Genomic DNA, 70,279 nt, shown 5'->3' on the forward strand with positions numbered 1-70,279 from the left:
AGAGGTGCATCCTTTCTCTTCTCCCACTGAATGTGGTCACATCTGCAAGGAAACATACAAACCACCAGCAAATATCAAGCAAAACCAAACCATCATGCTAAGAACAACAGAGTATAGATATGGAAAGAACCTGGGTCTTTGAAGACATCTCTGAGGGTTGATTTCCCCAACCCTGGGGCTTTTTATTATGTAAGGTAATAAAGCCCACTTTGTTTGGGTTTTTTATTCCTCACAACAGAAAGCATCCTAACCCAGATGTAGCCTATCCACCCCTTTTGCCAGGCTTGGCAGAGGGAAAAAGTCTGATAACATCCCAAACTCTTCCCGTACCTGTGGACTAAATCAGGCCCTCTGCCTGTTTTGTGTAAATAAAGTTTTGTTGAAATACAGCCACACCATTCATTTCAGATTGCCTATGGCTGCTTTTGCTTGAGTAGAGGACAGAGAAGCAATGTGGTCTACAAGTATGAAAATATTTACTATCCAGACCTTTCTGGAAGTGTTTGCCAGCTCCTACTTTAGATCCATTAGGCCAGTGGAGAAGCAAAAGTCCCTGAAAAACTGCCGCAGATCATGTAGGTACTTAAAACACCAAATCACGGGGGAAAAGGCACACCACCCCCGAGTCCTGGAAGGCCTAATGTTAGCCATACCTTGCCACAGAGTGTGCCCTGAGGACATGGTGGAGAACAAGTCACTGGTCAAGCTCACTGGCTGCCATGGTTCATTTTATTTATCTACTTGGCTAAGCCTTGGTGCCCAGTTATTTGGTCAAACACCAGTCTAGATGCCAAAAAGTGTTTTTTTTTTCACTTTGTGTAGTGTCTCAGCTCCTCCATGATGTGGTAGGCTGTGACCCGGCAGTTGGGGGCCTTCAGAGAAAAGACTGAGGCTTCTTATAGAGGAGGCAGTTGCCTCAAGATTGAGACCCAGAAACCCTGCCTGAGCTTCCAGCTTGCTGGCCCAAAGATTTTAGATTCAAGGTTGCAACATCAATTCTTATCTGAATCTCCAGCATATTGGCCTGCCCAGAAGATTTTGAACCCATCAGTCCCCATAATCCCATAATCCCATGAGCCAGGTCCTTAATATAAATAAATAAATCTCCCTTTCTCTCCCTCATCTCTACCTATCTATCTCAACAGGATATTATATATATATATATATATATATATATATATATATATATATAATTTCCTGTAGATTCTGTTTATCTGGAGAACCCGGACTAATACTCTGACTGTTCTAATCCTGTCCCAGCTGTAAGGTCAACATCTTACTTGTTATACCGAGAGAGAGTTTTCAAAGTGAAAACCAGAGATGATTCCCAAATAGACACAAACTTTAAGACATTTATAATTATATGGCACCCTCCTTTCTTACACATGTCCTCACTTGAGTTACAAAGGATGGAAAGGAAACCTGGGGATGGGCAGGCCCTGTCACACGAGGGGCTAAATAGAGGTGGCTTTGAGGGCAGGTTCTCAGATGAGGTCAACTCAGCTAAGACATGTTTTTAAACACAAGGTTAACAGGTCAAGTCTAGCCAGCTTGCCAGAGCCCCATTGGGAATGTTTCACATTCCTCGGGAACTGCAGGCTTGGAAGAAGAGATAGAGGGGGCTGCTCTTCCTCTGGACACAGCAGCAGCCACATATTCTGGCTGGCAAATCTCCCCCGATCGCCCTGAGGCTGCCCTCGCATTCACAGCCCAGGAGTTGGACAAACGACCCTTGTCCGTGCAAATGCTCTGTGCCGACTCCAGATTCCTCTCTTCCATCTGAAAGGCTTCCACTTCCTTTGGCTGTTTAATATCCTGGCTCCAGGGGAGGTCCTACTGGCTTATTAGTTCACAGTCTTGAATCTCATTGTCTTGCTCTTCTGGCTCCCAACAAGAACAGGCTCTTTGTAGAGGGAAATCTTTAATGAAGACATTCCACTTGGAGAAGCATGGTCCTTCTGGAAATCCTCCTGCCCTTGTGCTGTTTCATGCCAAGTCCAGCAAACAGTCTTGCTAAGTGAATCAAAATATTGAACAACAAAGTCATTTTCTATTATTAAAATTATAGTTACACTGATAATGCAGTTTGTTCAGGTATCTTGCATTGATATAGTATTTTTATTGTATTTTTAAGACATTATCAACTGATGGCCATTACCGTGTCCATTCGTAATAACTGACTTTCTAGCAGTTCCAGGTAGCAGCCTCCTCCAGGAACAGAGCCTGAGTAGGAGGGGAGGGTGTAAGAGGTGTGGGTGGGTGAGAAGGTGACAGAGTTCTGAGGGGGGCTCGGGAAGGCAGCAGAAGCCTAAGGAAGTGGGGAGCTGTCCCTTTGCAGCCTCTGATTTGTATGCTGTATGAACCAAAACAAACATAAAAATAATATAAATAAATATAAATATAAAATGCATATTAAAGTAGAGATCTCCAGTGTCAGGCAAATAGGGAGCAGAAGGTGAAGAAAGACCTTAGACTCATCCAGAAACCAGGTCAGTTTCATTCTCTGCCGGTAGATGTTCATGCCGTCCTGGTCCAAAGCATCTTGGGTGCAGACCTGGGGACTGGCACACCCTTTTCTCAAGACTGGGTGGAGATAGGGCTTGAGCTAAGCAGCTATTTTTCTTCAAAAGGAAGTTTTAGCAACAACTTTCAGGTCTCTCACCTTTTAAATCAAGCTCTGCCCCTCCTGGGAAACCCTGCACCTAAGCACGTGTTCACTCCACAGTGTGGGTACAGAAGCCTTGCCAAGGCATAACCATAAGGACAAATAACACACAAAGAGTGTGTGTGTACCGAGAAGGCATTTAGGCAGCATTCATTGTCAAAATTCATGTTCTTCTGGAGAATAAATTTTCATTTCCAGTCTTGCCTCTGGTATGGGTTAAGGAGCTCCATTTATTAAACTGAAGTTATTATTTATAGGCTAACAAGTGAAGTTAATGAAAACAATTTCACCTACAGAAGAAAGGTAGATGTATGCAGGTGACTTCATCTGAGAAAGCATCTGGAAACAGATGGCAAATTTTGTATGTTAGGACCATGCAATGGGATGACCTCGCCACCCAGGGATTCCACCCAAGTACCTGGTGCCAGAAGCATGCTGGAAGTGGCCTCTTCCTGCTGGGGGCTTTGATAACATGGAGCCCATTGAGGGCAAAGGAAAACTTGCCTGGTTTAAGCTGGATCTTACTGACCATCAGGTGCAAGCATCCAATTGTTTTCTAAAGAATATCTAATTGGAATCACACAGACATTTTGAGAAATTGCTCCAAAAACTCACTTGCTCTGAATCTTACACTGGCAACTGTGAAAGGAAAAAAATCATACAAAATCATCCATGAAAGGCCTTAGGCAATTAACCAGTAATTTCAAACTCCCCATTACCATTTTAAGGGAATGACCTTGCAAATTAGCATTATTAATATTTTTTATGTTAAAATACATAAACCTGTTCTTCAAAACTCAGAGAACTTTCATTGCATCTTCACAATATGTGATTATACCAAGGCGTTTTCCCCACTGGCCTCTCAAAGCACCAGTGGGAAGAAGGCAATTTCTTCTTGAGACAGTGCCCGGGAGTCAAGAAGGCTCAAGCAAAAGTTGAGCCGAACACCCACCCCAATAGAAGCTTTATTTGACTGCATGAGGTCACATATGCTTCATCAGACTCTAGGCTCCTTCGTGTTTCCCAGCTTGCACATCAAATATGAATTCATTGTTTTGGCTCTTTGACTAAAAATGTTGAATCGTGGGTGTTTCCACTTGGTTTTCTTATGGATCTTAGAAGTCAGACTGGACTGTTCATAAAACAATGACTTGTCTAAAGACTTCCTGATGTAAGGATACTATAAAAAGTGAGACTGCCCAAGATGAACAGGATAATACCCTGTTCCCTAAATGGGCTCCCAAAGGCCTCCTTTACTGCAGTGATACCCCAGGGCAAAACATCTTGTAGGAATTTCTGTGTGGCCTCAACTTCCCTGAGGTTTGATCTTCCAACAGAAGTAGATGGTGTTCAATCTTCACACTCTGGAGGCACACATGACCTCCCAGTGCCACCGAGATGCAAACCCAGATTCTACCACTTTACTTGCAGTGTCCCCTTGGATGGGGTATTGAGCCTCCCTGAGTCTGTTTTCTTACCTGATTCTGGCAGAAAGGAAAAAAATCAATTATATACCAGATATTGATTAAACACTGTGACATTCCGAACAGTTGATATCTCTGAAACAGACACAGTCTTCCTCCCTCAAGGAGCTCATGATAAAGAAGTGAGATATATAGCGTGCCAGAGTAAAACACGTGCACCATTTTAGTTGGTAGCAAAAGGAAGACCTCAAGATGAAGCAATTTTTGAGTGAAGACCTGAAGGAGCTGAAGGTGATATCCTGCAGATACCTGGGAGAAGAGTCTTCCAGGCTGAGGGAACAGAATTGCAAAGGACCTGAGGAGGAGTGGCCTGGTATGAGGAAAGGAAAGTATGACCAAAGCAGAAAGAAGGAGGGGTAGTAGGAGATGAGGTCAGAGGGGTGATAAAGGAGACAAGATCATCTAGAGCAAACTATAGCCCATGGATCACATGTGGTTTGCCACCTGTTTTTATAAACAGTTTTACTGAAATCACAGCCATGCCCTTTGTGTTACATGTTGTCTATGGATGCTTTTAAGCTACAACATCAGAGCTAAGTAGTTGGAACCCAGACAGTTTAGCCTGCAAAGCCTAAAATATTCATTATCTGGTCCTTTATAGAAGACTTACCAACTCTGGCTTGAACAACATTTCTCCATGGCAAGAAGTGTAGAGTATGCAGGGCAGGCAAGGTGCAGCAGCTCCATGATGCTAATAAAGATCCAGACTCCTTTTATCTTTATTCTCCATCAGCTGTTTATCACAATCTCAAAATTGCTGCCAAAGCTCCAAACATCACACATTATATTCACAATTAAGGCAGAAAAGCAGGGGGGAGGAATATCTGTTCCTTCTGCCAAGAAAGCAAAAATCTTCTTCATCCTCCCTCAAATCCCTTCTCTCCCAGCTCAATTTTCCCTGTCTCCTTGCCCAGAAGTGAGTCAAAAGAACCTGGGAGAGCCATGAAAAGAATTATCAAGATTGACTAAAACAGTAGCTTTTAAACTTTTTACCATGTTCCACAGAGAAATATATTTTATATCACAGCCTAATACATATAACTGAAACATAAATAATGCAAACAGAAGTTTCATAAAACACAACTTACATTGACAATGTGTGTTATACACTGATATTTTCTCTTCTATTTTTGAAATACTAACCACATCATCTGCTAACTTCATTTCATAAACTACTATTGGGTTTTCAGTGCTGTATGAAAAATACAGTGGTCCTGAGCCATTACCAGGGGCTAGTACACAGCTGCTCCTAACAAGTTGCTTGTTCCCAGGAGTGCAGAGGGGCTTGTGTGTGATCTCTGTTGTTGTAAAGCACCTAGCACAATCCTGACATACAGGGGGTGTGCAGGACATATCAGGTTGCTTCCTGAAACCCTAAAAAAATTATCAGTCTCTTCACTCCAGGCTAGTCCTGGCCCTGGAGACAGCATCAACTAGGTCAGAGAGATGACTCACTCCAGGGCTGGGGAAACGGTATGTTATCCTGGTGCTGTTAACCTGTCCTATTGGACATGAATGAATGGTCAGAGGGTCAGAGCTATGCTGAATTTTACCCATTATTTTTAGAAGCCCCCACATTATTGGCATCAGCGTTGATGGCCAGACCTTTGGGCTGTGCAGGTGTAGAGGTTCCCCAGGCACAGGGACTCCTCTGAGCTGACTCACAGAGGAAGAACCTTCTCCACGAATTCATGCAAAAGCAGAGCTGAAGGATCCTGGCCTGGTCAACTTATTGTTAGGTAGAATGATAGACATGAGCAGCCGGGGAAAGGGAAGATAAGGTTCAAGGAAAGAACCACCCAAACTCTGCACAGATGGGTGCCGCCTGAAGATAACAAAGGTTTTGCAGAGTGATAACTTTCTTGCCGAGTGGGACCAGGCCAAACCAGTTCCCAGCACGAGCCCTAGCAAACAAAACTAAGAACTGCCAAACCACACTGCTTCCTGAGAAAGAACATGCGCACTAAAAGGGATGGCTATAGATGGACCTGCCAATCAAGTGACCCGCCCCGCACCTTGTCAATCACAGCGGTGCCGCCTACCCAGAAAGTAATATAAAGGCCTCCAGCCTAAGGGATGGAGGTCATTCCACCCTGACTCTGGCACATCCCTTGGAGTGTATTCAAATAAAATTTTTGCTCTGCTTCACTATTGTGTCTCTGCCTTTCAGTTCTCCAGGGGAACAAGAACGGAGGAGAACAAACTCCACCTGCAACATCACCCTCATTTTCCCAGGTGGGGAAACTAAGGTCCAGAGCGACTGCAACAAGCAAGGTCACACACGAAGAAGGTGGAAGAGCCCAGTCTGTACCCCAAATCCGGCGGCCCTAACAAAGGATTGGCACCTTCCCTCTCAAGCGAGTCGCAGATCCTGGGGTTTCTAATAACGTGCGTTTTCCCAGAAGGGCAATAGCTGAGGCAAAGCGGCCAAATGCCTGGAAAGATTAAGAACCCCGAAGGGACGAAACTAAAGCGGTCCGAGTAGGTGATGGGGGAGCAGGTGCCCAGGCCAGGTGCGCGGGTGGTCTCTTCAGCCTCAGCGCCCGGAGTCTTCCTCCGACAGACAGGCGGCGCCCGGGGCGGCCCAGCTCTTCTCGACCCCAGCCACGCAGACTTCCTACATGGCGCCCACGGCTGGTCGCAGCGAGCACCCGGCCGCACCCACCAACTTCTCCCTGGGGACGCAGCGCCCCAGGGCCGAAGGGCGGGGCTAGGCGGGACAAATGGGGACTGCTAAATGGCCAGGCCGAGGCGATGGGCGTGGCTTGGATGGGAGGAGAGGGACAGACAGCTGTTCATTGGCTCGAGGTTCGGGGCGTGGCTGTGAGCGGTGGGAGGCGGGGTTATGGGCAAGTTTAGGGGCGGGGCGACCCTAGGAGAGCCGGGCTAGCGTGCGCCGGGAGGGCACAGCGCCGGTGGCAGCGTCTGGACTGCGCGGTGAGTGATGCCAGGGCCAGAGGGTCCATGGGCGGCACCCGCACTCCCGTTTCCGCATCGGGGCTGCCCCAGCCGTGCCTCGTGGGCCCCGGGAGGATGGCGGGTCGGCCTCGCGCGGGCGCTGCGCAGTCCTTGATCAAGGGCGCAGGTACTCCGCGCCTGGACCTGGCCTTTGGGGGGGTGGGGCGGGCACCCGGGAAGGAGAGGCCGGGAAAGCAGGGCTCTTGGAGCCAGGGAGGCTCAAGGCTCCTCTGGACGTCCGGTCTCGCAGCCAGAAAAGCAACCCAAGAGCCGCAGAGGTGTGCCCAGACCCGCGCCCAAGGGCTCTAGCTCGCCGCACCCCCTTCCGCAGCACTGGTGCTTGGATTGCCCCGTTTCAGGGGAGGGGGTTGGGTGTTGGGCTTTCCCCATCGGCGGGAGTGGTGTCAGCATCTGGGCTTTGTGGGGCCCCCAGCCTTCTTGCTGCGCTCCATAGAGGCCGGTGTCACCAAGGAGGCGGGGAAATGAGGGCTGGGTTCTGGAATTTGAACCCATGCAGCCTAGACTCCAAAGCCATGTGCTTGCTTCACTGCAGTCTGACTGTTCATGGCACAAAGCCGTAACTTACAAAAAAATAGAAAGTCTGTGAGTGAATTGGTGAAACTACCGGGTAAATGAGTTCTGTCTGATGCCCAGTGTATCTCCTGAGCTGCTGCCTGGGGGACGGAGGTGCTGGGGAGGAGGAGGGAGGTGCTGGGGAGAGGGAGGAGGAGCAGGGGTTGCAGGCAGGCCAAGGAAGCTAAGTAGAGGAGAGAGGATCAAAGGCGTTGAATTTAGGTCAAAAACTTGCCGGCTGGCTGGAAATTGTAATGAGTGTTTCAGTACTTTGTCAGTGTTTAAGTGTATTTTCAGTAGCTCTTGTCATAATTCTCTCTGTGTGCTGGGCTGGTGCCTCAAGGCTGGACAGTGAGGGAAGCTGCCACAGATTAGTGTCAGTGTGAAAGCGGGCGGTGGGGCGGGGTTTCCACCGTGAGGCCCCAGTGGGTGGTCTGCAGGCGGAGAGCAGAGTGAAGGCCCAGGGTCCCTTAGGCTCAGCTGGACCATGACAGATAACAAAGAACAAGAACATAACTCAGACATGTTGCATGTCAATCCTGAAGAACAGCCTGAAAGGGAGACCCCAATGAAGAGGTCTTTCAGAAAGCACTCTGGGCTGGGCCCCTGGGGACCTGGGCCCTGGTTTGGGAGTAAACCCAACTTATGCCCTCACTCACAGCTGGCAGGACTCCTGCTGGCAGGGCGCCATCCTCTCTGAGTCCCACATTACCATCTCTGGAATCCCACTCTCTCCCCGAGCCCCAGGGGACTCCCACTGTGACCTATGAACAGGGGCTTCTGTTTATCATGGGTGAGGCTCATCCTACATATTCCCTCATTCACCTTCACAGCAGTGATTCCACTAGTATGGAACCTGAGGTTCAGAGAGGGAAAAGGACTTGCCTAAGGTCACACAGCTAAAGAGTCCCAGAGCAGAGCTTTAAGTCCAGATCCTTATAAAAACTCAGTGGTTATCCTGTCACAGAGATATTGAAGAAAGTATTTTGAAATTGTCTTAAAGTAAATTAAAATCAAATAGAAAGTAGTTGCACTTCTTAAAGCTTCTGCAGTTTTTTCACAAAGGGGAACTTGCCCTTTGCTCAGTCTCTTCTGGCTGGCTGATTGCCTTCCCCAGGATGCACTGCTAAGAGAGTTTTGGAACCTCCTCCCCTTACCCAGCCTGACCCTGGGGACAGTACAGTACAGCTGGGAAGAGCCCTGAGGACACTGAACCAGCTCCCAGAACAATCCTATTATAGACACCAAGGCCCGAGAGATGGCACAACATGCCGAGTCACATGCCACCTTGATGCAAAACTCTCACCCAGACTCCAAGCTGCAGTGCCCCTTGCCTCCTCCCTCATGCTGTGACATGCCTCAGCAAGAGTTCCTAACCTGGAATCTGGGGACCCAGGGACACAGGAAGAGGTGCTTCCTGATCCCCCTGCAGGGTATGTAGATTGAGTGCGAGGGTACTGCCACACACACTCGTGCATTTTTCTGGGGAGAGTGTTAAGTTTTCAAGAGACACCACTGGGCCCCATGGTCCAGAATATCCTGAGGCACACGGTGTCTCATAGGAGGCCATCACATGGCACACAGGTGAGGTGAGTGGGGATGGCCGCAAGGAGCGCTCAGTTGCGGCTGGCACCAAGCACTGGGAGGGCCTGCCCCCTGGGCTGCACTTCTGGTGCTAGGCACTCAAGATATTGGCCAGTGGCCATTCTGAGCACCTGTTTGTCCAAAAAGCATGACTGATAGGGTTCCTGTGTCCATAGATCCCTTCTTCCATAGGAAAGAGGTGAGCCTGGTGGAGGGGGTAGAGCCCCCACAGGGCCAGGGAGGATTTATGTAATGGAAAGGGCTTTCTTGCCCCAAGTTGATGTGCCTTGAAAGCAAGGGCAGAAACCAGAAAACCTGCTGCAGGGGGTCTGAGCTTGTCAGGAAGTCGTGAGGAGGCCAGCTTGCATGGGTGCAGAGGGCCAGGCTCTTCAGAGGAAGGCAGCCGTGTCTGGGAGGCCCGGGAGCTGGAATGGGCCTGCAGAGACCTGGTGGTGTGGGCCCAGGACTGCTGGGGTGGGAGGAATACAGTAAAGGTGAGCCGGGGTCCATGAGTCAGCCCAGGAGAAAGCGGTGAGTGTAGCCCGCTGTAGCCACCCACCTCCTCTGCTCCCCTCTTGCCACCATCATCTCTGCCTGGACAGTGCCCTGTCCTCTCAGGGCTTCCCAGCCTCAGTGCTGGGTAGGCAGGGGTGTGGCCAAGCCAGAGGGGATGATGGTGGCAGAGGGAGCTGGACAGGAGGGTGAGGACAGCAGTGTGGAAGGGGGCTGCAGCTGCCAAGTCCCTGCCTGCCACTCACAACCCAGCAGCTGGTTTTCTCAGCAGAAACATGCTGAGGGACAGGCTCCGTCCAGCCAGACCCCCTCTCAGAGGCAGCCAGCAGGCACTGCTGCTTCTTCTGGCCTCCCTCCTGCCACTTGCTGGCTGACAGGCTGTGGAGGTCCATTTAAAGGTTCATTGTTTTCAGCGCCTCCCTGCTCGCCTAGGCTGGCATTTGGAGGTTGGAGGGATGGGCTTTGGCTCCAGAGCAGGGGCCTTGGGCCCCTCAGGAGTGCCTTGCAGTGTCACCAGCACCTGCACTGGGAACTTCTGCCTCCTAGTCAGAGCAGACTAGGCCAGGAGGCTCTCAGCTGTGCCCCAGATGCTGTGCCTTCCGCCTTTTATTTCCCACAACACATTCTTTACACATTTGTGAATCATGCTTAAGGAAGAAAATCGGAATCATTATTTTATGAAGAGTTAGAACAGACATTAGCAAGCCCTCAGATTTCACAGACATCCTCAGAACACTTTAATCTGGATACTGGTGCATTTTCCATTTTGCCAAGAGAGGACAACAATGACCAACTCTTTTTGCCATCATTTCATGAAAGAGAGGGCATTGTATGGACTGAAAAGTAGGCAGCAAATAGTATGGAAATAAGGGCTTTCAAATGCACTCATTTTGGTCTCTTGAAAATGCCACTTCATTAGCCTTTTTTCTTCGGCCAGTAGGAATGGAGCTATGCTGGTGACCTTGAAGAGTCACAGAGCTGCCTTCTTCTGTGATAACTGGCTCCATGACCACAAAAGAGGAAAGAAGGACCAAGCCTGGCAGTTACAAAGGCTTCAGTGTCCTTTGTCCCAAGCCAAAGACCAGGGACAGAGGGAGGGCAAGCAGTGGTGCCGGCAGTCCTCAGCAGCCACTGAAGTGAAAAGCAAAAACAATCCACTGCCTGTTCACTGAGGACAGGTAACCGTGGCTGGCAAACCATCCTGGGGGACAGGGAGCCCTGGCTGCAGCCTGAGTCTTCCAGGTGTGGACAGACCCCTCCAGCATGAGCTGAGTGCTGTGGGGCTAGGGGTTGGGGAGCAGGCCAGGACAAAGAAACTGGGCTCCCCAGAGTGGTGGGGCTTGGCCTTCCCTGGTGCATCTGTCACCTGGATTTCAGACCGCCTAAGTAGTGGACCGGTCCCAGCCCACTCTCTCCCCAACTTTGTTTCCACTAAAGTTTCTTAGCTTTCATCCATTTGTGTATTGGGCTTTTGCCTAAGATTTTATCTAAAAAATAAGATTGTGCTTTTCATTAAGTGTTAAGAAGCACTCCCTGAGAGACTCTAAGGCCCTGCCCACTGCAAAGGGATAGCAAGGGGCAGCTCACTGTTATCTCTAGCCTGCCTCTTAGGTGTGCATGCAGCTGACATTAGAACTCTTCAAGACACTGGGATTTGCCAAGTGAATGAAAATCATGTCAGCCACTAGTCTGGTAAAGGAGACACAAATGCACAGTGTTCAAATTCATAGTGAAATTCTGCAGGTGGCCCCAGAGCTCAGGTCTGCAACTCAGGGAGGTAGAGAATGTTACCTACTTGGGTGGAGGGATGGAATGTGAGAACCAGCGAGACCATGTGACTTGCTTAGGGACACACAGATGGTGAATGTCAGAGGACACCAAAATGCATGGTTTTCTCATAGGAGAGATTGTTTTTCTATTGGATCAAGCTTCCTACCCCATAAGGCTTGGACCCAGCCTGGCAAGTTGTAGGAGGCCCCTTTGGTGAAGCGGGTGCTTCATTCCCATGCCCCAGCCTCACTCACCTCTTGTCCTCATTGGGGATGATACAACCCATTCTCCATCCCTGCCCAAGCTAAGCTGTTTATCCTAAAAGCCACCTTCCGCTTTCTCACTTTGTCATGTGCAATCCAGGACCGTTCTTCACTTCCTCCTGATTCCCTCCTCTGAGCAGCCTCCCTCAACTGATGTCACCCAACTCCTGCTGGAGACACTCAGTATGTTGGCCATGTCCTTTAAATAAGCAGACTCCCAAGGGTAAAGCTCTCTGGTGTGAGGAAATTCTCATATGTCACTCAGCACAGTGCTTATCTGGAGCCCTAAGCAAAGCCCTGGATGGGGCTCTGCCTTGCCAATGGGTTTCAGCCCCAGGCAAACTCACTATGGATTCAGTGAGACTGAGGAATGATAGTGGAACGTTCTTGGGGTGAAAGGGTTTATACTCAGATTTATTCCTACGGTTGCAGTTCCATCACTAGAATCCCATCCACTCAGAGTGAGTCTGCATGCAGCAAGCCCGTCTCTGCCTCTGGGCCTCTTTGCCCTCCCAGCCACCTCAGTCTCTGTCCTCAGCGCTGCCACCACTCTGGTCTCTGCTCTCCTGTAGTCAAGCAGCCTTGCAGCCATGCAATTCTGTCGTCCAGAGCACTGGGCAGAGCTCTTTATATAGAGTCAATAACAACATAATCCCCACACATGCATAGTGAGCCAGCCGACCAGGGCCAGGTGAGAATCCTGGCCATAGGAATCTTCACTTTATCCACAGGCTCCCTGCCTCCCACCATACAGCCCCCTTTAGTCTGATTTGCATAATATTCCATTTGAACAAAGTTCTACATGTCAGAAAATTTGTAACCCATTGGAGATCAATACTCCCATTGTACAGGTGGGAAAACTAAGGCTCAAGAGGAAAAGTATGCAACTGAAGCCACGCAGCTCTTTAGCAGCCCCCAACCCAGAGTGCCTCAGGAAGCATCTTCTGTGATTAACCACTCACTGATGAATAGAGAATTCCATTTATAAGCATTCCTACTAAATGGAGCAAAATGGACATATTCCCCACATGCTTTGGGGGAATGAAAGTATTGTAAGCTGAGTCATGTTACAAACGAGCTACAGTAAGACCATCTGTCTTTTATGCTTTGTCTGGCTACATTTTACTTTTATTTTATTAAGGTATTATTGATATACACTCTTAAGAAAGTTTCACATGAAAAAACAATGTGGTTACTACATTCACTCATATTATCATGTCCCCCCCAATACCCCATTGCAGTCACTGTCCATCAGTGTAGTAAGATGCTACAGAGTCACTATTTGCTTTCTCTGTGCTACATGTCTTCCCCATGATCCCCCCACACCATGGCTGCATTTTACTTTTACCTATGTGTTCATTTTATGAAGTTATTTACTGTATTAGTTGGGATAGTCACGGCTATGCTGCAGTAACAAATCCCTAAAACACCAGTGCCATCACAGCAGATGTTTATTTTTCTTTCCCAGTTTCTATCCATTGTGAGTTGGCAGAGGGCTGTGCTCCACAGAGGCACCCTGGGACCCAGGCTGACCATCAGGAAGCTGCACCAATTGGGACACATGGCTTTCTGGGTCAGCACAGCAGAGAACAACGGGCTGCAGGGTCACATACTGGCTCAGATGTGCTGGCCTGGGAGTGACACATGACACTTGTGTATAACATGTGACTCATTAGTCATATGGCTCTGCAGCTGCAAGGGCCCGAGGAATGTGAGCATGGTGTGGATAAAATGAAAGTTCCTGTGGTGAGCATTCTCACCTGGCCCTAGTTGGCTAGTTCACTGCACACGTGTGGGCAATACATTGCTATTGACTCTATATAAAGAGCTCCACCCAGTGCTCTGGGTGACACAGTGGCACGGCTGCAAGGCTGCAGGAGAGCAGAGCAGAGGTTGGAGTGGTGGCAGTGCTGAGGACAGAGGCCCAGAAGCAGAGACTGGCTTGCCACATGCAGACTTGCTCTGAGTGGAAGGGCTGCTAGTGATTGACCTGCCACCATGAGAATAAAGTTGAGTATAACCCTTTCACCCCAAGAACGTTCTACTGTCATTTCTTTGGTCCCACTGAATCCATAGTGAACTTCCCAGGGGCTGAAACCCATTGGTAAGACACATGGTCATTTCAGGGCCCAGGGGCAGTACACGCTCCACCAGTCACCTGACTTTACACACAAAAATACAAAAATCTAATTTCTGGCTGCCCGTGAAATACCAGAAGCTCTGCCCCTCTAGTCACCAATGTGTCCCCAGTGCCCCGCGGACTTCACTGACCAGTGGACTCCTCGGCCACATCGCCTCCCTGGCCACTGGCACTTCATGCTTTGCTCCAACTGTGTACACACGACTCTGGGAAAGGTGGTTTTGGGGGCTTGGGGAGCTTCTCATACACATCCAAGAATCTAACAGCCATTATGGACCCCTGCACAAGCCAGGCTTGTGCCTGATGCTGGAAACAAATGGTGAGGCAGAAAAGCAGGGTCTGTGCTGCTCCACACTCCTTTTCTCTTGGAAAAAGAAAAAAGGCAAAACAACGCAGGCCCTGCAGGGCCCAGCTTGGTGGGCAGTGGTAGCAGCTGCTGGGCCCCTGAGGAGCTGCCAGATCCCTGGCCCGGAGGAGGGGGATGCTCTGGCAAGGTGTCCTGGAGGCCCTAACATCAGACAATGGGACAGGAAAGGCTGTGCTCTGCACAGGGAACAGAATGGTGAAACCCAAAGGAGGCACAAAGTATAGAGTCCATTAGGGGAGCTGTGAGCAGCCCTGGAAGGCTGCATGCAGCTCAGAGCAGCAGGTGGGGAGGAAGGGGAGAGAAGCTGGCCACAGAGCAAGGCAAGGGGAAAACCACCTCCTGCTATGCTGGTAAACCCAGCGCTTTCTTCTGTGAGCTTGCTTAAAGCAACACAGGTGTTGCTGGTTCCCTGCAGGAACAGTGTTGAGCTCCCAGGAACCATGGCTAAAGCCATCTCTGCAATGGATGTGTTTGCATTGCTATCCAGAGAGGGCGCCTGGCAGGTCACTTTTTGCACAGGAGACTGGGGTACTGAGGAACTGAACCCCTATTTTGAAATCCTGTTTCCAGTTTGGAGAGGAATGCAGCTGGAGGTCCCCACTCCAGGCCCCCATGGTGCCCTTACCCTGCAGGGGCCTGACATCTCTATGCTTCACCCCAGGCCAGGGCAGAGGGCAGTCATTTATAGGATGATTCTGAGGTCACGGAGGAGCCACTTCCCTCAGATCATTCCTCTTCTGCAAGTGTCCCCTGCTTCCAGAACCAAATGCTCTTGGGGCCAATGCCAGTACAGAAGGCAAGCCCAGCCTGTTTTGCAGCTGGTGTCAAGCCAGAAGAGTGTGTGCTGGGCAGTCAGTCAGTGCCCAGGGGCCAGAGTGCTCTGTCCTCCCTGAGGACATTAGGATGGCAGTTAGTGTGCTTGAGCCGCCTGGTAACAGCTGCTGACATGCAATAGGGAGCCACGACTGAGCAGATGTTGGGTTTGGGGAGGAGCCAGCCTCTGGCACAGGCAGCTGTGTGCCCTGGCTGCCTCCTCTCTGCCTAACCCCATGTTTCCACTGCAACTGGAGAGGAGAGGCAGAGGCCAGCTCAGACAGGGGCAGTGTGTGAAGCTGTGGCTCACTGCCCAACACAGGGGCTTTGATAAAGGTCCTGGGCTAGAACCAAGTGGACAGAGAGGTAGAAATCTGTGCCAAAGATGCACACAGATAGAGAAAGCTCTCCATGAAAGACAGAGAGGGTTTGAGAAGCTCCACAGACGTGAATGGGAAGAGATTTAGGTAGTGTCCTGTGTGCATCCACTAACAATCCTGTAGGATAGAGATTACCCCACAGTGAGATGAGAAAAGGAAGGGTGGGGGTGGGGGGTTTAAGTCACTGTCCCACATCAGTGTAGGGGAGGAATTAAGAGACCAGAATCTAGGGTCTGAATGCTTGTGTTCAAACAGTGACTCAGCCACTTGCCTGGTATCTGAGGCAAAGTACCTAATTTCTGTTCCCGTTTCCTCTTCCATAAAATGGGAATAGGATGGTACTATAAGGAGAGAGATAAATCAAAAAATGCTCAACACAGCCTCCAGCATGTAGTGGGCACAGTACCAATTAACCCATCAATAGGAGAGTGGGCCCTGGTATGCTGACTCCAAAGCAGGGTTGGGCCAGCAGCCCGGGCTCAGTGGGCATGGAGGAGAAAGGCCCAGGGTGCTTTGTGGGGCCTCAGGAGCAATCAAGGCAGAAACCATCATTCATCATCAACCAAAGGAAGAGAGTACATGGTCTGAAACATTTAGAAAGTTGATTCAGATTCCTGTGGTTTATGGAGGTTTTTGGAGAGGTGCTGATAGGGCTGGTTCTGGGTCCCAGCCTCTCAGCAGTTCTGACTTTGTCCCACTGAGGGAAAGCTGGCTGATATGTGTGGGTGTGGGGCCGCTTTAAGTCCTCTGGGCCTGGCCCTTCAGCCTTAGCCACCCAGTGCACCAGGGAGTGGGGGTTGGGAGGGGAGAGGCTGAGGTCCCTGGGCACCAAGGCTCTGGCGATGCTCTGACCCACATGCCTCCAGGCCACCTGTCTTGTTTTGTCTTCCTCACAGGTAACTTCCAGGTCTGCAGATAACAGGAGAAGATGAAGGAAGATTGTCCGCCCAGTGCGCAAGTCCCCATCAGTGACAGCAAGTCCATTCTGAAGTAGGCCTTTGTGTGCAGAGCGGGACTTCACACCCCCAGCCCCTCAGCCACTCACTACTGGGGACAGCTTTAGGGCACTTTGCACAGATCAGACAGTGTACCTGCCTCAGGTCACTGTGGGGCACTTCTGTCGTTGTTGTTGATGATGATATATTTTTTATTGAAGTACAGCTGATACACAATATTACACTGGTATCAAGTTATAACACCGTTGTTCTACCTTGTAAAATCCTCACCCCAAATAGTGCAGTTACTATCTGTCAACATAGAAAGATGTTACAGAACCATTGACTATATTCTCTATGTTGTACTTTCATGCCCTGCCTAATTTTATATTATGATTAAGAAATTGTGCCCCTTTAACCCCCACACCTATTTCACCTACCCGACCCCAACACCTCCCCATGATAACCACAAGACACTTCTCAGTGTCTATGAGTCAGTGGCAGTTTTGTTCATTTTATTTTGTTTTTTGTTTAGATCCCACAAATAAGTGAAATCATATGGTATTTGTCTTTCTCTGCCTGGCTTATTTCACTGAGCATAATACCCTGTAGGTCCATCCATTTTATCACAAATGGCAGGATTTCTTTTTTTTTATGACTGAATAAGATTCCACTGTGTTTATGTACCACATCTTTATCCATTCTTTTATTGGTGGACACTTTGGTTGCTTCCATATCTTGGCTATTGTAAATAATATTGCAATAAACATAGGGGCATGTATATTTTAGAATCAGGGATTTCATTTTCTTTGGATAAATTCCTGTAAGTGGAATTACTGGAACATATGGTATTTCTGTTTTTAGTTATGTTTGTTTTGTTTTGTTTTCTTAATTAATTAATTTTGTTGTCATTAATTTGCAATTACATGAAGAATATTATGTTTACTAGGGTCCCCCCTTCACCACATCCCCCTCACATACCCCATTACATTACTGTCCATCAGCGTAGTAAGATGCTATAGAATCACTACTTGTCTTCTCTGTGTTGCACAGCCCTCTGCATGCCCCCCACCACATTATACATGCTAAATCGTAATGCCCCCTTTCTTTTTCCCCACCCTTATCCCTCCCTTCCCTCCCTTTCTCCCCAGTCCCTTACCCTTTGGTAACTGTTAGTCCATTCTTAGGTTCTATGATTCTGCTGCTGTTTTGTTCCTTCAGTCTTCCTTTGTTCCTATAGTCTTTGGGTTTGAAGTGAGTCTCTTGTAAGCAGCATAGAGATGGGTCTTGCTTTTTTATCCATTCTATTATTCTGTGTCTTTTGATTGGTGCATTCAGTCCATCTACATTTAGGGTGATTATTGAAAGAGATGTACTTATTGCCATTGCAGACTTTAGAGTCGTGGTTGCCAAAGGTTCAAGGTTAGCTTCTTTAGTATCTTACTGTCTAACTTAACACACTTATTGAGCTATTTTAAACACTGTCTGGTCATTCGTTATTTTTCTCCCTTCTTATTCCTCCTCCTCCGTTCTTTATATGTTGGTTGTTTTATTCTGTGCTCTTTTGTGCTTCCTTTAACTGCTTTTGTGGGTAGTTGATTTTATTTTTTGCCTTTACTTAGTATTTGGTTGGTCTGCTTTCTTTGCTGTGATTTTATTTTCTCTGGTGACATCTATTTAGTCTTACGAGTGCTCCCATCTAGAGCAGTCCCTCTAAAATACCCTGTAGAGGTGGTTTGTGGGAGGCAAATTCCCTCAACTTATGCTTGTCTGGGAATTGTTTAGTCCCTCCTTCATACTTAAATGATAGTCGTGCTGGATACAGTATTCTTGGTTCAAGGCCCTTCTGTTTCATTGCATTAAATATATCATGCCATTCTCTTCTGGCCTGTAATGTTTCTGTTGAGAAGTCTGATGATAGCCTGATGGGTTTTCCTTTGTAGGTGACCTTTTTCCTCTCTCTAGCGGCCTTTAAAACTCTGTCCTTGTCCTTGACCTTTGCCATTTTAGTTATTATGTATCTTGGTGTTGTCCTTCTTGGGTCCTTTCTGTTGGGAGTTCTGTACACTTTCATGGTCTGATTGACTATTTCCTCCTCCAGTTTGGGGAAGATTTCAGCAATTATTTCTTCAAATACACTTTCTATCCCTTTTTCTCTCTCTTCTTCTTCTGGTACCCCTATAATGCGGATATTGTTACTTTTGGATTGTTCACACATTCTCTTAATATTGATTCATTCCTGGAGATCCTTTTATCTCTCTTTGTGTCAGCTTCTATGTGTTCCTGTTCTCTGGTTTCTGTTCCATCAATGGCCTCTTGCATCTTATCCATTCTGCTTATAAATCCCTCCAGAGTTTGTTTCGCTTCTGTAATCTCCCTCTGGACATCTGTAATCTCCCTCCAGACTTCATCCCTTAGCTCTTGCATATTTCTCTGCAGCTCCATCAGCATGATTATGAGCTTTATTTTTAATTCTTTTTCAGGAAGACTGGTTAGTTCTATCTCCTTCTCAGGGTTTGCCTCTGTGATCTTTGTCTGTATCAATTTCTTCTGCCTTTTCATGGCGATAGATATATTTGTGGGGAGCTGGCTCGTTTGTTGGGTAAGAGAAAGTCCCTTCTTGCCAGCTTGTGGCCTTCCTCTCCTGGGAGAACAGTGGCCTCTAGCAGCTTGTGCTGGACAGTTGCCTGCAGACAGGGCTTCTGATCTTGCCCGGCCGCTATGGAGTTTATTTAGCTCTGCAGTTGCTGTGGGCCTGGCCTGCCTCAGGCTGCTGCTCCAATATGGCGAGGCCGCGTCAGAGGGGGAACAGGTAGGAGGCTGTTTATCGCAGTGAGGGGCCTCCGAGCTGTGCTGCGGGGGTTCGGGTGCCCAGAGTTCCCCAGGATTCCCTGCTGCTGGGCTAGGTGTCCCAGGGCACTTCTGTCCAGCTGTGGGGTCCTGTCCCTTTAAGACTTTCAAAAAGCACTCGCTTTTCTTTGTCCCTGGTGCACTGGCTGCGGGGACCTTCTCACAGGTCTTACTGTCCTGTTTCCCTAGTTTCCAGCACCCCACGCATGCACTGTGTCTCTTCGCTCTGGTGCGGATGGCTGGGGCTGAGTGATTAGCAGTCCTGGGCTCCCTCTCCCTCCCTGCTCCGACTCCTCTCCTCCCGCCGGGAGCTGGGGTTAGGGGCGCTCAGGTCCCGCTGGGCCGCGGCTTGTATCTTACCCCCTTTGTGAGGCGCTGGGTTTCACAGGTGTGGGTGTAGTCTGGCTGTTGTTCTGTGTCTTCTGGTCTCTCTTTTAGGGAGAGTTGTATTTGTTGTATTTTCAAAAATGTGTGTGGTTTTGGGAGGAGATTTCCGCTGCTCTACTCACGCTGCCATCTTGGTTCTCTCTTGTTTTTAGTTTTTTGAAGAACCTCCATACTGCTTTCCGCAGTGGCTGCACCAACTGACATTACCACCAACAGTGTAGGAGGGTTCTCATTTCTCCACATCCTTGCCAAAACTTGTTTCTGTCTTTCAGATAGTGGCCATTCTGACTGGTGTGAGGTGATATGTCATTGTGGTTTTGATTTTTGCATTTCCCTGATGATTATTGATGTGGAGCATCTTTTCATATGCCTGTGGGCCATGTGTCTGTCTTCTTTGCAACAAGTCTTCTACCTACTTTTTAATTGAGTTACTTGATTTTTTTGGTGTTGAGTTGTATGGATTCCTTATATATTTTGGATGTTCACATCCCATTAAATGAATCATTTATGAATATATTCTCCAGTATGTTAGATTGCCTTTTTGTTTTGTTAATGGTTTGCTTTGCTGTACAGAAGATTTTAGTTTGATATACCCCACTTGTTTATTTTTGCTTTTGTTTCCCTTGCCTTGGAAGACATATCCAGAAAAAATTAGTTATGCTTATGTGCAAAGATTTTTGCCTGTTTTCTTCTAAGAGTTTTATAGTTTCATGTCTTACATTCAGCTCTTTGATCCATTTTGAGTTTACTTTTGTGTATGGAGTTAGACAGTAATCCAGTTTCTTTTTTTGCATGTAGCTGTCCAGTTTTCCCAACACCATTTATTGAAGGGGCTGTCTTTTCCCCAGTGTATATTCATGCCTCCTTTATCATATATTAATTGACCATATATAGATGGGTTTATTTCTGGGCTCTATATTCTGTTCCATTGATCTATGGTCTGTTCTTGCACCAGTACTGTACTGTTTTGATGACTGTAGGTTTGTAGTATAGCTTGAAGTCAGGGAGCATGATACTTTCAGCTTTTTTCTTCTTTCTCCAGGTTGCTTTGGATATTCTGGGTCTTTTGTGATTCCATATAAATTTTAGGATTATTTGCTCGAGTCATTTAGAAATACCATTGGTATTTCCATAAGAATTGCATTGAATCTGTAAATTGCTCTGGGCAGGATGGCCATTTTGACAATATTAATTCATCATATCCATGAACATGGGGTAGATTTCCATTTACTTGTGTCTTCAGTTTCTTTCATAGGGTCTTATAGTTTTCAAAGTACAGGTCTTTCACCTCCTTGGTTATGTTTATTTCTGTGTATTTTATTCTTTTTGATGCAATTGTAAATGGAATTGTTTTCCTGATTTCTCTGTTAGTTTGTTGTTATAGGAATGCAACAGATTTCTGCATATTGATTTTGTATCCTGCAACTTTGCTGAATGCACTTATTAGTTGTAATTGCTTTTTGGTGGAGTCCTTAGGGTTATTCTATATATAGTATCATGATCTGCATATAGTGAAAGTTTTACTTCTTCCTTACCAATTTGGATTTCTTTTATCCCTTTATCTTTTTGGATTGCCATGGCTAGGATCTCCAGTACTATGTTGAATAAAAGTGACAATAGTGGACATCCTTGTCTCATTCCTGATCTTAGAGGAAAAGCTTTCAACTTTTTATACCATTGAGTATGATGTTAGCTTTGGGTTTGTCATATATAGCCTTTGATATGTTGAGGTATTTTCCCTCTATACCTGTTTTGTTGAGAGATTTTATCATGACTGGATGTTGAATTTTGTCAAATGCTTTCAGCATTTATGGAGATGATCATATGGTTTTTTGTCTTTCCTTTTGTTAATGTGTATGTCATTGATTAATTTATAAATATTGTACCATCCTTGCATCCGTGGAATAAATCCCACTTGGTCATGATGGATGATCCTTTTGATGTATTTTTGACTTTGGTTTCCTAGCATTTTGTTGACTTTTGCATCTATGTTCATCAGGGATATTGGTGTATAATTTTTTTTTTCATATTGTCCTTGTCTAATTTTGGTATTAAAGTGATGCTGGCCTCATAGAATCAGTTTGTAAGTATTCCCTCATCTCCTGTTTTTTGGAATACTTTAAGAAGTGCAGGTTTTAGTTCTTCTTTAAATGTTTGGTGGAATTCATTTATGAAGCTATCTATCCCTGGGATTTTGTTTATTGGGAGTTTTCTGATTTCCAATTCAATTTTGTTATTGGTGATTGGTCTGTTCAGATTTTCTGTTTCTTCCTGGGTCAGTCTTGAAAGATTGTACATTTCTAGAAATTTGTCCATTTCTTCTAGGGTGTCCAACTTATTGGCATATAACTTTTCATAGAATTCTCTTAAGTTCTTTGAATTTCTGTGGTGTCAGTTTTAACTTCTTTTTTGTTTCTGATTTTATTTATTTGTGTCCTCTCTTTCTTGATACATCTGGCTAGGGGATTGTCTATTTTGTTTTTCTCCTCAAAAAACCAGCTCTTAGTTTCTTTGACTTTTTTTCTATTGATTTTTTGTTCTCTATATTATTTATATCTATTCTGATCTTTATTATATCCTTCCTTCTACTAACTTTGGGTTTTGTTTATTCTTATGTTTCTAGTTCCATAAGTTGTGAGTTTAGTTCGTTTATTTGGGATTGTTCTCATTGCTTGAGGTGGGCCTGTATTGCTATGTACTTCCCTCTTAGAACTGCCCCTCTTAGAACTGCTTTTGCGGCATCCCACATCTTTTGAACTCTTATGTTTCTGTTCCCATTTGTCTCCATGTATTGTTTGATTTACCCTTTGATTTGTTTATTGATCCATTGATCATGCAAAAACATGTTGTTTAGCCTCCATGTGTTTGTGAGTTTTTTTATTTTCTTCGTATGGTTTATTTCTAGTGTCATATCATTGTGATTTGAAAAGATGCTTGATGCAGTTTCAGGCTTTTCTAATTTATTGAGGTTCTTTTTGTGTCCTAATATGTGATACATTCTGGAGAACATTCCATGTGCAGTTGAGAAAAACGTGTATCCTACTGCTTTTGGGTGGAATATTTTGTATATATCTGTTCAAAGTGCATCAGATCTAATATGTTGTTCAATGCCTCTGTTTCCTTCTTTATTTTTTGTCTGGTTGGTCTGTCCATTAATGTAAGTGGGGTTTTAAAATCTCCTAATATGATTGAGTTACAGTCTGTTTCCGCCTTTAGTTCTGTTAGTATTTGTTTTACATACTTAGGTGCTCCTATGTTGGGTACATAGATATTTACAATTGTTATATCCTCTTGTTAACCTAATCCTTTTATCACTATGTAACATCTTTTGTTTCTTTTGCTTTCTTGGTTTTGAAGTCTATTTAGTCTGATGTAAGGACCACTACTGCTGCTTTTTTCTCCCTTTTATTTGCATGAAATATCTTTTTCCATCCCTTCAATTTCAGTCTGTTTGTTGTTTGATCAGACTTGAGTCTCCCTTAGGCAGCAAATAGATGGGTCTTGTTTCTTTGTCCATTCTGCCACCCTATGTTTTTGATTGGTGAATTCAGTCTACTTAAATTTAGGGTAATTATTGATAGGTATGTACATATTGCCATTTTATTAATTGTCTCTGTTTTTTTTTGTTTTTTCTCTCTGTTCCTTTCTTCATCTCTTACACTCTTCTTTTGCTATTTGATGGTTTTCTTCAGTGTTAGACTTAGATTCTTTTTTAAAAATGTTTGTGTATCTGTTACAGCCTCTAGTTTTGTGGTCACCATAAGATTCATAGATAGTTTCCAAAATATATAGCAGCCTACATGAAGTGGATGGCCACTCGATTTTGAACACTAAAAGTACCCCTTTTTAATTCTTCTTCCTCATCCACACTTTATGTACAAGATGTCATAATCTGCATCTTTTGTGTATCCTTTGACTAGCTTTGTGTATAGCTGACTTTACTACTTTTGTTTTTTAACTTTATACTTGTTTGATAAGTAATTGGTCTACTACCTTTATTATAGGGGATATTACCACTGATAAAAATGTTTAGGCTTAAGAACATTTCCATCTACAGAAGTCCCTTTAATATACCCTATAAGGCCAGTTTAGTGGTGGTGAATTCTATTAGCTCTCATTTATTTGAGAAACTTAATCTCTCTTTCAACTCTGAATGCAAACCTTGCTGGGTAGAGAATTCTTTGCTGTAGTGTCTTCCTTTTCAATTCTTTGATTATTTCATGCCACTCCCTTCTGGCCTGTAAAATTTCTGCTAAGAAATCTGCTGATAACCTTATGGACTTTCCCTCATAGGTAACTGTCTGCCTCTATCTTGCTGCTTTTAAGATTCTTCTTACCTTTAACCTTTGCCATTTTAATTATTATATGTCATGGTGTTGTCTTCCTGGGGTTCTTCTTGGTAGGGCTTCTCCGAGCTTCCAGATCCTGGAAGTCTGTTTCCTTCCCCATATTGGGGAAGTTTTCAGCTACTACTTCTTCAGAGAGACTTTCTACTCTTTCTTCTCTCTCTTCTCCTTCTGGGACCCTAATTATACAAATATTGTTTTGTTTGGAGTTGTCACACAGCTCTCTTAGAATCTTCTCATTTTTAGAAATTCTTTTTCCCTCTGTTCCTCAGCTTGGTTACTCTGCTGCTCCCTATCTTACATCACCATGATTCTTTCCTCTACTTCCAGCAGTGTGCTCTTCATTCCCTCTATTGTATTTTTCATTTCAGTTACTGTATTCTTCACCTCTGAGTGGCTCTTCTTCATATATTCTATCTCTTTGTCAAAGTTCTTGTCAAAGTTCTTTGTCAAATTATTAATTCTTTTCTCCATTTCGGTGAGCATCTTTATGACTGTTGCTTGGAACTCTTTATTAGGAAGATTGCTAATCTCTACTTAAGTCCTTTTTTTTTGGTGTTTTATCTTGTTCTTTTGTTTGGGACATATTCCTCTGCCTCCTCATTTTGTCTGGGTTTCTGGGTTTCTTCCTTTGTGCTAGATAGATCAGCTATGGCTGGGACACTTCTTTCTGAAGCCTGTCTCTTTGAAGAATGAGGGTCTCTTCAGGTCATGGTTTAGACCCCCTCCTCTTTGGGCCCAATTAATAATCTTATTGTGTTAAACAGTTCAGGGAAAAGTGTCCCTCAAACTGGTTTTGAGTTTTTATTGAAAAAGTATATTTATGACATGATGATTCTTAACTTTGCTTATTTTTATTTACTTTCTGTCTCATCATAAGAAACATTTAGAATCCTTTTTCTAATTCATTTCTGAACTAAAGAAAAGTACATGTTTCTTTTTATCTTCCTTTCTGAGTCCAGAGTTCAAATATTTTCTAAATTTGGACAGCTATCTGCCATCCTGCAGACAAGCCAGGCTTCTTGAAATGGACTAGTTTTTTGCTGAGGACCAGACCCAGGGATCCTCCTATTAAAGCCCTGAGAAAACAGACAGCATTCCATTGTTTTTTTTCTCCATGCTGCCCATACCATCATTTTCCTTATTTAAACTCTACAAAGGACAATACGAATTGTAATTATAATATGCATAATAACAACTATCACATGTTTAATTTCATATATATGTGTCGTAATGATTCTATATTCAGCATTTATACAGTGGTAAGCACAGTGAACATGCAATATTGAATCCTGCTTTGTTGATGCCATCAAGTTGTGAGTCACCTCCTCTGTCAGTTGCCATCCCCCTGTGTCACACGTGGGCAGCACACCACAGCACCACAGTGGCATTTGCTCTTCCACACCCTGAGGTCCTCTCATGCCAGTAAGGGAATACTGCCAACAGGAAAGGGTTCTGGAGCATCCCTGTCCAGGAGTGGGGTCATCAGCCACGTGTGGCTGCTGAGCCATGACATGTGGCTGGAGAGGTGTAGTTAATATAACAGACCTTCCAGTTAGCAAACACTTATTGAAAAACAAATTAGTGAACACAATCTCATTAATAATTTTTATATTGATTACATGTTGACATGATAATACTTTAGCTTTATTGTGCCATACAGTAAAATGTGTTATTCAGACTAATTTCACCTATTTCATTTTCCTTTGTAGCATGGCTACTAGAAGATTGACAGTCATAGGTGTGGCTTGCATGTCACACCTGCTGGAGTCCCACCTGGGTGCAGGGCACTCTCCTCATCTTCTCTCTGCCACACATCAGCTTAGAGACAAGCCTGAGCTTTCCTTTATTCTGGGGAGAAAACACTGGGCAAATGCCTCCTCAGCCTTTTAGGATGTCATTCTCACAGCTGTCACCTTCAACCTGATCATCCTCCAGAAAGTCAGGAAGAGGCAGACCCCACTCCTGGTGCCCCCGCAGCAGCCACACCAGCCGCTCATAGGAAGTAATGTGAGGGAAAGAAAATCTTTAAAATGCTGATAATCCAAGCCCAGGCAGCTTATTCTGAGGTGGTAGCTCAGAGGTAAAGTACAGGAAATGTATCAGGGAATCTTATCTGTAATAGTGGAAATGTCCAAACATCTAGAGATAGAGGATGAGGGCCCAACTATGTGAGTTTTGCTTCCTTTTCGGCCCTCCCACTCCGGCTTCCAAAGGGCTGATGTGAAAACCCTGAGAAGACTAAAGGGCAGGTGTCTGATGGCAGAGCCCAGTCTCTAAACTGATTATGTATGACTGGCAAAATGTATGTTAGGCCCATTTTACAAATGAGGAAACCGAGGCCAGTAAAGCCAAGTGCCTTATCCGAGGCCCCAGCACACCCCAAGAGGATGTGTGCATCTTTACCTCTTTAGGTCAGAGCTCTTAAGCCTGCTGAAGACCTACAACTGCTACCACGAGGGCCGAAGTCTTCAGCTAAGACACCGAGAGGTAAGGCCTGCATCTCTCCTTTATTCATCGGTCTGCCACATATCACAGTCCTGGTTTGCGCCTGTTATCCTAGGGTCATTATTAAGGCCACCTGCTTCTCTCTCAGAAGTGCCCCAGTTTGCATAATGATTATAAGGTCACCCATCCTCTGAGTTGAGGGCCATGTTACCAGTTGCCAGGATCCCTCCTCTAAGGTTCTGTGAGGGGTGCTGAGGCTCAGAGTGTCCCTGTAAGTTCAGAGCAGGCGGAAAGCACCTTGCAAATCCTCTCCTTCTGTCTAGGACCTCTCCCTAGGTGAACTGCCAGGACATCAGAGTTTAAATCTTAAGGATCGCACAGCCCACTTCTTTCTCTGCCCATCCCACAGCACAAGTAGGGGCTCAGCACAGGGCTCTGGCCCAGGTTCACAGGGCAGTCAAAGCAGAAAGTGGCCTCTGTGCTTATCAATCAGAAGCAAGACCAGAGGAAACCTTGAGAGAGAAGAGAGCTCCCCAGAAGGTGCTCACAGGGCTGGGCAGGTCCAAATGCCAGGGACAGGTCAGGCAATGGGAGTGAAGAACGCAGGAGAGCACATCCCGTCTGCAGCTCAAACCTCTCACTGTGGGGCAGGATCATGGGCTCTGTACAGGCAGACCCTTTATGATTTTTCCAAAGTTAGATACCTGGAATTTCCTAAACCTTAAAACACTATGTGGGCTCAACAAAACATGTCTGTAGGCCAGACATAGCCTGGGCAGTGGCCGGACTCTGGGATAGGCAGTGCAGCCCCTGCTCAGCTGCCCATGTGGCAGCTCAGACAGGCCTGGACTTAATGCCACACAGGACCTGTGAACCTTTCACACAAGATCCCCTTCAGGGCACCAAGCCCCCACCTTGGTCTGCCTGTTTGTTTATTAGCCTACTGGGGAGTCTGATCATGGCGAGGTTTTATTTAGGGGGTTTCTGAGGTGGAAATCAGCTTGGCTCCTGGACTTTCTCCCACCCGTCCATGTCTGGTGAAGGTCATCTGCCTGGGAGTCCCCTTCTGCTATTGAGCAAAAGCAGGCAGTTCAAGCCCTGGGGACCCGCAGAGGCCACTGTGCTCACTGGTCCTTACTTCCCTTGGCCACTCTAACAGCCGCATGTCCTGCTGCATTACCAGCCAGAGGTGAGCCCTGTGTGCAGGCGGCTCTGGGCTGCTGTGGTTGCCAGTCAGTGGTAGGAAGGAGGGCTGACTGGAATCCACCCACCAGCGGACCTTAGCCCCTGTGGTGCCCATCAGCCAGGCCAGGGTCCCATGGTGGGAGCCTGGGTTGGGAAGCTGCTGGCTCCCAGTCCAGGAAGTGCTGGGCTCCCTGAGATGACTTGCACTGGCTTGTGCTCCACCTCCCTGAGGTCTGCCTCCCTGCGTGGTCCCACCCCCTCTGTACTGCTTCCTGCTCCTTCGCTCCTCCTCCCTCTGCAGAGTGGCCCCTCCAACCCCTCTTACCACCCACCCTTACCCAACTCCATTCTGCTGCCAGCCGGGCTCTGTCCCCTCTCCCACTCTGCCATCTCTGGCTTCACTGTCTCTTACTGGAATGGCAGGCCCCCAGTGCCAGGTCCATATCTGTCATGGCAGGCACATTTTACCTTGGCATAGGTATCATGACATACCAGCAGGTGCAGGCCTGGAGCAAGTAGGGACAGTCCTGCATGCCAGCAAGTGGCCGTTATGATCCGTGCTAAGTGAAGAGTTGGACTTATTTCAGTTCTTGTGCTGGAGGCATGGGGTAGGGTCGTCTGGCTGGGCTCTGCTCCTCAGCTCTGGGCATTCAGGAGTTGACCTAAGACCTGGGTGACTGTCATTGTGGGGTCCCCATACCAGCAGCTTCAATGTTGCCTGGGAACTGGTTAGAAATGAGAATTCTTACCACTCTCCTTCTGCCAGGCCTGCTGAATCAGAAACTGTCTCCTCCTGTTGGTGTTTTAACAACTCTTCAGGGGGTTCTGATGAATGCCACATTTTAGAACCACTAGTCTAAGAGTTCAGTCTTGGCTCTTGGGATTCCCCAAGATAGTCCCTCTGTAGGTCCAGCTGTGTGGTGAACAGGACTGAGAAACCCCAAGCCTGTCCCCTGTGTCTGTGTATGATGGGACCATCCACGAGGAGAAGTGGGGGACATGGCAGCAGGGAGCAGGTGCCCAGTAGTAGGGAGTTGACACTCCACTGGTGGGTTTCTTGTTCCTGGCCTGATGAAGGTACGAGGATTGGGCCTGACCTCCCTGGAGCCAGGAAGGACCTCAGGGACCTGCAGCCTGAGGCAGTATGCATCTTTGGGAGGTGGCTGTTCCCATAGGGTCAGGCTGCAGGCATGGGGCTGACATTCTGATGCTGAGATGCTGATTCCTGGGTCACCAAGCCCTCCCATGCCCCCCACCACATGGCATCCAGCCCCTGATTTCTTGAAGCAGACCTGCGCCTCCCAGGCCTCGTGTCTCCTGGTTCCAGCACCTGCTACAGGACTGCCCCTGCATCGCCTCCCCTTGGGCATGGCAGGCCCTGAGTGGGGAACAGATAGGCATCAGGCACCTGCCTGTTTCATTTATTGTAATATAAGAGGAATGACCATATTCCAGACAGGGATTGAGGCTCCCATGCCTGTCTCTCCAAGGTGACCCTCAGCAAGTGAAAGGTGCCAGCATGGCTCCCAGGCCTGAGTACAGACCACTGCCCACACGGAGTCAGGACAGGCTGCTGGGTGGGGCTGGCTGCCAGCCTCGGCCCCCAAGCTCAGTGCCGTCAGGCTGCCCAGGGGCTCTTCACTGGGTATGCCCCCGTGGAGCCATGCAGGCCCTGGAACAGAGGCCTGCTACTGTCACTGGGCCTCCCTGGAGCAACCAGGCCTGACGGCCCTGTGTGTGTGCCTCTCCCACTGCCCCCAGACCCCCAGAGCTTGGACGGAGGGAGTGTGTCCTTGGGAGGGGCCGTCCCTGCGACAGTGTTTCCAGGGAGCCTGAGCTCTCAGAGGGCTTCCTGGCACAGGCAGCCAGAACCCTCACCCCCTCACCCCCTCTGTTGTAGGCCATGACTCTGGGTGACTGTGCTTATAGGACAATGACAAGTGTGAGCTGCTGGGCACAGTCTGCTTTCTAAAGACAGCAAATATTTAACCGCGCAGGCTGGTGTCTGCACAGAACGGGGGATCACCCGAAACCAGGGGCTGAACCCATCACCAACCATCCAAGCCCTAGTGCCTCCACCTCCTAGGTGGAGCCTGGGTGGCTCCCCACAGCTGCACCCCCAGAGACAGAACTCCAAGCCAGTCCCTGTGTCTCACACTCTGTGCTCAGTCATCTGGAGGCACGCCCTGGTGGCCCCAACACACACCACACTCGCCCCCTCCACCCACCACAGGACCCCACCCACAGCCACTGTGTGCCCCCACCCATAGTCTGCGTCCCCCCTGCCCATGGTCTCTGTGCACCCCCTGCCCCCAATCTCTGTGTCCTCCCTGCCCCCAGTCTCTATTTACCCCCTACCTCCAGTCTCTGTGTCCTCCTGTCCCTGGTCTCTATGTCCCCCTACCCCCGGTCTCTGTGTCCTTCTGCCTGTGGTCTCTGTGCCCCCCAACTTGTGGTCTCTCTGTCCCCCTGCCCTGATCTGTGTGTCCCTTTGGACCCTGGTCTCTGTGTCCCCCCTGCCCACCATATCTATGCCCCCTCACCCACGGTCTGTGTGTCCCCAGGATCCTCTTCCTATAATGGACACCTTCTCCCAGGCCTGCAGTCAGGAATGATGGGGAGCTGACAGGCCCCTGACCCCAGTGAGTGGTGGCCTGTGGACATGTCCTCAGCCTGCTCTCTGGATGGGGCACTGCGTCCCTTCCCCACTCCAGTGGTGGACGTGAGGAGAATGCCGCTGCTCTTCTGGCCTGCATCCCGAGGACGGCCCTCCAGGCTGTTCTGTCCTATGGGAGCCCCTCCCCCAGCCCTTTATTGCTTTCTTTAAGTACCTTCTGAAGGTGCCTTAACTCCTTTCTTATTGGCGGATGTTAACAGGATCCCAGAGCCCAGGGTCTGCTCCCCATTGCATTGACCTCCCCAAATGCAACAGCGAGGTCTCTGAGCTCCGGGGAATTGGCCAATGTTATCACGATTGCCTCCCTCTGACCCCGTTCATGCTGCTTCACAGAAGGGAACCCAGAAAGCCCAGCCCGTTCACCCCCAGCCAGGCACCCACTCAGTAGGCTGACCCCACTACCTCCTAGGGGCTCTTGGGCTCCAGGATGCCCCGTACTTATTCGCCGGATGCCAGAGAGCCACAGATGTGAGCTGAGCAGAGATACAGCAGGCTGTGATGATGCAGACATCTGTGTGTGGTGCTTGTAAGCTCATCTGCCAGCTCCTGTGCTCTGTGGGGTGTGAAAGACCGGCATTGGCACCCCCATTTTACAGATAAGATAGTAAATTGCTTGACTAAAACCCTTTTAAACATATTTTACATTCTGTCTCCCCACAAAACACATGAAAGGGGACAAACATTTTTATAGTCCAGAGCAATTTAAAAATAGCACCACAGAAAAAAAGGAAGGAAGGAGTTTGCTGTGCACAGAGCAGGGAGTGGGGGGGGGCGGAAGCAGGTGTGGACTTGGTAGCCACCCATCTCCTGGCTCCTCTCTTCTCAGCCCCCTTTGCCCTGACCAAGTCACCCAGCTCCCACGCAGCCCCAGTGAGAGGGAGGACAGGTCCTCAGGCCTGCCCTTTGGAGCCCTCTGATGCCCACCTGCCTCTCTGAGGAGATCCTCCCCCTCCCCTATTCCCCACGCTCACCTCTCTGCCAGAGACTCCAAGAACACGGATTCACCAGGCTGTGAACAGGTCTGAGGAGTGGGGCCCTTTCCACTGGACTTGGCCCCATAGCTGAGGTGCAGACAGGGAGGGGTGGGGACGGGCCCCCTGGCCGGGGTCTGGCACCCCGCAGGCTGACCTGGTGCTGGTGCTCTCTTGGCCCTCAGCATGGGGGCCTCTCCTGATGCCACAACAGGACTTGTGAGCTGGACCAACTGCGGTCCCCAGGACACCCCAGGGACAGGCCCCCCCAAAGCATAGTGGGTGCGTCTGCAGAGTACTGGTGTTCTCTCAGGCCTCATGGAGCACAGGCTCTGTGGCTTGAGGCTGAGGGACTGGCCTGGGGGTGCCCGGGACCTTGTTCAGCCTACCCGTCTCCGCTGCTCAGTCCAAACTCACTTCCCGCCTGAGAGACAGCCTCAGCAATAATGGCTACTCCTTGTGGTCTTGTAACCACAGCCCCATATGTGGATTTTATCCCAGTTATTTGTCAGAACAGCCTAGAAGTCAGAACCCCTGACTCATGAAAACACCGGGGATAGAGGCATTATGCAGCTCGCCAAGACGGTCAGCCTGTAGGGAGCAGTGCACATGGGATCGCTGTGGAGGCAGGCTGCTGCCATGAACCGGAGACCTGCGGGGCAGCACCAGAGCAGCATGCTCTACTGGGGAGGTGTCAGAGTTCATGGATCACTGGGAGGTGCAGGTAGAGAGTTCTGAGGATGCTGCTGGGGCAGGACCTTGTGGGGGAGACTGCAGCCCGGCCAGTCTGCCTGGGAGTCAGGGAGCCCTGGTGCCATTCCCTCGATGGTCTTGCCAGAAAGTGCCTGGATGATCTGGCATCACAGAGCCTCCCTCTGGAGGCCTCCCCAGCCTTGCTACTGTCCATCTGTCCACATGGGCCCCTGGACTCAGCAGAGGGGCCAGTCGTCCTGGGCAGTTCCCTCCTACTTGGCCACCTTCCCTGGGACTCCCCGAACAGGCAGTGCAGGGGGTCAGAAGTACCAGCCCCATGCAGTGCAGGCTGCTGGCCCCTGAGGTAGGTGGTGATGTCCTCTAGGGACCTGCATGGGCCCCTGGCTGTGGGCACACCCAGCACTGAGGTGGACTGTGCCAGCTGACAGATGGACCTGACGTAGTCATCCAGGCTGGGGGAGGCCGGGGGTTCCTGCCCAGTCCCCACAGGCAGCATCTCCTCCGAGGTCTCCCGAATTGTGGGCAGGTGGGCCTCTGAAAGCAGCAGCCGGGACCTCATGGCTTCTGGATGCCAGGAAGCAGCTACCTGTCGGTAGACAGAGAGCCAGACTTAAAGGTCTGAGTTCTGTCCTGACACCCTCCTGTGTCCCCGCCCTCATCTGAGGCTGCCTGGTGGCTCTTGTGCCTGGGAGCAGCTTGTAGTCTGCAGATGCCAGACCAGGCTCGGACCCCTGGGCTGCTACCTCCTGAGAACATCAAAAGCCTTGTGTTTGAGATTCTGTCATTCCTGTTGCTTAAGAACCACAAAAATAAGAGGACCCAGCCTAATAGACCAGGGTCAGGGGAAATGGGTTTACAAACAGGCTCTGCCAATTCCCAACCTGCCTTTGGCAAGGCCACCTCTCCATTCCTCCACTCACTCCTCCATGAGGTGGGTGCGAGAATCCCCAGGAAGAGGGGTGTTGTGACAACACGTGGAATGACACCTCCTGTGAATTGCTTCTTGAGCATAGAGTCCCTGTTTTCACTGCCCTCAACTGCATCCCCTGGTCTCTTACCCCCGTGAGGCTGCATGAGTCCCAGCTAACTGCCCTTGGAGAGCAACAACCTTTTTGTTGTATCTCAAACCACAGGGCAGTTGCTGTCTCTTACCTGTAGCTGAGAGGGCCTGGGGGTAGCAGGGCTGCTGGACAAGCAAGGTCAGTCCCCGGGAAGCTCAGGGCAGAGGAACGGGCTCCCGCAACCAGAGCCTGGTGCCCACATTGAGTGAGGATGCCGTGAGGACGGTGGGTCACCGCCTACTGGATGGAGCTGTCTAGTGAGCCTCAAGGCCTGGAGGCTGCTTTTATGCCTTTCCACCAGCCATCAGTTACTGTCGTGAGAGCCCAAAATAGCACTCAGGAAGGCTCAGAGGAAACAGGTGGGTGGGGCCTGGCCCCGCTGCCTCCCCAGAGCCCGTGCTTGCGCCTGAGGGAGGCTCTGGGATGGTCACTCCACAGGCGGGATAGGAGTGACCACCACTCCCGGCCACCCTGGGCTGCAGGAGAGGCAGGGCTCTGCTAGGCTCCCCAGGCAGCCCTAATGTCTGCCAGCACTGCCTGGAAGCACCGTCCACACCCTAGGGCCCCAGGACACTGACCTGGGGCTGGTCTGGCAGAGCTCTGGGCCTTAGGCAACATGTCAGACACACCTGGGCAGGGCTCCCAGGGCTTGTGTGAGGCACAGCCTGTAGGGGCCTGGTCTTGCCTCTTCCACCTGTGGTGCTTTCAAGTGAGAACTGTTGGCTTGTATCTAATTGGTGCTTCTGTACACAGAGGCTACTGTGGGCACAGAGGACAGAGCAGCAAACAGTCCTGGCCTCTGGAACTTACCTTTCATGAGGGGGGCACACACTCAGTGGACGAGGGCAGTAATTTCAGGTTCTGGGAACAGCTGCAGGAGTGTGGCTGCCATGCAGCAGAGCTACCAGGAGGGGCCCCTGGAGGGGTGGCTATCAGGGGTCTGAGCCAATAGGGCAGCATGCACAGAGCCCCTGGGGAGAGAGTGGGCATGCTCACGGGTCCACATTACTGGCCACATGTGAGGAAGTCAGTGGACCTTGGCATGGTGGTTGGATTTCCCTCCGAGAAGGATGGAAGGAAGCAGTCGCTTCTGCTTTGGAAGCTGTCCTGGCCCTGCGCAGCACTCAGAAGCTGCTGTGGATGCCCAGGGTGGCCCCTGCTGGACAAGAGGCGGCTGAGGGTGCAGTGGGCAGCCCTGGGAGAACTGTAAACAGCTGGCACCATGCATTTCTCAGGCCCAGTTATCTGCCCAGCTGTGGCCTGCCTGGAACTTGTGGGTACAGGACATACCTCTGGGTCTTCATTTAGAGAGACCCACTGCCCACCAGCCCATGCCAGGCCTGGATGGAGGGAGATGAAGCAGGTGTGGCCCCTTACTTGAGGGGCTTAGGAGACAGTTTAATGCCTCAGGGAAGGAAAGAGGCTGCAACTGGGGCAGGGACCATGGGGCTGGACATGCTGAGGCCAGGCTGTCACAGATGCACGGGAAGGCTCAAGGGACCTGCCCTTTGGCAGGGAGGCAGGAAGAATTGCTCTGGGACTGGGGACAAGGGGCTGAGTCGGGGACTGCTGTGCCACTGGTCTGGGCGGGCCTGGGACTCTCCAGCCATACACCCACATCTGACAGGCAAGTGAAGCCAAAATAGAAAACAAGTGAACCCCACTTTGGGTTTTCTTACGATCCCTGTGGGACCTTCAACTCCAGGGCATCAGTTTGGGCTTTCCTTCACAGGGAGGGCTGGTTCCATACCTGTGTGGTGGCAGAGATCATCAAAAATAGCTCTGGGCTTGTGTTGTTTGATTTCTTTTTCAGCAAAGTGCAGGGTCATCCCAGAAAGTGATGTGCATGTTGATGGCCTTGAACAGTAGCACTGTTTCCTCTGGATGATGAAATTTTAAACTTGTGCTAGTTAACCATGGCCTTGACACCGAGCACCAGGAGCACAGGGAGGTCTACCACCTGGCCCCTGTGTTCACAAGGCTTTGAATGCACCCACCCAAAGAAAGGGAATTTGCGAATCTAAAGTGGTGCTCAAGCTGGCGAGGAGAAGATGAGGTCTAATATTCACTGCTGGAATCCCATCAGAGCAGATCAGGACTGGGTAGCTGGAGGACCGTGGCTCTAGGGAAGGGCAAAGCTGAGGTTTCTGACTAGTGCTCGGGGGGTACAGGAGAAGCAGCCTGCGGGACACCTGTGTGGGGATGACTGGGCTGGCCACCAGAGCCTGGGGGTGGACGCACACAGACAGGAGCCGGAAATGAGTCAGAAGAAGTCAGGAACTTGGGGGTGTGAGTGGGAGCTGGCTGAGGGTGCTCTGGAGGCCCCTGTGGATGAGGACCACAGAGTCAGGGCGCAGGGGAGCAGCGTGCCGTCCACACACCTTGGGGAGAGGGGTGAGACTGAGACCCACTTTGGGGCAGCAGCCACCTCTGCTCCAGTGGGCATGGAATCCAGTGCCCTCAGCATGTTCCCAGTACAGTCTGGGGACCTGGGGGCCCGGCACAGTGGTGGGTGGAGAGGTGCTGCCCTGTTTGGGGTTCAGCCGTGCTCTCTGAACTGGTTCCTCACCACTATGGATGTGCCAGCTGGCTGACAGCTGGGTTCCCCGGGACTCCTGACCTGGCTCAGCTGAGCTCCCAGCCTTCCCCAAGGGGAGCACAGGACCCCAAAGAGAAGGTGTGGGCAGCTCCGGGTGCCGGGAGTCCCCTGGACTAGGTCAGGGAAGGCGACGGTGACCCCTGGAGGCAGCTGCTCTGGAGAAGGAGGCTGAGCCGTGTGAGTCCCCCGCAGGAAGAAGAGGTTCTGATCATCGAGGGCCTCCTCAACATTGCCTGGGGACTGAGGCGGCCCATCCGGCTCCAGATACAGGATGACAGGGAGCGAGTGCAGCTCTCAGCCTCCTGGACACCCGGACGGCCCAGCTGCCACCTGTGAGTGTTGTCCGGGTGGCCTTGTGACACCCCATCCCCAGCTTACTGTTTGGGGTGCATCTGGGATGGGATTCTCAGCCTTGGGGCAGAGCCCCACTCTGTGTGGGGCACAAACACAGGAGTGTAACCCAGCCTCAGCCTGTGCTGCCCACGGCCTTGTGGCTTGTGCAGCCCCTCCCACAGTGGTCTTCCCAGGTGACCACCAAGCCATTCCCCTCCTGAAGGGTGTCCCTGCTCCCATTACCCCCACTTGCGTTCCTCAGACTCACACGGGGACCTTGTCTGCAAGGAGCCTGTGGAGCCCATCACCCAGGCTCCCAGTGCCCTCTGCAAGACAGCCAGTTCCCAGCCCCTGTTCTATCTTAAAAGATCATACAAATTGAGCCTCCTCTTGTCCAGAATTTACTTTTATCAATTTATCAGAATTTAATACCAGATTTACTTTAATGTCGGAAAAATTTTTTTGGTTGGAATGAAATGGTTTCCTGTCTTAACTACTTAATGGACATTTGCCACCACCACCGCCCTGCCCACTGCTGCCAATTAGGGCAGCTAGCTGCTGAGTTTTGCTTGCTTCTACACCTAATAAAACCTAAGAGGTAGAAACTCAGAATCTTTTCCGCCTCCGAAATTCAAGTAAACTTGCTCTGAGGTCACTTAGTGTGTTGACACCCGCTGCATTGCACGTGTACCTCGGTACTGGTTGTGAGTTCTGAGCCACACAGACTTTGGGCATAGAGTTTGGATGGGCTCCTTAGACAGGCTGAAATCACAGTGCATGGTTCCTGCTCCCCAGCGGAGAGCAGGTGCAGATGCAGGGTCTCAGGGCCCCCTGGCGGTCTCACTCCTCCCTGGCCCCTGAGTGACGGGACTGGTTCCGTCATGGCCATCCCTCCTGGCAGGTGGAGAACCCCCGCCCCAAGGCCCAGAGGTAGGCCCCCTTGAGTTTGCCCCTGCCAGACCCGCACTTCCCTGTCCCAGCCAGAGGGAGGCCCAGAGAGCCTGCTGGGCATTGGCTGCTGCCTAGGAGGCCCAGGCACTGCATATGTCCCTGTGTGTGCCACACAACCACACTCCGGCCACTGAGGTCTGCAGGCTCCTCCCCTCTCAGCAGATAGCCCCCTGCCCATCCTTTGCTATTCTTTGAATATCTCACTTTGGCTCTGTATGGATCCCAGCCTCAGCACTGCCCTGCTTCCCTGTAATGTCCTGTCCAGAGGCAGCCAGCCTCTCTCCCACCTGAGCTGCTTGCCTGCCAGCAGCTCCCTGAATGCCAGGATTGTCTCTCTTCAGAAAGGAGCCACCTCTCCAGGATGACAGAGCCACGGCCCAGGAGCAGGGTGACCAGCCCACAGCCAGGGAAGAGAGTTCCAGGGCCAGCTCAGGTAAGTGCCACCTTACGCTAACCAGGCCCTGTCTTGCTCACCCTGGGAAGAGGTGGCTTGGCTCATGGCTGCCACCCTGGAAGTATAACTGGTGGGGTAGAAATGCACATTTGTTTTCAGGGGGAACTCTTGCAAAATGCCCTCTCCGTTTGAGGCAGTGTCGTGCACTCTCCGAGAAAGGCACGCAGAGGGACTTTGAAGTGGTGTACCCACCCCTGCGGCACACTGCCTCATGGAAGGGGAGAGTGCAGGCGGAGGGCACAGCACCCTGGCTCACAGTCCTCTGGACCACCTCCGCATGGTCTGGGACCCATATCTGTGTCTGTCCCCTTTGTGCCCTCCACTGTACACTCAGTGAAAGGCACAGTGCAGGGGAGGCCCAGAGATGGGATGGGGTGGCCCAAGACTCGCCCTGGGTGCCCAGAGACAGGCCCAGAGGCTTCTTGTCAAGTGGCCTGGAAATACAGGTTACCCTACCTGGGGACACCTGTCCTGTCTACAAAGTGGATGCCCCTGTGTGGGGCCCCAGCATCCGTCGCAGGAACTGCATTCAGGTTGCCATCTGCTGTGGTGCGGCCACCAGGCTGCAGGGAGCGAAGGCCAACGCACAGCCTGACCATGGGCCCCAGCAGTCCTCTGTCACCACTTTGCTCCCTCAAGCCTGACCCCCTCCTCTGCTTCTGGCTTCAGAGCCCCTAGAGGAGGAAGAGGAGACCCCACAGCTGATGCGGACCAGGAGCGATGCAGCTGGTGTGGTGATCCGGAGGAGTCCCAGGCACTGTGCTCCTGGCGATGCCCAGCGGATCTGGCGACACCGGTTCTCCATCAACGGGCACTTCTACAACCACAAGGTGGTGTCCCAGCCAGGCCCCCCTGACTGGGCCCTGAAGCCGAGGCCACAGGGAACCAGCCCCAATGGCAGGGCAGCTGTGGGCCTCATAGCCAGGCCTGCGTTAGTCTGTCCTAGTTTGCCCTGCCCACTGGGTTGAGCTGTGCCCTGGGCACATGTTTCTATGCCCTCGAGAACCTTCACTGTGCCTGATTCCCAGCACTTAGCCTTTGGTCCAAGCATGTATTGTACTGGCCTCAGGAAAAGTCTCCTTCCCCAGAGACATCGTTCCCAAAACAAGCCAAACTAAAAGGAGAAGTGGCTGTTCTTATAAGTAGCATGCATTTGTGAGAGACCCTGGAAGGAGTGTCATGTGACAGGCCTGTCCTGTGGGCTGGGAGGCCTGTCTGAATCTAGCTCAAGCAGCTGCCCTTCCTGAGAGGTGGGGACTCAAGGCAGACAGGGGACAGAGTGGGAAAGGGAGGCCCGGGGCAGCTCATAGGAACCCTTTGGGCTGCTTGGGGACTCCCTGACATGAGGGTCTGTGTCCATCCTGCTGGGATTTAGCAAGGGTTAATGAGTGACAGCAGGTTACCTTTGCTGGCTCTTCCAGTGGGGGAAGCAGGGCTGCAGTTAAGCAGAGATTAAGAATGGTTTAGATCATCCAGTCTGACTTGGGTATTCTTTAAATATTGCTCAAAAGGAGTTTAGCCTGTAAAGTGTTAAGTAGGCACCAATTGCTAATATTTGAACATATATCAATATGCAACTGTAAGGGATTATTTTTAAATTTTTAAACAATAGTTGTGTGGATTTAGGCTCTTTCTAGATCTACCTTCCTCAAAAAGGAGGCATTTGTAGTGTGAGGGACTCTGGAAAAAACAAAGCAAGATAATCCATTGTGGGATTTGCTTTGGCCTGCTGGGGGGCCCAGCTTGTTTTTCTGACTTTACCCAGGTGCTGCTTTTCTTCCTCCAGCCCTAATTAAGTGATTTGCAACTTGGGCAATTTAACAAGCAAGCCCAAAACAATGTAGTAAAAACAGGAAGGATTCTATCCTGAAGATAGATTGTATTTTAAAACCCAATTAGTTAAAAAGTAAGTTTCTTAACATACTCTTTAGGAAACAGACAGTAACTCAGCCCACCTTGGGAGCAAAGCAGGCAGTCTTGAGTGATATGCTCCCAGACCAGGAAGCTGCTATCTTGGGAGGGAATCAGAACAGTAAATTTCTTGTAAATAACCCAGAAGACTAATAAGAAACTTAATGTCTCTTCAAAGATAAACATTTTGGGACCACTTAGCAGGTGTACATCCCTAGCCCTTTGTCTTTCAACTGCCTATAAATCCCCTAGACAACACACCACCCCAGGTCTCTCTTGTCGCCTTCTGACAGAAGCCAGGAGCTCTGTCCCTCCCACTTTTTCTCTAAATAAAAGGTCTGGAGAAGGTTCCAAGAGCCTCTCACTTGCTCTCCTGACTTAAAAAGGAGGCTTTTGTCCAAATAGTGGGGTTTTTCTTCAGTGCACTCACCCCACTATATTCATCTCCAAGCAGTGTGTCTGACCCATTAAACCTTATTCGAGTCATTGCAAATGTCCCAGGGTCACATTGAGGCTGAGCAATCTCTGTGGCCTTTGAAATGAGCAGAGATGAACAGCAGTGGCTTTCCTCACAACCTTTCATGTCCATTGGCACCACCCTGCCAAGGGCGGCTCCTCAGCCTGTCACCCTCCACACACCAGCCCGCCACCCAGTCCTCCCAAAATTTACTTGGCAGAATCTGGATCCATCCCTCCAGGCAAACTGACAACCTCCCAGGACATGAACTGGTGTGTTGGGAAGTTGAGTCACGTCTCCTGGGTAGGTGAAGGGCTCACTTTCTCACCTTGCTCTACATAGATTCAGAATCGCTGTCCTTAAACATCAGGAGAGAAAGGACTCCAGTCACTGGCAAAAACTAAAGAAGAAATTCCTAGAATTGCCTTCCTGGGGTTTTTCTGGGTTTACTACTTAGAACCGTGAACTATTACTTCACCCAATCATTTCCCAACTGTTCTGATTCACAGTCACGATGGTATGATTTCCAGACGGGGTAAAACTTAATACTATTCCTTGGTGGATTCAGATGCGTTTGAGAGCAAAGAGTGTTTTATCAGGTGTTTATCATTGGTCCTATCAGAGAAAACAGTGGTTGGAGATGGGAAAGCAGCCATGGGACCTTGTTCCTCCTTGGAGCTGGTGGGTGTCATCTTGAGAACAGACTTCAGGCAGAAGAAACACCAGCAATGTCTTGTGACAAGACCTTGCATCTTCCTGAAATAGCCTGGCCTTTCTATTTCATATTTCTTGGGAACCAAAAGCCTAGTCTGGCTCTCGTACAGCCCATAGTCATCTCAACTGTGTGGAAGGCCTGTCTGGGTTTGTGTCTGGCTCTGGTACTTGGGGGCCACCTGGGGACACTGAGCAAGTCCCTCATGTCCCTGGTACATCCTGGAGAGGGCAGAGCTAGGACCACATTGGGGAACATGTGGATTTGAGTTCTGTTTGGAAGGAGAGGAGCTCAGCTCAAGTGTCAGATTGACCGAGAAGCCACAGTGCTGTTGGGGTGAAGCATGGGGTTCCTGGAGGCTCAGCTCTTTCTAGATGAGTGACCCCAATGAGCTACTCACCCTTTCCAAGTTCCTGTATCCTTTTAGGAAAAGGGGACTAGCAAAACAGGTGCTTCAAAGGGCCACTGTAAGGATTCAGTCAGGCTGAGGATAAAACACTTGCAAGTTCCCTCCCAGCTGGTGCTCATGCAGACTGCTGAGCCACAGACCATGCCTGGGCAAAGGCAGGAGCCTGCAAGAGTACAGGGCTCCACCGGGGAAAAGCCGGCGGCTGGCATGCAGTGCTGGGGGAGGGTTGACATGGCATGTGCTTGTCAGAGAGGGGCTGCACATGGCCCTGTTGGCTGCAGGAAGTCTTGGATATTTATGATGAGAGCCATGCTCTAAGACAGTGCTTCCCGAGTTGTACTGCACAGGTAGAGGGCCAGGTGTTTCCTCAAAAGGCAGATCCTGATCCAGATGTCGGCTGAGGGCCTCAGACTATATGCTGACACATCTGGTCCACAAGACACTTTGAGGTGCAAGGTTCCCAAAAGTTTGTTCCTTGGGCCAGCAGTGTGGAGAATGGACCAAAAGGGCTGAGACTGGAAGGGAAAGTTGGGAAGCAGATACGGTGTAAATGGGGGTCTTCAGTCCGGCACGTCTCAGAGGATGGAGCAGGTGAACAGATTTGAGGACTTTGAGCTGGACAATAAATGCACACGTGGTGATTTGCTCGACAGAGAGTATTTGGGGGAACCGGTTGTCCCATGCAGTGGAGAACCCCCAAGACCCTGTGCCTCAGTGTGGGGTGTGGCCCAAGGCTGTGAAGGCACCTGTTTATGGCCCTCCTTGGGGACAGGCTGCTCCAGCACCCCAAGTGCACTCTGTCATGGGCTCAGCTCACATGCACCACTCTAGAGTCAGCCAGCCAGGTGTTGCCAGACCCAGATTCACAGCTTTCCCCATCATGTGGTGCCCACTGGCCCTGCCTTGACCTGTGCCCCTTCCTACACAGACGTCTGTGTTTACTCCTGCCTATGGGTCCGTGACGAACGTGAGGGTCAACAGCACCATGACAGCCAGGCACGTGCTCATCCTGCTGCTGAACAAGTTCCGGGTGAGCCACTGCCCTGGATGCTGGGAACTGTTCTTTGCTGACACAGCTAGCAAGGGCTGTGCAAGCTTCCCCGGGTCTCCTGAGTAGAAGGTCTGACACAGTTCCCTCCTCTGGGCTGACATCTGGGATTTTCAGCAGAGAGATAGGGGGCCCCCGCGTGTGTTATTGGATGTGGTTACTGCCGGGGCCCCTTTCTGTCTTGCCCGAGAAATCCCTGTTCTGACCCATTACTGCTTGTGCAGGTGGAGAATGGCCCCAGTGAGTTTGCACTCTATGTCGTCCATGAATCTGGGGGTAAGTGTCTGCCTTTGCTTCCAGATCCGGAAACCCAAAGTATCTTTCTGTTTGGCAAGCTCACCCGCCATGCTCCTCCTCTGAGGGTGTGCTCTTGTGTGGCAGGCACAGGGCACCTTGCCCCCCTGGCTTTAGGACCCACCATGCCCCTAGCACGAGTGCCTCTCCCAGTCCCAAACCCAGTCACACTTGTCCATTTCAGAACTAATGGGAGGCCATCATGTCTTCTCTCGCTTGGTTGGGGGAGCTTTGGGTTCATGTCTGGGTCTGTGAGCTGGAGCTGAAGGCCCCACCCACTGAGGGTAGCTGCAGAGCCCACGTGGTCAGCCTGTGACTGAGCAGCCCTGGCCTCCCTTGTCTGCTGTCCCCTCTCTCCTCCCTCAACTCTCAACTCCTGTTACCCCTGAACTGGGCCTCTGCTGAATGACACAATTCCACTTAACTCAGGCGCAGCATTCTCAGGTCGGGAGAAGGTTCCAAGCCCCGTGGACATCTGTTTCTATCACAACCCCATCTTGGAAGAGAGAAGCAATCTTAATGCCCCATGAATTTTGTAAACCACCTTCCTTTTCAGAACGGACAAAACTGAAAGACGGTGAGTACCCGCTGATTTCCAGAATCCTGCACGGGCCATGTGAGAAGATCGCCAGGATATTCCTGATGGAAGCTGACTTGGGCGAGGAGGTCCCCCACGACGTGAGTGGGAGCTGAGGCTCGGGGGCCTGTTCCTGTGTGCAGGGCTAGGGCATCCTGAGGGACCTCCTTGGCCAGAGTGTCAGAGACAATGTTTCCAGGCCACGCTGCTGTCCTAAAGCCCCAGCCCAGCACTGTGATGGCTCCAGCCTTGTTCCTGTCAGGGACCAGTAGCTTCTGCAGTAGCTCAGGGGAGAGAGAATTTGGGCCTTAGAGAACGGGACCTGTGCTTCCACGGAAGCAGATAGGACCTTCTGGTATGTTTTTCATTGTCACTGTATACACAGGGGTCCTCACTGGGGCCACCACCCAAGTCCTGACTGGGAGGCCAGCACATTTCCAAACTCCCCTGCACATAAAAGGCAAGTCATGAGACCCTTGTCCTGGGCCATTCACGGGCTGATGCCAGTTCATTCCGGTGAGAAACAGCAGCCTTCCCACTACCCGCACCCAGTGTGGCGCCACTCACTGTTGAGTGCTTCCCAGTGCTCACTTAGCTGCCCCTCCCAGGGATGCTAGATGGGCCCCCTCCTCCCACCCTGGCTCACACACAGCTATGCTGCGGCACGTGGGGGGGCACCACTTCCATGGGTACCAGATGCTGCCTCTATAGGCCCCTATGGAAACCGTCAGGAAAAGAACACACGTTTTCGTTTTATAATTTAGAGCACATTCAAATGTTCTTGGATTTTCTAGGTCGCTCAGTACATTAAGTTTGAAATGCCGGTGCTGGACAGTTTTGTTGAAAAATTAAAAGAAGAGGAGGAAAGAGAAATAATCAAACTGACCACGAAGTAAGCAGCACTCAAAGAGCCAGTCGTGGGTCCTGGACCTCAGGGCAAGTCTGCTGGGCAGAGCCCCTGGGGCCAGACAGGGGGCACTCAGGCTCCCCTAGTGCACAGCCCAGGGCCTTGCAAACCCCGGCCCCCCAACACCGCCCTCTGGCCCAGGCTTGGTATTAATATCAACTGAGTGACAGCCCACCGAAATGGGGGGATGCAGCCCAGACCACCACAGTGGCCTCCATGCCTCACTGCAGGGGCACATGCTGCTGGAAACTGGGCAGGAGTCAGGCAGGGGCAGGGGCACTGGGCCAAGTTTGTCATTCTGGTGACACAGCCCTGGGAAAGCAATGAGGACAGGGCCTGCTTGGTGCCCAGAGTGTTCTGAGCCTGCCAAAAAGCAGTGACTGTTAGAACCCCCGTGCCAACTGATTTTCAGGTGTGGAGACCGGTTCAACAGACAGGTGAGCAGCTGTCACCTGCCAGCTCCTGGGAAAGCTACGTGAAGGCTCAGCTGTACCTCCCGAGGATGTGTTTGAGGCGTGCGGGTACACAGCTCTCACCAGAGCCTGAGTGGGAGCCCTCAGAGGAATGGGAGTGGGCAGGCTGCTCACCACAGGTGCCTGCAGTCCAGGACCAGTTTTGATTCTGGCTTCTGACTGAAGGATTCTTGGAAACTACCCCCCACTTCCCATTTTGCAGCCGTGGCCTGTCAGGCAGCCATAGAGCCCCATCAGGGAGAACAGACGACACACAGATGGCAGTTCACTGAAGGGTTTTGGAGTTGAGGGGGGCCTGGGGGTCACTTGGTTCATTTGTTCAGTGTGTGGACAGCCCATGGGGGCCCAAGACAGGAAGGTGACAGCACAGGCTGTTGTGGCCCAGGATGGCAGGCAGGCTTCCCGTTCCCTCCAGCCTGCTCCTCTCCACACTAGAGAATCTCAGAAAGAAGCTGCAGCATTTGGCTTTCAAGCAGGACCCGGTCTGCCGCCCTGTGGGACTGCTCCCTGAACCAGTGCTCTTCCCAGGCCCTCCTGGCCTTTCTCTCCCCTGGTGGAGGAGAGACAGTCCTCTAATCAGCCGGTCGGGGGCCCTGGGTCTCCTGGTCCACGTGTCTGTGCTGTCCCTCCCTCTGTCCTGCGTACCTCCAGCCTGAATGGGCCCTCTTGGCTGCCTCTCCCCCAGGTTCCAGGCCCTGCGTGTGATGATGCTGCAGCGTCTGCAGCAGCTGGTGGAGACCCAGTAGCTCATAGCCAGTCCGACGGAGGGCCAGTGGGCAGATGCTGACCGAGGGCCACCGGCTGGGAGTCCCACATCGAGCTGCTGCCTGTCCACCTGCCTAAGGACCCTGAGTCCCGTGGCCCTGGCTCTTGGCTCCCAGAGCACTCACAGGACCCAGAGCCAGTCCAAGGGGCCAGGAACTCACTGGTTGGGGGCTCTGTGTGGGGCTGGCCTGCACAGTGAGCAGCCCCAAAGTGGAGGCACTGGCCATACTATGTGACTGGATGGTGTGGCTGTTCCCATTCAGCCACACCTGTCCTGCTCAGGAGAGTGGTGCCTGACTGCAGCCCAGGGCCTGGGCTTTCCCAGCACCCAGCCAAGGGCCTCCTTGGGGCCATTGCCCGTTCTCAACATCTACGTGAACCACATGGTCTGGGCCCTCACCTCATGCTGCCACTCAGGAGCTCTGCAGGGAGGAGCAGGAGCTACCAGCAGATATGGGACCCACCCTGCTCCCAGCCATCACTTTCCCAAGGCTCGCCTGGCATGCAGGCCTCCAGTGTCACCAGGTGAACCTGCATAGCCCAGTCCTGGGTGCCAGATGTCGGACCAGGAACAAGTCGTGAGTGTCTCGTTTTCTCCCAGCACCACTCACTCCTACTTGAGCTTGCTGCCCAAACACTGAGCTCTGGTCATGTGTAGGACATGGCCGTACACCACTGGAAGGGGGCCACCCTGAGCCAGGAGTCCAGGGCTGCTGGCGGCTCAGAGGGTGGTGCACATTCCTCAGGGGCCTGGTTGCCTCCTGCCCTCTGTGAGCTTGCATCTTCCTCCACCTCCCGTCAAAGAGGTGCAAGGAGGAAACAGTGTGAGGAGGAAGGGCTTTGAATTCACTGGGGCCAAATACTGAACAATTTGGGCTTGTCAGCTGATGGGGAATTTCTGGAATGAATCAGAAGGCCTTTGGAAAACTGTAGCAGCTTACTTCACTCGTGAAGTATTTTTCCCAAACAGAGCAAGCTAAAGACCAAAGTCTTCTCCCGCAGCGGCCTGTGGACAGCAGATTTAAAGAGAAGAACTATAAAGTCTTCCAAATATAGGAGAGACTATCCCTGCTTCATGCCAGGGTTCTCCGACCTAACCCTGCTGTCTCAGAGATGCACAGGGTGATGCCTGGGGTGGCCTTCCGTGGTTTCTACTGTCCCTGCTCCCTTTGGCAGCATGGTTTTCTAGGTGCTCAATAAAGTATGTGAACTGAAGGAGTCTGGACCACGTGTTCTTTTTGCCTTTATGTGACTGCCCTGCCCCCTGCTGTAGTCACCGAAGCTCTTCTCCAGTACGTGTGGCCAGACTTGGCAGGGAGCCCAAGCCCACCCTGGGACTGGTGTGGTGCACTGACTGGGGTGGCCACAGGGCACAGAGAGTAAACATCGATGGGGGGGCGGCAGGCCGGCAGTGAGCAGTCTGGACTGTGAGCGAGAGGGTCACACAGAGTCACAGAATCTTAGTCTCAGGAGGACCTCAGGGATGGCAGCAGGGCCTAGGAGAGGGTGAAAAGCAAGTCAAACAGGCCTCCTCAGGCCATGTGATCCCCCAGCCCATACTTAAACCAGGTCTAGGACAGCTGCCAGTCCATCATCAACAGTAATTATGCCAGGTCTCTGCTTGGCCCTAAAGGACAAAGAGTCACAGTCCACCCTGTGTTCAGGGGTCCCCTCACAGGGAGAATCAAACCAGACATCCAGGAGTCAGGGGACCAGCAGAGCAGGGAGCTGATGAAGGTTCCTGGAAGGAGGCCTGAGGCTGAGCCCAAGGTGGCTAAGGTGGTCTGTGTGTTGTTCCAGCCCAAGAGGTGGTGCCAGCCCAGGAGGGACTGGCCCCGCATTGGGAAGCCTTCATGTGAAGCCCTCAGACAGTGCTTGCTGGTTTTGTTTTGCTTTGGAAGTTTGGGGGTTTTCTATAGCTGTTACAATGTTATTTAATTTAAGGCCTGTCTAGGTAAGTGTTAACTTTTGAAATACATGCTATCAAACCTAACTTCTGAATTTCATAGCTAAGAAAAATCACTAGCAAATTGCACAGGAGGGGGGAAATGTCGGCTTCCACAGTCATCTGAGGAGTTAACAAATCTTTTGTCAACACTGTATTCACTTATCGGAGGCAACGTGACAAGCTGCTAATTCAGCTCACTGTGACAGCACCATTTCAGACTTTCTTCCCTAGGCTCTGTGGTTTCCTCTTGGTTTATGTGGAATCTCCATTTTCCTGTCCATGAGCTTGCAGTACATCTCATATGCACCTTCACTAATGAGTATCCCAGGGGAAAAAATGTACCCAAAGATTTAGTGAAGATTCCTGGGAGTGTCCTTTCCTAAAACTGGACTGTCTTCTCAGGTCAGGCCTCAGGAACCAGAGAAAACAGGATGAAAACAGATAAACACAGGATGAAATCAACATGATTGCAAAAGTAGTGAACTCAGGAAACACAGGGTGGTTTGCCCAGAACAAATTATCAGAAGGAACAGAAAAAACAGCCTGTTTTTCCCTGACGTGATAACCATATGCTACCTGCTTGGAATGTCTACCAGAAAATGAATTAAAGCCCTTCCCACTATCACAGTCATGTGTTCACCCAGGATACATCTGGCCCTTTGGTCTCAGGGAATCACAGCACTAGGCGCATCAGTCTGGCCAGGCGATTCGTGGAGGAGCTGCGATACACGGCATTCCCGGAGGACAGACAGGTGCCTCGCAGCTGGGGACAAACAGCAGGGGTGTCTTTGTGAGGTGCTGCGTGGGCAGTGGCCCCTGCCTCTCAACCCCTCAGCCGTAACCAGGCAGGAAGCACAGTCAGAGCCAAACCTGTCCAAGTGCAGAAACAGCCAATGCATACATGCTGCCCTTAAGCCCTGCAGGCCACAATTGTCTGGGAAAGCCAGCTGCTGACCTACCCTGGACTCACAGTGTGCAGGGTGGAGCCCTGTTCCCTCCCTCCCAGCCAGGCTTTTAATGGAGTTGTTTTCTGCAATCCAAGGGATGGGAATTCCCTGTTTCCTTTCCCAGACAACCCAAAGGAAACAGAATGGCAATGTCTCAGGCTTGGGGGAGAACCATTGTTCAGGGACCATTTGTGCGAGATGGGCTACTCCTGTAATTGCCCTTGGGTCACAAACGTGAGCAACCTTCTAGCTCTGTTGCCAGATGCAGACCCAAGGTGGCAGTGCTCCCTGTTGAGACAGTGCTGTACTGTGTGTGTGTGTGCACGTGTAAGGGAGTGTGGATGCAGGGGACAAAGCCATAGTAAAGGGAAGCTGGCTTGCTGGGACTTTTCTCATCACAGAAGCCTCTTCCTTAAGTGAGACCTTCAAACATGACAAGGCTCAGGGGGCACACTGGGATCTATTGGGGGCAGTTTCCCAAAGAAGCCCCAGCCATTAAGCTCTTGTGGCCCAGTTTCCCTAGAAAGAATGTACTGTTGGGAGGAGGTGTGGCAGAGCCAGTCTTTGCTGCTCTGCCTCCCAGCCTTCCCACACCTGCCCCTTTCTCTTCTGTAATTTTGTAAATATCATATATGACCATTTCCTATAATTTAGCTTCCTTAAAAACAATCTGGAATCCATATGAGGCTACTAGCAAAGGCTCTGTCCTGGCTCTGCCACTTAGGAGTGACTGACCTTCAGCAAGTTACTTGCCTGCATGTCCTCAAATGTAAAATGAGGGCAATGGCAATCCTGCCTTGTCAGTCGTGTGAGGCGTACTTGCCAACATTGCTGCAATAGTAACACCAACACACCCAGGGGCTACAGGCGCATCTGTGTCCCATGGGTGACATGCCCTTGCAGGCGGGCTCCTGTGGCATGGCTGCATGGGTCTTCTCATCCTGGGCCCTAGGCTGATGGAGAGCCCCTCTTTGGGACACGTTATTCTCCAGGCAGAAGGAAAGGACAGTGACCCAAAGCTGTTGCTGGTACGTGGTGAGCCCTCACATGAGGTGGCCAATGTGGCTCACAAGGAGACTCAACGTTGAGGAGGGGTGCTGTGCACTAGGAGGCACTCAAAGTCTCCGAGCCATAAGCAGGGATGTGAAACCCTAGAGGGGCCAATGCTCAGGAACAATCATACCCCAGGGATACGGAACGACTGAACGACACACCACAAGTGCTTAAAACAGTGCCTGGCCCTTAACAAGCACTCAGTACGCGCAGACTGTTACCACAATTAGATAAAACTGTTCTCTCCCTGTCCCTCCTTTTCTACTTCGTGTTCCCCCTCCTCCCCATCTCATACCCTTTTCTCTCTCTTGTTTTTCTCCATGCTTACCTCCTACTCTGTCCTCTCGTGAACACCCACACCCCTTTATTACTTCACTTTCATCTCTTTCTTTTTAAAAATTCACCTTTCTTTACCCAGTTCTCTACTTCTATATATCTCTGGGCTTTCTGTAGCTGGACCAGAGGTTTTCAGGTACAAGTAAAAGGGATAATCCACCTTTATGTGGAACATGGAAATAGTTTTCATTAATGACTGTCTTACTAATAAAATTTTTTTAGTACATTTTTTCTTAGTATTTAAATGTACGTAAAACAAGGTCACTTTCACTTTTGAAACTTTGCTGAAACTCTGACCATTGCCCCCTACCCCACCCCCTTCAACCACCATCAACCACTTGTACCAATAACTTACAAAAGTAATACAATGGTTCATATTTCTTAAGTGTTATGCATTGTGCTAAGTTCCTTACATTATCTCATTTAATCTTCACAATAGTCTATGTTCTGGGTGACTGGGTTGACCTTCTTTGTTTAGGCCTAATCAGGCTCAGGCTTTTCCATCTGCCAGCAGAAAGCCCCACTTGAGGTCTGGCCCTGGTCTTAGTGCGGCCTCTGCCCTCAGCTCTCTTTATGCCTCCAGGCGGATTTCCCTCTCCCAGCCTCCATTCACTGATGCTCAAGACAGTAAAGATGAATGATCAGAGAGTAGATGTATAACACTTTGTAAATGAAAAGCACTTTGTAAATAATGAGGCATTGTTAAATTCACTCATTCATTCAGAATCGATTGCTGTGTGCCAGCTTCCTACTGAGCACTGTTCTTACCACAGCAGACAGTGGGCAAGGGGCACGTCCCAACAGCTCTGTGTGCCATTGCTCCAGGGACCTGGCAGGCCTGCAGAGGATTTTGGACAGAATGAAAGACCTGATCTATGTGGATTTGAAGGTGAGTGAGTAGACCCTGGGGAGACCAGTGACAGAGCCAATGCCATAGTCCAGATGAGATGGCGGCGACTCCGTGGGGGTTCCAGCTGTCGCGGTGTTGGAGGTGAGTCTATTCTAGATACACACTGAAGGTACAGATGGATTGGATTTTGGTTTTAGGTTAAAAAAAAGAGAACGATGTGTGGATAAAATTGTAATATCCCAGAATATCTCGCCTGACTTTAGTTCATCTCCATTTGAACAGGTGTTCCTAAGGGGTGGAAAGAAGTAGTTCATCTGCATATCAATGCATAATTACCTGGGCAGCTGAAGGCTTATCTGAACCTGAGATGTTGGGGGGAGCTCTCCTTCCCTTCTACCAGATCAGGAAAGAGAGGGCCCCCAGACCGCAGTTTGTAAGCAATAAAGGGGTTTCAAACTTTATTTCTCCCTTTGACTGATTTCGGTTTTAGACATATTTTGCCCTGAGACTTCTCCCTGGAGTTACAGATGACATCAAGATTCTTAGCCTGGACACTGGAAAGACAGAGTTGCTACCAATTGCTGGGATGGATACTATGGAAGGAACAGGTGAGGTGAACGCCTGAAGTTCATCTGACAGGCTAGGATCAGAACGCCCAGCTACAAGCAAGGGGGCGGGATGAAACTGGATATACGGGTGTGGAGCCCAGTGATGTTTGCATCCCAGGGCCCACATATCTGGCATTTGAAGCCACCAGGCTGGAGCAGCTCCAGGGGGGAATGAGGCACATGGCGAACAGAAGCTAGGCAGCCCAGTAGGGCCAGGCTGAGGGACGGGGTGAGGGGTAGGGGCTGTCAGAGAGAAGATCTGTGGGTAAAACGGCAGTATTTCTAGAATCTTTCGCCTGGCTTTGGTGTATCTCCATATTGACAGGTGTTTCCAAGGGGTCAAGAGTAGTCCATCTCCTTATCAGTAGATAATTAAAAGGGCAGCGAGGGCATATCTGGATCGGACAGGTTGGGTGGGGTCCCTTCTTCTACAGCCGGGTCCGAGAGGCCCGGGAGAGCAGAAGTGGACGACTGATTGTAAGCAATCAACGGGTTTCTCCCACTTTATTTCTCCCTTTGACCGATTTTCGTTTCAAAGATATTTTGTCCCGGGATTTTGCCCCTGGAGTCAGAAGATCCCAGAGAGAAAGGAGAAGCCAGGAGAGAAGGGGAAAGCCTGAAGAGAACAGGGGGCAGAGGAACAGGAGCAAAGTCGGGCTGGGGCTTATGGGTGGGCCCGGGACCATAGAGGGTCGCTGCGTCACGTTCCTAGAGAGGCCGCCGACGACTGACGAGCGGCCTGCGCTTCCGGCCGGGCGAGGGGCGCGGCGAAGGAACCGAGCGGATCGCTGGTGAGGGTGCGGCGGCTCGGACTGGCAGAGACTGGGCGGTGGGCGGGCCCCGTCCCCCGCCCCGCCCCCCGCCCCGCCCGGCTGGCCCAGGAGTCGCAGCACGTCGCCAGCTGTGGAGGCTGGGGCGGGCGCAGGTCGGGTTTGGTGGCCGGTCAGGGCGGCGGAGTGCCACCCGCGGGCTGCAGACACGTGCGCTTAGGGCCTGGGACCCTGGGCAGCCCCGCGTCCGGCCTGCGGGGCCCGCTTCTGGCGCAGTCGCCGCGTCCGCTCGGTCCTGGGCGGCCTGGGTAGTCCCTCGTTTTCCTACCAGATGTGACTAAGTAGTATTGAAAATAAATGTTTTTCCCACGTATAATTATCCCCATAGATTTTTTTTTGGACACCAACACCATGGACCTAACGAACCTTGGAATAGATATGCGCCAACACGTACGAAAGTTAAGGAGTGAGTGTTATGTGCGGCCGGTGTACTTAGAGCAGATGTAATCACAAAGTATCCAGATACAGTTCTCGGCACTATCAGGCCTGGAGTCTCAGTCATACAGTCAGATGAGGGAAAGGCAAGAACAAGGATATAATTTGCGTTTTCAGTTACTTGCTTTATAAGCTTGTATGCAGAAATCCAGGGTAATTATTACCATTTTAAAGTCTACCTAGGCAAGATGTGGAAAACAGTTCCAATATTACTTTTGCAGCTTATCTTCTCCCACACTGTCACCTATTTGTAGTTTGTGGCCATTATTTTAAGTTACCTTATAAATAATAAGTGAAATTGATTTTTTTTTTATTTTTTGCAGCATTTGGGTATGTTTTTAATTCCATCCTATTTTTACATTATAAATCTCCTTTTTCTTGTGCTCTACTTACCTTTTTTTCTATTCAGTTTCATTACAATATCCAGTAAAAGTTATGAAATTTTCCTGTCTCCAGAGACCTCTTGATTCACGTTTTCAAAGCATTGTGTGCTCATTCTTGCAGCATTAGAATCTAGAAGAAATAATAAGCATTTTTATTCATATTTTTCTCATCCAGTATTGGATCAACTCACAGAAACTTGCCATGCCTTTTAGAGTTGTTCCTTTCAAAACAATGTGTGCTACAAAGTTAGAGCACCTTGTTACCTGTAGCTGTGAAAGTAGAATGTCCAAGTAAGATTAAATAAAAAAGTACTATGATTTGTCATTTCTAATTTGGATGCCCTATTAGTCACCAATAAATAAAAATAAATTTAATGTGGGAGTAAATATTAAAACATACTGATAGTTACTATCAAAATTTTGATTGTCTTTTGGAGTTTTTCTTTTCCCCTTAAGAATCTTTTATCTCCACCTTTTAATCAGAATTATGTACTCATTTGATAATGCCTAATAAAGACTGACATTCATGTTATTACTTTTTTCTGTCCTATCCCAAAATATAAAAGCTGAAATTATTTGAATTATTTTGCATTTTTCAGTTTTTTATTTTGTGTTTTCAGTTACTTGCTTTATAAGCTTGTATGCAGAAATCCAGGGTAATTATTCCTATTTTAAAGTCTACCTAGGCAAGATGTGGAAAAAGTTCCAATATTACTTTTGCAGCTTATCTTCTCCCACACTGTCACCTATTATATTGGATACATTTTAAATTTAAACATGGATGTAATTTTAATGGGTTGAAGAGATATTAAAGTTGAATAATTAACAAATCATCTATTTTTTTTTCTACACACAGAGAATTCTGAACTGCAAAGCTCTAGAAAGACATTAGTTCATAAGAAGAGAGTAGACTCTTTTTTTTTTTCAAACTCACCATTGTCCTTATCCCCAAACTCCATACCTCTAGTGTTTTGTAGTAATAATAGCCTATAGGGCCTTTTCCAGACCTCTCTAAATTCTGATAAATGGAGTTTATCCATTACATTACAGACAAAAAAACCTTCAAAGAATTTGGAATCCCTATAAAGAAATGAGAATGAGGAAAAGAGAATAAAAAAGCAATGAAAAGCAAGAAGACATAAATATGTCTCCTTTTCACACTTATATTTTTAAGTGATAAAATGGGAAAGATAAATTGATAAAAAAAATTTTCAAAGAGAATATATTAAATTTCTTTAAAGAACAAACAAAAATATGCGAATTATTTGTATAAGTCCTAGGAAAAGATATTCTTTTTCTTCTGGAAAAAAGTAGAAATCAAACTAGAAATTACAAAACTACGAGGACTAGTAATTTCATCCTCTTAACTAAAATACATTCTCCAAATTATTGAACTATTATACTTTCCCTAAATAAAGATTACTTTTTCCATAATAACTAGAAAATGGTGTTACTATGGCATTTACTCTTGAGTGTAAAAAAGCATTAGGAATTGTGGACTTCAAGAAAGAATGATCAACGAGGAAAATTATTTGTCTCATTCTTCTAAAAGTATGTACCATATGCTTTAGATAATAATCTCCCCAAAAGTCTGAAATAGTAAATGTCTTTAACAAGTCATGTATTTTTCTATTAGTTGTAGGTTGCTTCACTTAAAAATAGAATTTTGTAATCACTTTGCATAATGGTAGTATCTTAGGATCACAGACAAAATCACCGATTTCTGTAGATAGTCTGTAGGAGACAAACTATTCTGACTAAGAAACATAGTGACTAAGATCACTTGCACATTTAATTTATCTTGCAGCTCTGTAATCTTTCATAGTTAAATGTTGAATACATACCAATGTTTTTATGGACTTGAGAATTAGTACAGATTATTGAAATGCATGTACAGAGAGCTCATTTTCCACTTTAACAGTAAATATGCTTTTAAAAATCTATTCTAATACCAAGTCATCTATATCCTGCAGTTATATACATTTTTTTGGGGGGGCATATACACAATATTTCAAATAAGGTCATAATATATTCTTTTCATATTATTCTCTACTTCTTTTTTTTTTTTCATTAAGGTATGATTGATATACACTCTTATGAAGGTTTCACATGAAAAAACAATGTGGTTACTACATTTACCCATATTATCAAGTCCCCACCCATACCCCAATGCAGTCACTGTCCATTAGTGCAGCAAGTTGCCAGAGATCCACTATGTCCCTTCTCTGTGATACATTGTTCTCCCCGTGATCCCCCACACCATATGTACTAAACATAATACCCCTCAGTCCCCTTTTCCCTCCCTCCCCACCTGCCCTCCCACACCCCTCCCCTTTGGTAACCACTAGTTCATTTTTGGATTCTGTGAGTCTGCTGCCATTTTGTTCCTTCAGTTTTGCTTCATTGTTATACTCCACAAATGAGGGAAATCATTTGGCATTTGTCTTTCTCCACCTGGCTTATTTCACTGAGCGTAATGTACTCCAGCTCCATCCACATTATTGCAAATGGTAGGATTTGTTTCTTTCTTATGGCTGAATAGTATTCCATTGTATATATGTACCACATCTTTATCCATTCATCTACAGATGGACACTTAGGTTGCTTCCATATCTTGGCTATTGTAAAAAGTGCTGCAATAAACATAGGGGTGCATATGTCTTTTTGAATCTGAGAAGTTGTATTCTTTGGGTAAATTCCAAGGAGTGGGATGCTGGGGTCAAATGGTATTTCTATTTTTAGTTTTTTGAGGAACCTCCATATTGCTTTCCACAATGGTTGAACTAGCTTACATTCCCACCAGCAGTGTAGGAGGGTTCCCCTTTCTCCGCATCCTTGCCAGCATTCATTGTTCTTAGTCTTTTCGATGCTGGCCATTCTTACTGGTGTGAGGTGATATCTCATTGTGGTTTTAATTTGCATTTCCCTGATGATTAGTGATGTGGAGGATCTTCTTGTGTGTCTGTTGTCCATCTGAATTTCTTCTTTGGAGAACTGTCTCTTCATATCCTCTGCCCATTTGTTAATTAGGTTATTTGCTTTTTGGGTGTTGAGGTGTGTAATTTCTTTATATATTTTGGATGTTAACACCTTGTTGGATATGTCATTTACAAATATATTCTCCTATACCGTAGGATGCCTTTTTGTTTTGTTGATGATGTCCTTTGCCATACAAAAACTTTTTAGTTTGATGTAGTCCCATGAGTTCATTTTTGCTTTTGTTTCCCTTTCTTGAGGAGATGAGTTCAAGAAGAAGTTGCTCATGCTTATATTCAGGAGATGTTTACCTATGTTGTCTTCTCAGAGTTCTATGGTTTTATGACTTACATTCAAGTCTTTAATCCATTTCGAGTTTACTTTTTTGTATGGGGTTAGACAGTGATCCAGTTTCATTCTCTTACATGTAACTGTCCAGAGAGTAGACTCTTAAGAATATATTTGGCTCTTCACCATGAGGTTAGAAAAACCTAAGGGAGGAATTTCTCAGAGGTCAAGCCAAGGAAGAGCCTTTGTGAACCAGCGCAAAACCGGCAGCCAGAGGCAGAAATGGGGAATGACTGTTCAGTTTGACTCAAGCTTAAGTAGACTAAGAAGAAGTTTGGAATGAGAAGCCCTATAAGTGCACTGAATGTGAAAAGAGTTTCAGTCAGAGCTCAACTCTTTTTCAACACCAGAAGATTCATTCTGGAAGAAATCCCATAAATGTACTGATTGTGGGAAAAGTTTCTCCCAGAGTTCAAATCTCATTGAGCATCGGCAGACCCATACTGAGGAAAAGCCCTATAAATGCAATGAGTGTGGCAAGAGGTTTAAACAGAGCTCAAATCTTATTCAGCACCAGAGAATTCACACTGGAGAGAAACCCTATCAGTGTGATGAATGTGGCCGATGTTTCAGCCAGAGTTCCTACCTTATTCAGCATCAGAGAACCCACACCGGGGAGAAACACTACCAGTGCAGCGACTGTGGCTAGTGCTTCAGCTAGAGCACCCATGTCAGGCAGCAAGTGAAGGTGCACAAAGAAGAGAGGCCTCGCAAAGCCCAGGCCAAAAATCTTGAGGCAAAATCTCCCTTAGTATCATCTTGGAAAGCTGGTATAGGCAGGAAGTCAATGGCTGGTCTCCGCAAAGTAAAGGACACTGCTTCAGCCCTTTTAAAAATGAAAAACAGGGGGGATTCAAGATGGTAACATGAGAAGTGAGATGGAAAATTCCTCCCAAAACCACAAATAGTATGAAAATATAGTTAATTGCTACAACTAACCCTAAAACAGCAACAAGAAAGAAGGCTGAACCAGACTACATGCAGACCTCACAAACAGAGCAGACCTCACAAACACAGGGTAACGTATGGAAAGCCTTTATCAGGCAGGACCCAAGCCCTTCCCCAACCCCAGCTCACCACCAGAGGAAGAGAAACAGAGCGGGGGAGGGGGTGGAAGCCTAGAACTGCTGAACACTGAGCCCCGGAGGTCTGCTTTGGGAGAAGAAACCTACACTGTGTGGTGCTCTGGACATTGGGGATATCAGACAGGTGGAGTGATTCAGAGACAGATTGCAGCCATTTGTGGAGGAGGGGATGCACACACGGCCTCTCTGTGTCAGAGGAAAGGCAGGCAGTTTGAGAGGATTCCTAGCAGTGAGAAGGCTGCTGAAAAAGTGGGGTTTGCCTGGGGCTTGCTGTGCAGGGGAGGAGAGCTGGACAAGGTTGTCTGTGTGTGCTCTGCCCAGCTGGTTGGGAACTTTGAGAAACTTCAGGCGCCCCATCCCCTTGGCTGCCTGCTCAGCTCCGAGGCTCCCCACAGTGACACACAGCCTGCTGCCCCTTCCTCCTAGCCTGCCAGCACCAGTTTGCAAACCAGCAATCACTGCGCTGGTGTCAGGCCAGCCAGAGGGAGACCCCACCCACAACAGCTAGAGATGCAAAGCACAGAGGCTTTCACCTGTGTGCTTGGCCCACTGGCTCTGACACCGGAGACAGGCACCGCAGACGGGAATCAGGAAACAGATCTTTCCTCCCCCCAGGCACCAGCTCTGCTCCCCTATGACTCCCAACCTCACTCTAGGGGCTGAGCAGCTCCAGAGACTGGAGCTTCTGGGCACTAGCGGGTACCACACAGAAATATGAAATAAGAACATGGTTCAGACCAAAGTCTCACAAACCTCAAAAAAAGGGCCTAATGAAACTGAACTCACCAATCTGCCTGAAAGGTCAAAATAAAAATCATAAACATGCTTATGGAGGTATAGAAAAATATTCAAGAACTCAGAAATGAATTTAAGTCAGAGATTCAATCATTAAGAAATTCCATATCTGAAATGAAACATACAATGGAGGGATTTCAAAGCAGATTAGATGTAGTAGAAGAGATGGTAAATGGAATACAAATTAGAGAAGAGGAATACAAAGAACTTGAGGCACAAAGAGAAAAAAGAATCTCTAAGAATGAAAGAATATTGGGAGAACTGTGAGACCGATCCAGATGTAACAATATTTGAATTATAGGAGTACCAGAAGAAGAAGAGAGAGAAAAAGGGATAGAAAGTGTCATTGAGGAGGTAATTACTGAAAACTTCCTCAATCTGGGGAAGGAAATAGTCTCTCAGGCCATGGGGGTGCACAGATCTCCCAACACAAGAGACCCAAGGAAGACAACGTTAAGACATATAATAATTAAAATGTCAAAGATCAAGGATAAAGACAGACTTTTAAAAGCAGCTAGAGAAAGAAAAAAGATCACACACAAAGGAAAACCCATCAGGCTATCATCAGACTTTTCAACAGAAACCTTACAGGCCAGAAGGGAGTGGCATGATATATTTAATGCAATGAAGCAGAAGGGCCTTGAACCAAGAATACTATGCCCAGCAAAGTTATCATTTAAATTTGAAGGAGAGATTAAACAATTTTCAGATAAAAGTTGAGAGAATTTATCTCCCACAAACCGCCTCTACAGTGCATTTTGGAGGGACTCCTATAGATGGAAGTATTCCTAAGGCTAAATGGATGTCACCCAAGGGATAGACAAAGAGCACAGAATATGATTCATAACATACAAAGAATGGAGGAGGAAGAAAAAGTATGAAAAAAAAAAGAACCTTTAGGTTGTGTTTGTAATAGCACATGAAGTAAATTAAATTAGACTGTTAGATAGTAAGGGAATTAGCCTTGAACCTTTGGTAACCACAAATCTAACACCTGCAATGGCAATAAGTACATACCTGTCAATAACCACCCTAAATGTAAATGCTCTGAATGCACCAATCAAAAGACATAGAGTCACTGAATGGATTAAAAAACAAGACCCATCTGCCTAGAAGAGACTCACTTCAAACCCAAAGACATACAAAGACTGAAAGTAAAGGGATGGAAAAAGATATTTCATGCTACTAACAGGGAGAAAAAAGCAGGAGTTGCAGTACTAGTATCAGATAAAATAGACTTCAAAACAAAGAAAATCACAAGAGACAAAGAAGGACATTACATGATGATAAAGAGGTCAGTCCAAGAAGAAGATATAACTATTGCAAATATCTACGCACACAACACAGGACCATCTACATATGTGAAACAAATACTAACAGAATTAAAGGGGGAAATAGAGTGCAATGCATTCACTTTAGGAGACTTCAACACACCACTCACTCCAAGGGACAGATCAACCAGACAGAAAATAAGTAAAGAGACAGAGGCCTTGAACAACATATTAGAACAGATGGACATAATGGACATCTACAGAACACTCCATCCAAAAGCAACAGGATACACATTCTTCTCAAGTGCACATGGAACATTTTCAAGAATAGATCATATACTAGGCCACAAAAAGAGCCTCAATAATTTCAAAAAGATTGAAATTGTACCAGCCAGTTTCTCAGATCATGAAGGTATGAAACTAGAAATAAATTACACAAAAGAAACAAAAATCCCACAAACAAATGAAGGATTAATAACATGCTCCTAAATAATTAATGGATCAGTGGCCAAATAAAAACAGAGATCAAGCAATATATGCAAAAAATGACAACAATAATTCAACAACACAAAATCTGTGGGACGTAGCGAAGGCCATGCTAAGAGGGAAACATATTGCAATACAGGCATACCTCAGGAAAGAACAATCCCAAATGAACAGTCTAAACTCACAATTAATGAAACTAGAAAAGGAAGAACAAGTGAGGCCCAAAGTCAGTAGAAGGGGGGACATAACAAAAATTAAAGCAGAAATAAAATCGAGAAGAATAAAACAATAGAAATAATTAATGAAAACAGGAGCTGGTTCCTTGAGAAAATAAACAAAATAGATAAACCCCTAGCGAGACTAATCAAGAAAAAAAGAGAGTCTACACACATAAACAGAATAAGAAAGAGAAAGGAAAAATCACCACGGACACCACAGAAATACAAAGAATTATAAGAGAATACTATGAAAAATTATATGGTAACAAACTGGATAACTTAGAAGAGATGGACAACTTCCTAGAAAAATACAACCTTCCAAAGCTGACCCAGGAAGAAACAGAAAATCTGAATAGACCAATTACCAGCAAAGAAATTGAGTTGGTAATCAAAAAACTACGTAAGAACAAAACTCCTAAACCAGATGGTTTCACTACTGAATTTTATCAAACATTTAGTGAAGACCTAATACCCATCCTCCTTAAAGTTTTCCAAAAAGTAGAAGAGGAGGGAATATTCCCAAACTCATTCTACAAGGCCAACATCACGCTAATACCAAAACCAGACAAAGACACCACAAAAAAAATTACACACCAATAACCCTGATGAACATAGATGCAAAAATACTCAACAAAATATTAGCAAACCGAATTAAAAAATACATCAAAAGGATCATACATCGTGATCAAGTGGGATTCATCCCAGGGTTGCAAGGATGTTACAACATTCAAAAATCCATCAACATCATCCACTATATCAACAAAAAGGACAAAAACCACATGATCATCTCCATAGATGCTGAAAAACATTTGACAGAATTCAACATCCATTCATGATAAAAACTCTCAACAAAATGGGTATAGAGGGGAAGTACCTCAACATAATAAAGCCCATATATGACAAACCCACAGCCAACATTATACTTAACAACGAGAAGCTGAAAGCTTTTCCTTTAAGATCGGGAACAAGACAAGGATGCCCACTCTCCCCACTTTTATTCAACATAGTTGTGGAGGTCCTAGCCACGGCAATCAGACAACACAAAGAAATAAAAGGCATCCAAGTTGGCAAGGAAGAAGTCAAACTGTCCCTGTTTGCAGATGACATGATATTGTACATAAAAAACCCTAAAGAATCCACTCCCAAACTACTATATCTAATATTTGAATTCAGCAAAGTTGTGGGGTACAAAATTAATACACAGAAATCTATTGCATTCCTATACACTAACAATGAACTAGCAGAAAGAGAAATCAGGAAAACAATTCCATTCACAATTGTATCAAAAAGAATAAAATACCTAGGAATAAGCCTAACCAAGGAAGTAAAAGACCTATACCCTGAAAACTATGGGACACTCTTAAAAGAAATGAAAGAGGACACTAATAAATGGAAATTCACCCCCATGCTCTTGGCTAGGAAGAATTAATATTGTCAAAATGGCCATCCTTCCTAAAACAATCTACAGATTTAATGCAATCCCTATCAAAATACCTACAGCATTCTTCAATGGACTAGAGCAAACAGTTCGGAAATTCATATGGAACCACAAAAGAACCTGAATTGCCAAAGCAATCCTGAGAAGGAAGAATAAAGCAGAGGGAATTATACTCTGTGACTTTAAGCTCTACTACAAAGCCACAGTAATCAAGACAATTTGGTACTGGCACAAGAACAGACCCATAGACCAGTGGAACAGACCAGAGAGTCCAGGTATAAACCCAAGCATATATTGTCAATTAATATATGATAAAGGAGCTATGGATATACAATGGGGAAATGACAGCCTCTTCAATAGCCAGTGTTGGTAAAAACTGGACAGCTACATGTAAGAGAATGAAACTGGATTATTGTCTAACCCCATACACAAAAGTAAGCTCGACATGGATCAAAGACCTGAATGTAAGTCATGAAACCATAAAACTCTTAGAAAAAAATATAGGCAGAAATCTTTTGGACATAAACATGAGCAACTTCTTCATGAACACATCTCCGCAGATAAGGGAAACAAAAGCAGAAATGAACAAGTGTGACTATATCAAACTAAAAAGCTTCGGTACAGCAAAGGACACCATCAGTAGAACAGAAAGACATCCTACAGTATGGGAGAATATATTCATAAATGACATATCCGATAAAGGGTTGTCATCCAAAATATATAAAGAGCTCACACACCTCAACAAACAAAAAGCAAATAATCCAATAAACAACGGGCACATGATCTGAACAGACACTTCTCCTAAGAAGAAATTCAGATAGCCAGCAGACACATGAAAAGATGCTCCACATAGCTAATCATCAGGGAAATGCAAACTAAAACCACAATGAGATAACACCTCACACCAGTTAGGATGGCCAATGTCCAAAAGATAAACAACAACATATGTTGGCGAGGCTGTGGATCAAGGGGAACCCTCTTTCACAGCTGGTGGGAATGTAAATTAGTTTAACCATTTTGGAAAGCAGTATGGAGATTCCTCAAAAAACTCAGAAATACCATTTGACCCAGAAATTCCACTCTTAGTAATTTACCCTAAGAAAGTATCAGCCCAGTTTAAAAAGACATATGCACCCCTATGTTTACTGCAGTACTATTTACAATAGCCAAGAAATGGAAGCAACCTAAGTGTCCTTTGGTGAATGAATAGATAAAGAAGATGTGGTACATATACACAAAGGAATATTATTCAGTCATAAGAAGAAAACAGATCCTACCATTTGCAACAACATGGATGGAACTAGAGGGTATTATATTCAGTGAAATAAACCAGGTGGAGAAAGACAAGTATCAAATGATTTCACTCATCTGTGGAGTATAACAACAAAGAAAAAAACTGAAGGTAAAAAACAGCTGCAGACTCACAGAACCCAAGAATGGACTAAGAGTTACCAAAGGGAAAGGGACTATAAGGGGGAAAATGGGGCTTTACGATTAGCACACATAATTTAGGGGGTTGGGGACATGGGGTAGGCAGTATAAACAGAGAAAACAAGTAATGATTCTATAGCATCTTACTATGCTGATGGACAGTGACTGTAATGGGGTATCTGTGCGGGACTTGATAATAGGAGGAGTGTAGTAACCATAATGTTGTTCAAGTAATTGTCCATTAATGATATCAAAATTTTAAAACTCTCTTTTAGGACTAGGGATATTTTATAATAAAGTACTTAAATGTTGTGCCTGGAGTTTAATTAGATATTAGGCTGAAAGAAATTCACAAGTCCAGCTCTCCTCTTTCTTTGTTTTTGATGTAGCATAGAGTACACATAAGGTAAGATATGTTTTGAGAGAATATAAGATCCTTTATCTCACTTGAAATTGCTCCCTGCATCATTTTGACAAAATCATTTTTTAGTGACACACGTGTGCAGGAATTCTGATGACTACTCAAGATTTTGTGGATGGAATAATTAAAGGCAGAAGAAATTAATCTCAGTTTTGGGGTTCTGCAACAGATGAGATTGTAAAGTTTTGTGTATTAACCATGTTTTGTAAGTATGACTCAACATTCAACATACTAAAATGTGTTGATGTTCAGATTTTTAATCAAGGCCCATCGCTCTGTGTTAGCTCTCTTGCTTCTTCCCTTCTGCCTATGGATAGTTATTAACGGAGTAGAATTTCCCTGTTTTTCACCAAGCTCCTTGAGATACTCTAGAAGCCAGAGTGAGAAGCATATTAGGTCACAAGTCTCCTATTCCTACTAGTACTGGCTTTGTGATGGTGTTACACCACGTCTCTTGTTTTCAGGAAGTTGGGGTGGATTATGTTGATCTGTCCCATGCCTTTGACTTCTTTTGGCATTCTCTTATGCTCTGGCAAACTGATTAGCCCTTTTGATCTGCATGAATAAATAAACCTGTATTATAGCAAAATAATCTCAACTTGCTAATTAAAAATCTACACTTACCTGCTTTCCCCTTTGCGAACTTGAAGTAACTCAGATTATCTTAATGTTTGTCCCCAGCAAACATCATTTAATTCAATTGTGAATGCATTGTAGCTCAATGTATAGATTTTGAAATCTAGGCTAACTTTTTGAGTTATATGAATTATTTATGAAGTCTAGTAAACATAGTTCTTAACTTCCGTGAGAATAGTACCAAACATCAGACATTCTGATCAACATTCAACTCAGGTTTTAATTTCTGTTGAATTCTAACATTCTTCAGATTTTTTTATCTTTTATAACCATACCAATTCCTGCTGTATTAATGATAGTCATAAAATAAAATTTTTAAAAAGTGGATTATTTTGCATCCTCCTATCTGCTTCTTTTTCTCCTGGGATATCTAAAATCACAGCTTTTGGAGGAAGCACTTGTTCTGCGTGTTTTGTTTCCTCAAACTTGAACGTTGCTTCCCTCTTGGCCTTGCATTTGAGTGCAGGGTCATATGTTGGAAGTTGACAACAGCAGCATCCAAGAGGATATCCACAGAGCGTTTCATGAATATGAGGTGATTGTAGTTACTTTTACAAAAGACTTGCTCTTTGACCACTTAGCAAGTGTCCTATTAATGACAGCCAAGTCCCTTTGTCACGGGCCATTTTGAGGATTTGCGGTGTTCTTTTAACAGTTTTGTGAGTAGAGTAACCTCTGGCTGGGACCAATACCACTTTCTTAAATGTAATGAACTTACCAATTTTGAGAGCAACCATAGGATCCTGCAATAAAGTCCTCTGTGTATTGTTAAATATCATAGTTTATATTTTTATCCTGAACAGATTCATATTTTCTATAAAATAAAGAAAACACTCCCAGGTTCTGATGTGTTCCCAGCTTAACTGTAGTTTGCATTTCTTCTGGGAGCCCTAAAGTTGGAAGCCAATAGGTCAGTAACATGGTAGCCTTCTGGGGTAACTAAAGTGGCACTGCAGGCTTTTGCTCCTTTCATGAGCCTCTTGGGACGGAAAATCCCAGTTGTTCTGAGTGAGTGAATGAAAGGAAATGTCCAGGAAGTTTGAGTAACAGAATGTGAGTGTGGCAGGTTTGTCTCTTTGAACAGCCTCCTACAAAAGCATTCAGCCCCTCAGTATTCTGAATAACCACCATATCTCAGTTTTACCACACTCTGAATCCTTTTCTGGCAGGCCTCTTTCTTATACAATCTCTGGATGTTTCATTTGGGGAGAAAAAAGTTCCAAAGATGCTTTTTTCCCCAAGTATTGCTATATTTCTTCCACCCTACACTAATGAGTAAAATGTTAAAAATCCTTAGCTTCCACATTCTTATGTTCATTTATTCAGTGTGTGTGGCAGAAAAAAAACTGATCAAGACAGCCTTAGCATAAAGGAACTTCCATTACATGGGAAGTAAGAGGAATGGAAAACTAAATTAATAAAGCAAGCATAGGGTGCTGTGAGAGCACAGAGAAGGGACCTCTGACCCAGTGGTTCTCTATTTATTTCAGCATTCATCAGAATCACCTGGAGGGCTTGTTAAAACAGATGCTGAGTCCACTCCCAGAATTGCTTATTCAGTAAGTCTGAGCTGTAGCCAGATTATTTGCATTTCTGACACACCCCAGGTGAATTTTACAGGCTAGTCCAGGACACAGTGATACAGTGAATCACTGCTATCGTCTATTGCTGGGGAGGTAGTGATATGTTTATATAAAATGGTGTCTAAGTCTGATACATTATAATAGTCTTTGAGAGGGGTAAGGACGCTATGGGCCCTGGGTTCCCTAGGCTGTAAGAAGCCTCTCTATTCTGTGAGAGTAAAAATCTACATATTGAAATTTGAGCAGGTGAGTCAGGTGGCACTATGATGATTATGTGCAAAGAGTCAGAGAGAGAAGTTAGGCTCAGTTAGAAACCCAGAGCCACTCTATATTTTCCAGATATAAAGTTTTAATATATTTAATATAACTAGACTTCTTGCCTCTGTTACTTCGTATTTCCTTTTAGCCTGTTTAGTCCACCAGTTTATGTTTACCCTTTTAACTGCAGTTTTCTCTATTACAATAACTGGTCTGGCTTTTCTTTTCCTAGCTGGGCCTTGACTGAAACAGTAATAATAATAGGAACAAAGTGTTAGAACAAGGACCTACCATGTCTTATCTAACAGATCAGGGCTGTCCAAGAGCACGAATTCCTGTGTGGGCAAGGCTGTGGAGACCCAGCCAGATGCACACCTTTTTGGTGGTGACACAAAATACTGCAACCCGTCCAGAGGGGATCTGGCAATCTCTAGCAGATTTGTATATGCATTTATTCTCTAATCTACAAATTATGCTTCTAGGAATTAGTCCCAAAGAAACAATACCAAATATATGAAATAATATGCACACACAGTGGCACATTTTTACAGAGACTTTTTCTCACTGTAAGACATTTGGCTGCCCCTCAAATATGTAAAGTATCTGCTCAGTGATGGGTTTATTTTTCATGGTGTCCTCAAGGCTGTTCGTTCGAGCTATGGTTGGACCACGCGTATCATTTTCTGCCTCCTTACTTTGTACAGGACCCAGAAACATGTTTCATAAGTCCTTTTGAGGAGGTTCAGGGCACTGCTGATGCAGATCAGCTGATCAAAAGCCTTCCATTGGAAGCATCTCCAGCCCACGGAGGGCCCTGCTTGGACAAAGCAAACATCACTGTCACGTGTCTCCTAGGGCCCCAGGCTCCTTAGCGTTTCTCCGCCTTGGTGGGACCCAGAACGACCAGTGCTGACCTACCTAGAACTGTCAGTAGATGGCAGCACAGGACGCCTAATGCAAACCATCCCGCGGTTCTATGCACATCACCAGCCTGTATTGTCTCCTGAAAACACCATACTCAGAGTGCTGAAATTCTGAGGGCCACTCTTCACACTCCGCGGCTGGCATCTGGAATTCAATAAATGTCTTTCAAGATGCAAATGTAATTTTAAAAATTGAGCACAATTTCATCTAATCACCTGAAAGACATTCCATTTCTCCCAGTAACTTCATTATTAAAGAACGTATAAGGCACAGGTAAGTATACTTTCTTTTTTCTTGTCCCAGTAGAAAAAGAAATCATTTAAAGTGTTCCCTAAACAAATCATAGCTGTTTTTTCTGCTCCCCTTTCTTTGCTTTCTTCCACAGCCAACTTTCTGGAAGATTTGTCTATATTGACCTTCTCCCTTTCTTTACCTGTCATTTTCCCCTCAGTCATCAGGTTTTCATCCTCCTCTCTGCTCAGAAACACCAAGGATTCTACAAGACAATTTGTGCAGCACAGCCCATTGAGAGGGAGGCTGGGAGACAAGGCTAGAACCTTTGGGGGATGGAATGCAGTTGGAGAGACTGGTGTTGGAGCTTTGGAGTTGGGAGAACAGTTTGCTTTTCATAGTTTGAACTTTTTATCATATATATGCATTTACCATTAAAATATAGGTTTAAAGCCCATCATTTCTGTAACAAGAAGCGATTAATAACAGCCCAGGGAAACAGGAGACGGGGTCCCAGAGCAGTGCCTCCATGCTTTGTCACCTTTACTGGTGTGTGGGAAATCCTAAATCGCATTCATTGCACGTTGTAGATGTACCATCTCATCTGGTACTTATTCCTCTAATACCTTTACTGGTGCGTTTCTTTTCACCCACTTCCAAAAGGCTTCTGGTGTCACATAGCCTGTGTGTGGTGACACCTCTGTGCTCAGCTAGGTAGGGGGCAGAGTGGGGGAAGGGAGTGTTGAATGTAAGGGGCAATGTGATATAAAGGAAATGTCTGAATTGGAGTGGGTAGTCCCGAGTTCTAGGTTCAGTCCTGCTGGGGAATATCCATGTGGCCTTAGACAATTCATTTTCCTCTCTGGTCCCAAGTCTTCTCAGATATCAAATGAAGTCAAATTTGGCAATTAAGCCACATGTTTCAGTTATGAGCCTATGGCTGCAAGCTGCTGAAACCAACTTTGGTTAATAAAGTAAAGTAAACCGAAATAAACAAAGATGGTTACAGCAAGATTTGAACCACTGGGCCTTAGGAAGGCTGGTTAGCCAGGGTATCCCGAGGGATCTCAGGGGGCTGCCTGGAGAGGTTCCAGCTCTAGCCACCCTTGCCTAGTAGCTGTGGTGACAGGGCCCTTCCCATGTAATGTGTACATTTTGCAAGAGAAAGGAGAAAGGCCATTTCCAACAATTGAGGAGGGAAGGAAGGGAGGAAGGTAGGGAGGGAGGAGAGAAGAAAGAGCAAGAAACTACACAAGAAAAGAAAAGAGAATAAAAGAATAGGACTTATTTTCTTAAAACTTATCAATTAGCTCTGGAGACAGTTCCGAAATTTCCAAAGCAGTGACCTAACAATAGTTTAAGTAACAGAAACAGCAATGAACACACAACTTTGTGGTGTGACTACTTTAAAAGAAAAAATTTATCTTTGTGTACTACATGTTAGAAAACACCATAAAACCTAAATGTGATTTATTCCCACCAGGAGGTTTAAAAACATTTTAACAGTAAAATATTAAAAAAGGGCCACGTGGTGAAAGCTGCCCAGGCTGAGAGTGGGGGTGGGAATTGATAAGGGCCTGGCATACCTGTTTGAGTTTCTTAAACCTACCAATAAGATTAAGACAAATGTAAGGGCTTAGGCGACCCCCCAGGGGAGGGACTTGTGCACTAGGAGATAAATTATTGATACCAAACTCCCCAGGTGTGCCTGCTCACCAGGCACCTGATCTTGCAAGACCATCATTAAAGCCTCGCTGCGCTCTCTTTTTCTCTGTGTCCACTTATTGAATTTGGACCAATGAGTGTGTTTCTCACAATTTGGGGGCTCATCCGGGATCCTCTTGCCTGTGCGAGGTGGGGGCCCAAGCAGAGTGGGAAGATGAGTCCCGCCCAGCTTTGGGCGGCCCGCTCTGTCTGTGCGTCTCACCTTCACACGGAAGCCCAGAGGAGACCCGAGACTGTTGTGCAGAGACAGCGTAACCCACGCCGGAGAAAACACTGGTGCCGCGGCAACCAGGCAACCTCGTGCATGAGCCAAGGTAGGAAAATTGGGCTGTGAGTACTGCCTTGGTGGTTGGGCAGTTTTTGGAGGTTGAGTGTGTGTGTGGCTGAGACATGTGTCCTAGTACGAAGCGAGTGTGGAGTCCTGATCTGTGGTCCTGTTCTCCAGTGAGGGGAATTGCTGGAGACAGACAAAGAAAATCTCGGGGGGTGTGCAAGAAACTTCCATTATAGGGGGTTGAGTACACAGGAAACTCAGACACAGGGACCTCTTGAAAGATGGGAAATACAAATTCTAGGCCTAAGGAAGCAGGCAAAGGGAACCAGATGAGCTCCCTTGAAATTCCCCCAGATAGCCTGCTGGGGTGAAGGTTACGGTGCTGGGGGGATGCCTCCTATACCTGGGTCAAAGACAAACAAGATAATCAAATTTTGCTGTTTTGTCTGGATTAAAGTTGGATCAGATGAAAACTGGCTTTACCAGGTGTAAGTTACTTTTTGATAGTAATAAAGCCTCCAGTTCACCTAAGGAAAAGGAACTAGGTGCTCTGTTGGTTACCAAGGGTGCTGCTTCCCATTTTTCCACTCAACACCAGAGAAGGTAAAGCTGATGCCGGGGTTCTTGTTCACGAAGCTGAAGAATGAGTTTCACAAACACTCAAGGTAGGAGAGCCAGGTACAGGCTTTTATTTATAATAAAGTGAGAGAATAGAGCTCCTGGCTCACGCCAAGAGGGGACAAGAGAGCCCGTACTGGTGTGTTGTCTAGGGGGTTTTATAGGCAGTTGAGGATTTTTCAAGAACATGAAAAAACTTAGGGGTGTGGACTTGGATCACTGGCCCTGTCCTCAAGGTGGGTTGGGTCACAGTCTGATAGCCAGGGCTGACAGCAGAGTCACGGGTTATGCTGATACCCTTGCAGAACACTCAAACATTCCAGGCCAAGTTGCTCCTGGCCTTTTGACCTTTAACTGATCTCACTGAAGATGTCTGTATCTTTACCCTAGAGAATTAGTGTGACCTTGACTTTGCATAATGCTTAACAGAGTTTCAATGGGGACTTCTTTGCCCATTGTTACATTGCTCTGACTGTAAATATTCCGCTCTGCTTCCCTCCCCCTCCCCAGGCCCTCCCCCTACTCTGACTACACCCATGGTCCCTGTCTCATTCCCCTCTCTACAGATGGAGACCCTAGCAGCTGCTAGGGAACCAGGGCGATGACCACTCTGGCTGCTTCATGCTGAGAAGGTGCACAGTAAAGGGTGCAGTTAGGTCTCTATCAGTGGTCAGTTAAGAGGGCCTCAGAAGATGGGCACTTCTATTCCAGGTTCCATTTCTGTTACTATTTTCAGTTTTGTGGCTTCTAGGCAAGATAGAACAAATTGTTAAGTAGCAACATATGGAGTTGGATTTTCCATTCTGAAGGGACAAACTTGATGAGATTAAGAATGCATGGTTGAATATGAGAACTAGAAATAGTAAAACTTTAATTGAAATGATAGGAGAAAACTAAAACATCTGGAAAATCATAGCCAGATATTTTGAAGAAGCTGGATCTAGTTTATGTCCCAATGTCTAGTATTAGGATTTAGTATGGATAAGGCTGCATTATTGAAACAATACTTTTCTCTAAAATCACCCTCATTTTTATTAGAAGTAGCCAGATTAAGAAAATAATTAACAGTTGGCTTGATTATTTGTATAAGTTCAGCAAGAAGAGCAATTGATTACATAGGCTTTTTAAAAATATGCTTTGCTGGAACTTTCTGTAAGGAATTTCAGATTTTAAAGCTGTCTGTTCATATCTGAGTTA

At 47.5% G+C, this 70,279-nt stretch overlaps 3 protein-coding genes across 8 annotated transcripts; 2 read left to right on the forward strand and 1 right to left on the reverse strand.

The window, feature by feature from the left end:
• Positions 1 to 1,205: 1,205 nt before the first annotated feature.
• Positions 1,206 to 33,738, reverse strand: DEPP1 (DEPP autophagy regulator 1). 3 transcript variants are annotated; one of them, XR_005029503.2, is made up of 2 exons: positions 33,176 to 33,738; positions 1,206 to 2,013 (listed from the first exon to the last, which is right to left on the reverse strand). XR_005029503.2 is itself a non-coding variant. In XM_036908765.2 (2 exons), exon 2 carries the CDS (start codon positions 32,580 to 32,582, stop codon positions 32,004 to 32,006), a length of 579 nt encoding a protein of 192 aa, XP_036764660.2. In that variant the 5' UTR covers positions 32,583 to 32,609; positions 33,176 to 33,730; the 3' UTR covers positions 31,792 to 32,003. The 3 variants fall into 3 exon arrangements, 1 of the variants encoding a protein (XP_036764660.2); XR_005029501.2 differs by lacking the exon at positions 1,206 to 2,013 and adding an exon at positions 25,625 to 25,879; XM_036908765.2 differs by lacking the exon at positions 1,206 to 2,013 and adding an exon at positions 31,792 to 32,609 and having other exon boundaries at positions 33,176 to 33,730.
• RASSF4 (Ras association domain family member 4) lies at positions 7,011 to 45,660 on the forward strand. Of its 4 annotated transcripts, none has more exons than XM_057505808.1 (11): positions 7,011 to 7,086; positions 16,407 to 16,500; positions 26,443 to 26,518; positions 35,876 to 36,015; positions 37,309 to 37,400; positions 38,091 to 38,251; positions 41,839 to 41,940; positions 42,183 to 42,234; positions 42,809 to 42,930; positions 43,624 to 43,721; positions 44,895 to 45,660. In XM_057505808.1, the coding sequence occupies exons 2-11, from the start codon at positions 16,439 to 16,441 to the stop codon at positions 44,953 to 44,955; spliced, it is 966 nt and encodes a 321-aa protein (XP_057361791.1). In that variant the 5' UTR covers positions 7,011 to 7,086; positions 16,407 to 16,438; the 3' UTR covers positions 44,956 to 45,660. The 4 variants fall into 4 exon arrangements, with proteins under 4 accessions (XP_057361791.1, XP_057361789.1, XP_057361792.1 ...); XM_057505806.1 differs by lacking the exon at positions 44,895 to 45,660 and adding an exon at positions 44,412 to 44,496; XM_057505807.1 differs by lacking the exons at positions 7,011 to 7,086; positions 44,895 to 45,660 and adding exons at positions 9,903 to 10,955; positions 44,412 to 44,496.
• Positions 45,661 to 55,815: 10,155 nt separating this feature from the next.
• Positions 55,816 to 56,337, forward strand: LOC130684469 (zinc finger protein 22-like). Its single transcript, XM_057505366.1, has 2 exons — positions 55,816 to 55,945; positions 56,039 to 56,337. The coding sequence occupies exons 1-2, from the start codon at positions 55,816 to 55,818 to the stop codon at positions 56,335 to 56,337; spliced, it is 429 nt and encodes a 142-aa protein (XP_057361349.1).
• The last annotated feature ends 13,942 nt before the right edge of the window (positions 56,338 to 70,279 follow it).

The sequence above is a fragment of the Manis pentadactyla genome, chromosome 8, assembly GCF_030020395.1.
Source record: "Manis pentadactyla isolate mManPen7 chromosome 8, mManPen7.hap1, whole genome shotgun sequence".
Classification (NCBI taxonomy): domain Eukaryota; kingdom Metazoa; phylum Chordata; class Mammalia; order Pholidota; family Manidae; genus Manis; species Manis pentadactyla.

Excerpts from the sequence above, each read along its gene's own strand:
- RASSF4 (XM_057505806.1), top strand. The coding sequence starts at position 16,439 with ATGAAGGAAGATTGTCCGCCCAGTGCGCAAGTCCCCATCAGTGACAGC. Across the intron at positions 16,501-26,442 it reads GACAGCAAGTCCATTCTGAA|GTCAGAGCTCTTAAGCCTGC; the intron begins GTAGGCCTTTGT and ends TTACCTCTTTAG. Across the intron at positions 36,016-37,308 it reads GGACGGCCCAGCTGCCACCT|AAAGGAGCCACCTCTCCAGG; the intron begins GTGAGTGTTGTC and ends GTCTCTCTTCAG.
- DEPP1 (XM_036908765.2), bottom strand. The coding sequence starts at position 32,582 with ATGAGGTCCCGGCTGCTGCTTTCAGAGGCCCACCTGCCCACAATTCGG.
- LOC130684469 (XM_057505366.1), top strand. The coding sequence starts at position 55,816 with ATGAGGTTAGAAAAACCTAAGGGAGGAATTTCTCAGAGGTCAAGCCAA. Across the intron at positions 55,946-56,038 it reads TCAGTTTGACTCAAGCTTAA|AAGATTCATTCTGGAAGAAA; the intron begins GTAGACTAAGAA and ends TTTCAACACCAG.